The sequence below is a fragment of the Zosterops lateralis genome (genome assembly GCF_965231275.1).
Source record: "Zosterops lateralis genome assembly, chromosome: 2".
NCBI classification, from domain to species: domain Eukaryota; kingdom Metazoa; phylum Chordata; class Aves; order Passeriformes; family Zosteropidae; genus Zosterops; species Zosterops lateralis.
This window is the reverse complement of record NC_139763.1, coordinates 5178085-5250173: the sequence shown is the minus strand read 5'-3', so window position 1 is coordinate 5250173 and position 72089 is coordinate 5178085. Positions and strand designations below refer to the sequence as shown.

Here is a 72089-nt window from a genome sequence, read left to right as displayed (position 1 = left end):
TGCCAGTACAGAAATAGAGGGGGTGGAGGTGGGGATGGAGCATTTAGAGGTTCATTATCTGACTGGAAAAACATATTTTCTATCCTAGGCTGGTCTTCTCTTCACTAAGTGATTCAGCCAAAGATATTCCTGCAGGATTCCAGAAATGATCCACTCTAATCCCATGAATATTTGACTCATTGTGGTTGGCTCTCCAAACTCCCTTTCTATCCCAAAGCTTTCCCTCCTTTTGCCAAGTAAATAACATCTTTTCTCTTCTGTGTATAAAAGAATAAAACCAAGGAGGGTTCTAGTTTTGTTGAGATTTACCACCCAAACTCTGGTTTCTTGACACCCTGAGTAGGTTAATCTTGCTGGTGTAGTGCATTTACCAGATACACTCCAGCCTTGCAAGAATTCAGTTTTATAGTTTTTCAAAGTATTTTCAGCCAAATTGTTGCCTGAAGAGGGAGAAGACTCTGTCAACCCCAGGTGAAAGGGGGAAGGAGGAATTTTGAATGAGGAGGAATGAAAAAGCAGTTTTCAGTAATGATGCAATCACACAGCAAGATACCTCACAAAGCCACACCTATAGTGCACTTTTAATTAAGAACGTTTCTGTTCACCTTTTAGCTGGTCAAAACTGTTAAAAAAATGAGGAGGAGAAGGAGAGAAACAATGACACACCTCACTTATGGCTGTCCTTGACTTGTCCCTCTAGGCTGGGGAAATTCCCTGCAGCAACGTGAGCAGAGAGTCAACAGCTTCACCAGATCGTTATCAACAGAAATGGGAACTATAAAAAGAGTAATTACATCATCTCTAAGGATCAGTTGTAAATAAATTCGTCATTGTATATAAATATGGGAATGTATAAAATGTGGGCTCATCCACTTCTGGGAATGCAGCAGTTGGAAGAGCTGAAATATTGCCCACATGCATCAGGTCTCAAATCCCCTTTAGACCATGGGATGCCTTCCAGAGAGATGGGCTGGAATGTCTCCTGAGGGTGGACTCAGGTTTATTTTTGAGAGTAGATTCAAGTCCACAGCAGGGGAAAAGCTACGTGAAGGAAGACGTGCACTATCCTCTTCTCCAATATTTGGACCTTCACTCCTAGCAGAGGTCATCCTGTGAGCAACAGAGGGCTGCTTTTCCTCTTTGAGTTCAGCCCATCTGACCACGAATTTTGAAATCGTGCCACTGGCTGCAATAAGAGATGAGTTATTTCACAGAATCATGGAATGGTTTGGGTTGGAAGAGGCATTCAAGTTCCAAAACCCTTCCATGAGCAGGGACACCTCCCGCTATCCCAGGCTGCTCAGAGCCCTTTTCCAACCTCGTCTTGAACACTTCCAGGGATTCAGGGGCAGCCACAGCTTCTCTGGGAACCTGTTCCAGGGCCTCATCACCCTCACAGGAGGGAATTTCTTTCTAACATCTCATCTAAACCTACTGTCCTTCCCTTTGAAGGCCAGTAGGTTGGGATTCCCATTCCTCCTTGTCCTATCACTGCATGCTCTTGTATAAACATTATTCAGCTTGAGTGATTCAAGCCACAGAACAGGATCTGTATTACAGAAGCCATTTCCACTTGAAGAAGCCTAGAAATAACTGAGCTTCCAGTTCTGTAAAGAAAGTGAGATGCCCTTTGATTTCTATGGGAATGTGTTACTTGCCTCAGGGCAAAGAAAAGAGAAATCCACAGGCAATGTGTATTTATCAGATAAAAGTACACAGTGAGTAGCAACAGACAGTGAACAACTGAATTGTTGTATCTGTTGCTGCTTTAAAGGGAGAGCTTAAGAAAGGTGTAGAGAAATGAGTAAAAAATTTCTGTCCTGTGGTCAGAACCACCTGCACAGACTTAAGAGGTAGTTAGAGGTCAGGCACCTAGGGAAAAATGCTCTTTATATGTTTTGTGTGATCTCTTTATCACACATAGATTTCTTCTGCAAATCCCTTTGTCAGCTAAAACCACACATTGAGAGTTTGCACATGTCTGTGGTACAAAAGAATATGATATATGGTGTGCAGTAATAAATATACCCTGTCAAGACATGTCATCAAGCTTTAAAATATGGCAGAAATTATAAAATACTTTAGGAAGTTTAAAGTTGACATACAAGTACAGTCACAACAGGAAAGAAAATAAACAAAACCCCAAACTACCAAAGCCCCAAACCATTTATTGTTTGTTGGGAAAGAATGTGAGAACCTGTGCTGTTCTTGGGACACGGTTTCAAACCACTTTGAACAGTTATTTATATGTCTTCTTCTGCTTGGGAGATAAACAGAATAAATTACCAGATTGCTGAGGAGTTCTCACTGCAGAATGAAACTCTGCACTGAGAACAAAACAACACTTTCGTTTCTGATCCTGAGCAGCTTCCACCTTCTGCTGGGAAGGAAAATCCATCAGTGCCAAAGCGTGTGACAAGGAAATAAAGTGACAAAGGCACTTTGTCCACATGTAACTCACTGCTGGCTCACCTTGGCATGTGCAGTGCAGCTGCCTGCCCCTTGTTCTGTGATTATGAAATCTGTGAAAGAAAAGGAGGAAATTGACTTTGCAGAGTTACAGAGTTACAGGGCAGGAATGAAACATAGGAGATTAGTTTTAGGACTTAGAATCATAGATTCATTCAATGGTTTGTGTTGGAAGGGAATTTAAAGATATCTCTTTCCAACCCTCTGCTGTGGGTAGGGACATCTTTCACTAGAAATGGTTTCTGAGAGTCCCATTCAACCTGGCCTTGGACACTTCCAGTGATGGGGAACCCAAAGCTCCTCTGGGTACCCTGTGCCAGGGCCTCACCACCCTCACTGTCCTCCCCTACCACTGGCAAAGCAAAAAATTAAACCCCAAACCCTGCTGGCAGGAGGGCAGACAGTTTCTCTCTGAAAAGGCAGAGGAAGGGTTGCCCTCTCCCTTCAGCTGGAGGAGCCACTGCTGCCAGCCCAGGGGTCAGGGACTGCATGGCTGATCCTCAACCAGGGCATCTCCAGGAGGAAGGTGTGTTTGGGGAGGTGTGACCTCAGAGGATGGTGTTTTATCAGCTGCCTGATCCCTGGTCTCTGCCAGTTCAAATCCCTCTGTGTATCTCCTCAAAACAGCTGCTTACAGCTGTCCAGATGTGAGGAGCTGCTTCTGGTGACTGCAGATCCTCTCCCAGCAAAGCAAAGGCCAAAGGCACCACTGTGACCTCCCAGGAGAGCTCAGAAAACTGGGAAGCAGAACATTAACTCACCTGGTTGTGCTGAGTGAATTAGCCAAAGCTGTGTGGGCAGAGAAAATGCAGTAAAGCTTCCCATGAGGTTTTACTTGGGCAGGTTCATAATGTAATGTTGGTTTGCAAGGGCACCACGAGGCACTTATTGACTCCAGCAGCTGCATTTGCAGATTTGGTGTGTAACTAGACAGAAAACCTGAGAAAACCTGTGTCAGTAAATGTGCAGGGCGTGGCTAAGGGATTCTGTCAAATGTAGGTTACCAGGGTCCAGCTGACTCCCCAAGGAAGTGCTGAAATAGAGACAGATTTGTTTGCATCTTTGTGGAGTCTGGGAAAGAAAACAAACTCCAAGCAGGTGTCTTTAGAGCACAGACACAGTTTGTTCAGCTGACAGTCACCAATACCTGCTCCTAAACAAACAAAAGCTGTTCAGCCACAGAAACAATTTAGGGCCTTGTTTCATCCTTTTTTCTATCCCCTGCTTCATCCATCATCTGCCAAATGCAGCAGGAATTCCAGCAAGAAGCTGCCATGAAGACTTACCTCAAATATCAGCAACTTGCAGGGAGGGAGGTTGTATTTTTACTCAGCACCCCACTTTCAGAAAGCCCAGGCACCATCACATTAACTTCAAACTGCATCTCTTACCCTTAATTTTGAATTTCCTTGAAGAAGCTGAGCAGATGCCTGCACAGGCCTGCATGAAGGCTGCTGTGAGGCAAATGTGTGCCTCATCTTGCTCTCAGTGACAAGTGCCAGAGGCAGTCACAGCAGCTGAAGGGATCTGAGTGGCACTGGGGAATTCAAAGCAGGAGGAGCAGGGATGAACCACACCAAGACATGGCACAAACATCAGCTGCTCATATGGATAGGAAGACACTTCCACCTGTGGTTACAGCAAAGGGAGGCAGTGAGTCAATAGCATAGGCCACCCCAGGAGTTCTTTTCTCTGCTGTGCATGGCTTTAGCCATGAAAAATCCCAGTATTAGTTTAAGAAATTAAATTTTGGGAGAAGTGCTAGAAATAACAAACCTGGAAGGTGCCAAACATGTATTTTCTCAGGGAGATCACACAGCCTCCAGTCTGTATAGGGAGTACCAGAAGAGGTACCTAAGAGCATAAGAAGTGTGTTATCTTTGGGAGTACTGTCTCAGGAAAAGTGCAGGACACAGGACATCCAAAATATAGGACAAAGACACAGCATGGACATCCTGGCATGCTGACTTTGGCTTTCTTAGAACTCAGGTGAGAGCTAGATGTCCTTTCAGAGCAGAGACTAAACTTCACAAGGTCAGGCTTCTCACAGACCTTTCAGAAAACAGAGGTGCCTTTTTCCTGTTCAAGTATTTGATGTCACAGCTGTGGCCAATCAAGTGAAAAGGAGGAGAACAGGTAGTCAAATAAATGCTAACAGGTAGTCAAATAAATGCCAAGACACTCAGGAAATTTGCAGCAGTGCCTATCATCTCCTGTGACTAAGCCAGCTGATTTTTATATGGGCTAAAAAATGTAGTCTCAAACAACTTATCAGTGGAAAATCTTCCTGGGACAATAAAAACATGCCCAGAAGCAAATAACCTCTTGTTCAGCTGTAACTCCTGACGTATTCCTTACAGACACGCACAAAGGTGGGGCCCCAGAGCTGCTCTGTAAAATTTAAAGTTGGATTCAGTAATGGTGACATTCCAAATTCCAATTTCTCCATATTTTCACTTTTTTGGCTGAGTAACCCAGTGGATAACTTTGCTCACTGGGCAGGTATGATATACATATTATTGAGCACAATTAAATGTGCTGGAATAATCCTGAGAACACTGTTCATATGTAACACTCAGTAATTAACTTCTCAAGGCTGGCACAAGAACAAACACATGACTCTTCTGTCTCCATGTACCAATAATAATTGTATTTGCTCAAAATATTCCTGTGAATCCCTTCCTTCATCTTTTCAAATTGCCAGATGCCAAAGGCAGCTAATAAATAAGAGTGTTGTTTGTGGCCAACATTCCATATCAAAGCTCCAGACACCCTGAGAGGCAGAGCCAGACATTTCCTGAGTGGATTTGCAGATTTTCAGTATTACTAAGCATAAGCCATGAAGAATCCACACTGTCAGTAGTGTTATTAGCTGCCAGCACATTCCCAAGGATGTAGTGATATTGTTTGCTGGAATAATTACACCTAAATGAAAATTCTACCCAAATGTCTCTGTCAGGAGGGCAGCCTCTTCCTGCAATTCAGAGTCACCTTTACATGGAGGGAAGGTTTTTTTGGGATGGATTTGTGTCAGCCTGCTGAGAATGCAGCTCCTCATGTCCTAGAGAACCATGTCTGATCTGCCCCCGAATACCAGAGAAAGTAACTCCATAATGCCACCATACCTGGGGGTCCCAAGCACTTCTCAATGCTTAAATCAACTTTTTCCTTGGATGCTCCCAAAGGCTTGATCCAGGTGAGGAAAGAGTAAATGTCCCATGCAGCAATTTGCCAAATATTCACTGCATCAGCAATAAAGTAACCAAAGCTTATTTTCTCTTCTCATTTTCCTGAGGTTCTGGTCCTCCTCAGAGTTACTTGTAGAAAAACCAGACACCCCACAACTCAACGAAAAGCAGCTGCCAACTGATTGTGTTCTTTATGGGCCTAAACAGAAATATTCTGGAAGAGAAATGCCACTTTCCTTTTGAAATTGATTACTTCTGTAGTAAAGCAGGAAAAGGACAAAAGCATTGTTTAAATAAAGTTTTATTACTTCACCTGCTCCTACAAATACTTGTAATTTTCCAGAGGGTATTAAATATTTTTATAAGTGAGAAAATTACCTAAGAATAAACACTTTGACTAATACCTCCTCTGTAAGGACAGGGAGAGGAAAAGGGGGAAAGGTGAGCTCAAATTCTCAAATTCATCTCTCTGCACTACAAAATTGCAGTATTCCTAAATGTGCTTAACTTTCTCTAACACACACCTAAACCCACAAAAAGATAATTGGATAAAACTAATATTTCATTTCATTCCTTACATTTATTATTTCACCAAATCCAGTTTCTAGGCAGAAACACTCATTTATCCCAACCATCCTTAATTGTTTTAGCCTTCATCACAGAGAGGATTGAACACCAGCTGATTTAAAGAGAATATTGTGAGTGGATGTTTTGAGATCCATTGCAAGCACTACACCAGTGTTTTATAAATGAAACTTCCATACAGAATTTGGACTTCATTGCTCTGATCTTTTCCTTGCCATCTCCAAATATTCTGGCTTTTTCTCAGTTCTTCTTTTACACTTGCACTGTGATTGTAAATATTTGTGTTAGGTCTCTGAAGCTCTTCCTTCTGTGGATTTCAGAGGAAAAACCACTGGGGAAAGGAGGGCAGGAGAGGCAGGGAAGGGAATGTTCTGCCTGTGGATCAGTGGAGCCATTAGGAGGCTCTCTGCTCTAGGCTTTTGACTAAATCATAGTCAACATCGTGGTTTTAGATCAGCTGCAGCCAAGCCTTCTCAGTTCCTTTGTTTCCTTCCGCAGCCTTCACAAAAACTTTCCAAACAGGCATTAAAAACCTGTCTTGTTTCTATTTGAATGGATGAGGAAATTTTCTAATATCTCAGCTTTTTCCCCAACCCCACTGGGACCAAATTTTGGCAGCATATTAATATGGGGGAAAGGGATAGTTATGAGTGCTTTGCATCAGGTGTCAGCAGTGTTGTGTTCTCATGAACAATGGGACACACACACCACTGCCCTGAAGTGGTTCCTAGGAAACTGTGTGAGAAGTCAAAACTAAGTCTTCATTTCTATGTATTTTTCATCCATTTAAAAAAATAATTATTTAGAGCCAGCACTTCATTGAAAGAGCAAAATATGGGCAATGCCAAATTGGAAAAGGGAAAAAGCAGCACTGGGGTCTGAAAGCAATCCATGAGGCTCTAGGACACAATGAGGTTAATTTCTTAATCCAGGTGATAATACAAAAAGAGAGGAAGCATTATTACACCTGCTGCTTACCAGCATAGAGAAAATAAATGTTTGGGGCTTTGTTTTTATTGATTTATATGCTTATTTATTTAAGATTATGTTTTTGAATGGTAGAGATGTCAATATTGGCAGCAGCCTGGGCTGCAGTGATCATGCCCTGGTGGGTTTCACATAACGGCCAGGCAAAGAGTCAGAACACTGAATTTTAGAAGACCAAACTTTCAGTTGTTTAAGAAATCAATGAATGGGACCCCCTGGACAACTTCTTCAGGGATAAAGGAGCTGTGCAGAGCTGGATACTCTTTAAGAACCAATTTATTCAAGCAAAGAGCACTCAATTCTGCTTTTGAAGCAGCTGTCAGAACTGTGCAAATTAAACACCTGGGGAGGCTGCTGGGACAGTAGTTTCAGACTGAATCACCACATTGTTGCAATAAATTGGACTGGGAATGTTGAATGCTCTTTGGTTGTCTGTGCTGAAAAGGGTGAAAATAAAGTGTGTTTACTCTTTGTAAAGATGAAGAAAGAGACCCTTAGGGGGTACAGGTATATAGTTGGTGGCAACTGCAGTCCACTGGGGTTTGGATAAGGTCCTGTGTCATGTTTTCAGTGATTTCTGAACATTATACTGATCCTGGAACAGTTCAGAAGCTGCCACATCCACCAAGTGCACATCTTTAATACCTGTGAGTGAATCACACAGGAGAACATAGCACTACAGAAGGGAACAATAAGTTACAAGGCTGCTTTTATTAAGATACCAAAATTCCTATAAACATACTCAGTCACAAATGACAGTTTCTGCTGAGCATGCAAGGGATCAAATACAAGCTACTGGTTCACATTTCATCCTGAGGAGCAGTGCTCAGCTTGTAAAAATGGCATAGCTCCACTAAAATCAGGAGAAAAATCAGGCAGATCTTTAATCCTGTCACCTCCAAGAAGTTCAGGATTGTAAGTAAAAACTAGAAAATTGTAACTAAATTGTAACTAAAAACTAGAAAAATATTTATAGTAAAACATTAAAATAGCTGATCCTGTCAGAGTGCAGAAGGCAAACACATTTCACATTTGAGAGCAAATTGAGCAAAAGTTTAGATTCCTCCATAATATGTTGTTGTCCAAAGAAGTTGCGACTCCCCATTCCTGGAAGTGTCCAAGGCCAGGTTGGATGGGGCTCTGAGCCCCTGGGATAGTGGAAGGTGTCCCTGCCCATGGCAGGGACTTGGATCTAGATGGTCTTTAAGGTCCCTTCCAACCCAAACCATTCTATGATTCCACATTCATCAGATTGAGACTGCAAAGATAATTTATAGTTTCACCACTTCCAACAAAATGGATTTTTTTTTAGATCAGGATCTGATAACTCTTATTTCCATAAGGAAAAAACAAGTCAAAATGTCTTACTCCTTATAGAGTCACCTTAAGCTAAAGCAGAATGCAAATGATCACTCTGAAATTTATTTATATATTTAAAAGCTCTAAAATCAATCAGTACAACCTTTTGCAAAATGTGGAAGTCTTTTACCAATCTTACTACCTAATAGAAATTGGACTGGGAGGATAGAAAAGCCACTTTCCTATGCTATTCTGTACCCAAAAATCAGCACCTCAATGCCAGGGCTACTAGAAACATCCATGACTTCAAGCTAAGGACTAATTTCCACTAAGAATTATTTATAATGAGCTTAAGGAGGAATTATTTTGTTTATAAATTACTAAATTAGATGTGACCCAGGCACAGCAGGTTATCACTGTGCAGGAGGAGTGACTGCAGCAAACAGAACCAAGGGCTGGTGGGACGAGTTCTTGACACCTCTTCACCTCCCATCTTCCAGCACCTCACTGAGGTGGAGATTTGGAGCAGCAGAGAAGAGCAGCCCAGGAAAGAGGCCTGCAGGAGATGCTGACTGCATGGAAGAGATTTTTGCCCCAGTTTATCCAGCTGCACAGACTGTTGTTGTTCCCAATGGACCATGTAAACTGAGCCTTTTTCTGCACTGATGGTCTTGCATTCAGGTCAGATTTATAACTCTTCATTTGCAATTGGAGAGCTCTCAATTAGGTGGGAAGCACTGTGTGGCTTGACTGCACAATCATTAGGATCTAATTAAGCAGAATACACAGGTACCAATTGATTTATCTGGAAAAACATGGGCTGCAAGCAACAAAAATAGGTGGTTTTTTTTTTCTTTCTTTCTTTTTCGTTGAACTCTTGTCGATTAGAGAATGAATCAAATTTTAAAACTCATGCTGAAGAACACCCTAAGTATGTCAAGCCCCAGATCCACAGTGGCTTTTCCTTCCTTGGTGGCAAATCCAATGCTTTTTCCCCAGCTTCTGTATACTAAAGGCGTTGCACAATTAGATCTTCAAAGCTGTTGCAGCTCAAAGTTTCAACCTCACCCTGAGTAAACAGCAAATCACAAACTGAAAAAGAGATCTTTCTGAAGGTTTGCTGATTTACTTCCTTGAATATCAATGGAAACAGGCAGCTTGTCAATATTAATGGCACAAGTGATGCTGAGATGAGCACACAGTGATGTGTCACAGTGAGAAAAACAGATTGTGGAACTTGAAGAAAGAGCCAGATGTCTTTGTTTTCTTCCCTTCTATTTTATCAGTGGAAAAACTGCCAAAATTCCCTTCAACCTGGAGCTGTTGTCACAAAGAGTTCCTAGGACACCAGGGAAGAACCAGATTGCTAAGAAAAAAGAGGTGATGGGGAAAAAGAGGGTATAGAAGCTTTTTATATATTACATTAGTTTGAAATCAGAGACAGTGTTGTGTAGAGCAAGGAAAACCAAATGCTGAGTGAAGACAAACTTCAGTTTTCCATGTGATGAGATATGATCCCACTAGAAAAAAAAAAAATATATATATAAACCAAATTAATCAGGATTGAGACAGGTAATCAACTCCCTTCCAAAGACAGTAAATACATAGGAAAGAAGAGCTGAGTAGTTCCAGCTCCACAACGGAGCCATTAACTGAAACTCCATCATGATGTAGAAGTGTTATGAGCCTGACAATGATGCCTTAAGTTTTAGCTTTCATGTTGTTCAGATTCTGTGCTGCCCAGGGGTGCAGTTCTGAGCCTCATGTTAGGTATCAGTCAGTTCGCTTCACAGAGTAGGGAGACAAAACAAATCCTTTTCCTGCTGAGAACCAAGGACAATGAGTACAACTTTCAGGCCCAAAAGCACAAACAATGGTGGACTGAAGAAAGAAAACAAGAAGGATGGGACTTCACAACCTGAAGCTGTAATTGGACAATTAAACCCCAATATGCAAATGGACCAAAACTTATAAAAGTGTGAGACCTTGTGACTGGTTGTCCATTTTGTGACCATTTTGGGTCCACCTTGTGTGTAGCCCTGGCCAGGCTCTTGTCCTGCCCAAGGTGTATCCTAAAGGCCTTTTAATAAATATCTACTTTATTCTCTAGTTCTGTCCAGTCTCTGTCCCAGGTCAGCCTTCCCAAGGCATCAACAATATCCTTTATGCTCCAACCTCTTTGCACAACTCCAGAATTCCCATTAGTACAAGGTATTACTCAGGTGAGCAGAATGGTGAATGCAAGAGAAGCCATTCCTGCTCTGTGGGGAGACTCAGAGATTTCATCTGTAGGTTTTAATCCAATGAACCTCGATATGCTCTTTATGCTGGGTCATGGCTCTGTGGTGGGATATGTATCCCTGATGGAACTACAGCTGCTGGAGTTGTACCAAGGAGTCCTGGGTACCTCCCCTTGGGACTCCTGACATATCCAGTCCTTGGGAAGCCACCAGAGCATCACCCTCACCTGCAGGCATCTCCCAGGAGCTGCCCAGAGATGGATAAGAGGGTGGCCTGTGGGGTGAAAGAGAGGGAAATACACCTAAATGTGACCACTCAAGACTTACAAGCAGGAAGTCTTGTAACACTTGGGATAGAGTGTTCCCTGCCCTTTGCCTGTGGTGTAAATCGAACATTACTGTGAGTTAATTATCTGCAAATGCCATCAGGACATGTCCAATGCATTTACTGAGGCCATGGCATTGTCCTGTGGGAGGCCTGCACCAGGGAAGGGTTACTGACTAACTCTGGCAATAATGGCAAATAAACCTGTTTCCAGGAACAGAATTCCATCCACAGCAAACATCCTTGAGCTGTGAAGTGGTGTTAGGTGCTGTTTCTCAGCCTGCCAACTTTCTCACCTCTCTCTCCTCCCCTTAAAGAGACAAGCATGCAAATGATGCTGAGCTGCTAGGACAGACTAAAAGTGCTGAATCCTGTGGTATCCTGAAAAGCTGTTAAATTCCCAAGTTTCAGAGGCAGACAGTGTGGCAGTGGTTAAGTTTCCTCAGAGCTATGTTTTCAGACTCTCTGCAGGCACATGTAAGCACTGCTTATGCATCACAGTATTTCAAGCTCTTTAACATCCCACTACTTTCTCAAAAAAAAAAATTAAAAAAATAATAATTCAACCCAAGCTTTTGCAGAAAGGGATAACTTCTGAGGAAAATTTATAAAGAGCGTGGTAAAGCTTCTCTCCTTCATTGCACTAGACACTGGTTTAAACCCAAAAATTATATGGCTTTTTTTGGGAAATGCTTATTGGTGTTTGCTAAGGTGATGTGCCATTTACTCTGACTGAGATCAAAGTTATGAAGAATGATGAAGGACACAACACTTCCTTCCTCCTCTTGTTGTTTGCATCATTTGAAAACAGGGAAGAACAGTAGGAATTTCTTTCCTACTTATACGGCCTTTACCCAAAGCAAAAAAGACAGCAGGTTCAAATATTCTCATATAAAAGATGGTCATCTACTGGTATTTCACCATTTCAGGAAGAGATAAACAGCTAAAAAATGCAACTGATCATAATTCAGTACTCACCTGTGGTAACCTGTGAATCACTAATCATAGAACACTTGGTAGCTGAAGTTGTCAGACTTGATCCTGAGGTTGTATCTTCCCGTCTTTCACTGGAAAATGAGAAGGGTCACAACTCCCAGCACAAAACCAAACACAGCAAGGGCTATTAGGATGATGTATCCAATTCCCATGCCAGCCTCCTTCTTTCTCTTTGAATCATATGCTAAAAAAAATTATAATAAAAAAAATTTAAAAATCAAGAGGTGAAAGAAAAAAACTTTGAAATTCCTGAATCTTTTACTGAGTGGGGTTGGGGGGAAACAAGACCCGAATATTAATTAGCCAACATGCCAGTACAGAATTGTGCTACAGAAGTGTGTCAGCCTTCTGGGGAGATGATTCTCATGGAAAGGGTGTGAGGACAGACAGTGTTCTCTTTATACATACAAGTGTAGAGTCCCTGCAGACATGAATGTGATTTTCAGCTAAAGTAAGAATCAAAGAATTAGTACTGGTGACTTTTTAAAATGCTGCCTGACCTTCAGAAGTACTTTAGAGGCGAAGCATTCCCCTATCTTAATCCTGCCTCCGTTCGTCTATGATTATAAAAATGACTTGATTTGCTTTTATCATTGAAGTAACAGCTCTGCAGGCACAGAGTATTTGGGGGAGGATTCTCTGTGTGTCCTGGGTCTTTAAGCTCCCAGCTGAGCCAGCAGAGATGTGGCTGGGGTGGTCAGTGGAGTGACACTGGCTTGGTCACCAGGGGCTCAGTGCTGCACCTGAGCAGTCCTTTAGAGCCAAGAGAGCAGCCCTTTAGAGGCAACTGAGCAGCCTGAGGTTGTCTGCAGTGTCTGCACAAGTCTGGCAGACAGGACCTGCAGGAGACCTGTGCTCTGCTGAAAGAGCACCCAGACTCAGAGGGAAGAGAAGAACCAACACCAAATGCCCCAGTGTGTGCAAGAGTCAAGTCCCACATTGCCAGCTGCCCCCCAAGGCACCACAGATCACAGACAGAAAGTGTTCTCCTGGCTCCCTTTTAAAAACTTCTATATATTTGTCCAAATCAGCAAGCAGAAATCCCTCTCCCTTTATTATTATGCCTTCTTTCATGTTTGGACAAGTTTTTGTCATTCCTTCCTGCAAAGGCTCGATGCACCTACAGAAACATGCATTTGTTTGCTTACATTTTCAGGACAGCACTTGTTCTGCCAGGCACTCATGTGGTACCTGAGGTACACAAAAGATAAATACCACTGCACACATGGCTACAATTAGAGACAAGGTTTTTGGCCAAAGAGAGCTGCTGAGAGGTCAGTAAGGGCAGTGTTCAAGCTACAGAACATCATTCCAAGACAGGCCAAAGCAGTGCTGTGTAATATATTTAATCTCATTTTTCAATTTCAGCATAAAACAAAGGGATAAAGTAGAATATGCACAGTGGAAAAGGCAGCCTGTAGCCAGACACAGAGCAGGCCCTCCTGAGGACATGGAACAGTGGCCTTCGCCATAACAAGTGTGGGCAGAGCAGGTAAAATTTTTCATGTTTCACTGCAGCACTTACACCTGTTATTACCTGAAATCATAATTCATGTTATCCCCTTCAACACAGAGATGTAGACCACTGAAAATGTGGTGTGATTAACTAAACTAGAAATAAGAGACAGCATCCAAAAGTGCCACCTTTTCCTAGAAATCAATTTAGCACAACCCAAGGAAAGCTCTCCTCACCAGAAGCCCTTTTGGGAAATGGCCATTATTCAAAATTAGAAATGAATCAGGGTCTCCAGCAAAAATGAGAGTGAGAGCTACTTGTTGTATGAGCTAAACAAAGAAAGTTGCATTAATTGCTTTATTTTTTTTTTTAAGAACTAATTCAGAAATGAGCACTGAAGGCCTATTTGAACAGACTGTGTAATGGAAGAAAAATACATTTTTCTAAGTCAGAGTCAGTTCCTAGGTCCAAAAGAACATTATGGACTGTCCATTCATGGTAGCCACGAGTTAAGACTCTGACATTGGTGAGCCAAAACACTCTCAATGAGTGTTTTACGTTAAGAAGTTATAAATGTAAAGCTGGAGGGGGACAAGTGACTGACAACATGAGAGACCACAGGTGCCCTTGAAACCATCATGCAGGTTAAATGCAGAAAAAAGCAGGTGAATAAAAATTAGACCTTGCTTGTCCCCAGTGCTGGTGTTTGCCCTCAATTAACCTGTGCTGCACTAAATTAACCAAGGGTGCTGTGCATCAGCTGTGCTCTGCCACTTCCCCTCGCTGCAGCAATGAAGTCAATACCAGGGAGCCAAAGGAAACACAATTAAATCTCTTACATCCTCTGATTTGGGACTTCAGAGCCCCAAATAATTGCAGACTAACAGCAGTGCAAACACTTGGGGAACCGATTGCAATCTGGGAGATCGACTCTGCTTTCACACTTTACAATTGAAATAATTGTTTGGGTTTGTGGTTGTCGCACTTGTTGCCCTGTGCAAACAGCCACACAAAAGCACTTTATCTTTCTTTCTACATTCCCTTGACAACCTGACAGTCCCTGCTCTCAGGAGGGCCGTGGTTCCAGCAGGAATGCCTGCTCCCAAGGAAGACAGAGGGGCACAAAAAACCTTCAGGTTCCTTTGCCAATAATAACCTTGGCAGGGTAGTCTGTTCACAACTCACCAGGTGATTTACACAGGGGTCCCCAGGATGTTCTGTGCAGGGAGATGGTTTCTCCAGCCTTCAGGAGTCGAGCCCTCCCGTGGCATCTCTGCAATGATCAATTCAAACTCCACCAAGTCATGAAGCATTAATTTAGAAGAATTAATTAATTTAGAAGAATTAAAATAGATATTGCTGAAGTAAGGTAGATAAGCTTCCCTTTTGTTAACAGAAGTCGGATTTAAGGAACTGATAAATCATGGAGCCTGTCAAACTATGTTTGTGCATTCTGACTAATCAATAGACTCAAAGAATGCAATACAATCATAAATCAAACAGTCCTGGAAAAACAAGATGCAGTGGTCACGTAACACTAAAAGGTTAAAAAATCAAAACTGAGGAAGAAATTTTACTTCATTATTTTTGGGACCCCACCCCATCAAAGGACCCAGACTGACCCATTTCAAAGAACAAACTATGGCTGTTTAATAGCTTTTTGGCTAATTACCATATGAAGCACGGAATGGGATGTACCAGAATTATGAATATGCATTTGTGTTTTGGGTATTCAATACTCCTGTACATAAAAAGCCCCTGTGATAATCTGTAACTTGTGGTGTGTATTTGGGAGTGATCCCACACATTGCCCTGTGTCGTAATAAACACACACTGTCTGACTTTAAACTGTTAGAAAGTCTTTGTCTGTCATAGTTGGATATTGGTATTAGATCAATATCCATATTTTTTTAATAATTAATTTATGTGGCTTACTAATTCAAAATACAAAGTCTTCTGATGAGCCTGTGAAAGGCCAGTGCTACTCTCACCACTGGGTGTTTTTGTTCCTTAATGTTATGCTCTGTTAAACTGAAATTAGCACCAAAAGGAAGTCCAAAAGAAATGGCATCAGGGAAAAGCCAGTATAAAATCTGTAATTAGTCACACTGGAACACACTGCTGTGAACAGACATTTCACACAGACAACCTTTTCATTAACTTTCTGTTTATTTTAGAGAAATTTTATGAGATAATAGGTTTATCACTAATGCCAGAGTTTCTGTTGAGATGTTTCTGCTGCCCATGGCAGGCACAGCAGATATTGCAACCAGCACCAGCAAAAGCAGCAGCAGCTTTCAGACCCTGCTGAGCTGTGTGTCATTCTGAAGCTACCCACAACCCCAGTGACATGAGAACCATTAATCTGGGAACTACAACCCCTGTCCTGTGGGATGCTGAGGATCAGCTCTGTGTGAGCAGCAGTTGCACAGGCATTTTCTGAGCACTTCCTTTTTTTTTTTCTTTTAAGTTGCAGCCTAAATGTCTCTGATGGGAACCAAAACCCCCTGGCTTTATACAAAGGGTACTGTGGCTCTCCTGGAAGGGCACAAAACCCCCCAGAGAAATGGCAGCATGATACCATGACCAATAAAATCAGCAGGGTGTCTTAGGAGCTTGTTTACACCAGAATGTCTCACCAGTGTTACCAGTTTGGCTGCACTGGAAAATCTACAATCCACTGCCAGCAACTACAATCTACAATCCAGTGCCTTCAGCTGGGTCAGAAAAATTCCCATGTGGTTATTTATGACTTTGGTCTGACTACAAATACCCTTCCCAGGTAGGTGGGTCTGTTAGAGAAGACATTCATGGAGTTGCTCCCTGATGGCAATGAATTTTTGGTTCCACATGGCCACGGAGCAGCCAAGTTCCACCAAACATCTGCATGATGGGGCCACATCACTCCTCTTCCCATTCAAAGGAATTTTTCTTACTCATTTCTTACTACTTTTCTCCTTAGCCAGTCCATTTATTTTTTTTCACTTCTAAACTTTAGAGCACCTTACACTCTTCCACAGAGAAAACAAGGCATAAATAGAATGAGTAAGAAGAAATAATACAAGATGTAAGTATCAAGTGTGTGGGTGAAGAGCTGCGTTAAATCTGCCCTGAAGAAAGTCACTGTTCCCCAGAGAAACAGATCAGAGGGTCAGATCCCAGACTCAGGCCACTTTCCCAGCCATCTTTCATTATTTACAAATATCCTCTGTTCTTGCTAATTTTCCTTGATCTTTGCACATTCTGCAGCTCCTCCTCCCTTCTTGACAAAAGCCATTGCTCACCTTGTGTAGATGTGCCTGGTACTTGTCTTCCCCACATCACAATTTAGCCTCGATCAAAGACACTGAATTCACTGACTTCTCATAGAGGTAAATTTGCATAGGAGAAAGAAAAATGCATCCTATATATATATATATATATATATATATTTTTATATATATATACTTTTATATATTGATATATTTTTTTTATTTATTTATTTATATTCGTACTCAGCTGCAAAAACTGGAGCACTGGAGCCATCTTACCATTGTCAGTTATGTTTCCTGTCCCTAATTTTTTTGGTGGTTTTGTTGTGTTGCTTTTTTTTTTTTTTTTTTTTTTTTTTTTTTTTAAATCTGGAGGAAGACTTATACTTTGAGAAAGGAAACAAGCATCTTCTGGTGGCCTTTTTAAATCCTTTAGGAAGAGATAATTTGCTTTATAATGGGTTTAAACTGTGTTATTTAGAGCTAGAGGAAAGTATTTAACAATGGGGGAACACGAAACTGCTAATGAAAACATCCTTGATAGAAAAAGAGCCAGGAAGGTTGGCAGAGGAAGAGGAGAATTCCCAAGTGTCTGCTAGTAAGAAGAAAAAAAAAAGCGCCATCAGTTAAACGTATTTTTTCTTATTTCTATGGTAGCAACACATTTTTAGATAAAGCTGGGTATCACTTACTTGCAAGTAAAGAGAAACAATGCAATGCTTTGTAGCACAGACAATTAAAAACTGCAGTTCTTACCAGAACATGGCTTGGTTTATTGCTTTAGAAATCAATCAGGCTTTAAAAAGCCATAATAAATTCTATTAAAGTCACAGCCCTAGAAACTTAATGACACTGAGCTTCCTTTCCTGGCACCTAAACTCTCAGTTGAAGAAACAAATCTGTAGGGGATAAGAAAAAAAAAGGACAGAAAAATACATCAATTTCCTCATTCTTCTGACACTGCTACTCTGGGAGTTCCTATTTTGTGAAACATCCATCTGAGCTGATATTTTTCTGACCAGCCTAATTTCATTGCTTTTTATTCATCCTTAAAATGAGTGAAGGGTCCAGTTCTCAGGTTCCCCAACTCTGCTCCATGCTTTTTTCTAGGAGGATGAGCAACAGGAGAAAAAGCTGCTGACACTTCCATAGTGTCTCCCCACTCCTCTCTGCTCTCACCAGAGAACAAAGGAAACCTCAAGAGTTATTTTAAACCTTGTTTGGAAACATTACTCCTTCCATTCCATTGCAGGACTCCATATGGCACTGAGAAAAATGTATATTTTTGGGGGGAGGAGTGGGGAATTGCATATCAGAGCAAAACACTTACAGTCCTGCAGGTGCTTCCTGGTGACTCCAGACAAATCTGAATTCTGCAGTGTAAGTGAACCACAGAGTTGTTGACAAAGGAAAAGATTTTCATCTTAAACTGAGCTTTGCTTGAATTCCCATTTTCCAGCAGCGTGGTGTAAGTGTTTGGGATGGGACAGCTGAAAAGGGAGACAGAAACCACACAGAGCAGCTGAGGCTAGAGAAGGCAGGTTGTGATTAGAGCACAGAACTTGGGTTTTAAGGTTTTCCTTCCTTTAGGAAGTCACAGCCAGACCCTTCATGAAGCAGCTCTGGCAGTGACAAGTGATGCTTTAATCTCACAGTTATCAAATGGAACAGGAGGTGGTTGGAGAGTTGGAGAAGAAGGGAAAGAGTAACAGTAAGAAGGATTTAAACTTGGCTTCGCCAAACATAAATTGAAATAAACCATGAAATTTAAAGGACTTGATTTTGTTATTGAGCAAAATTATTATCTTGTATTTTAAGGTGGCAGGTGAGCCTAAGAAATATGGCATTGGAGTGAGATCAGGGAACCAGATATGAACAAACCTCCTCTTTCTCCAGAGGTGCTTTAATATCATGTGTGAGGAATTAAATAACCTATTTCTTCGTTGACAAGAGGCACACAAGCTCTTGATAAAGCTGAAACCACAGAAAAACCTCTGAACTGTAGAGAAGGAGATAAAGCACCCACTTCTCAAATGCTCTTTCACTGGCTGCCAAAATCACCTTCAAGTGATTTCTTCCAGTTAAAAGCACAATTCCTTCACTAAACTGTACAGAAGACAACCAAACTCAAAAACCTTCCACATGGCCCTTTGAAATCCCTTTTCATATCTACCTTTCTTGTTCAAAGAAGGTGTAACAGGCCAAGTAGAAAGGGACTGTGCATGTGAATGGTGAGAACACACATAAAAATACAACACATTATTAGTCAGTACCACTGTAAGATCTGAGATATGGCTCATGGTATTTGCAAATGGCATTGCTGTACCTGTTGCTGATAAAAACAAATGACAGGGGATCCACTGAATTATTGGTTGGAGTGGCCCAGCAGTCAGTGAGAACCACCCTGAGCTTGCTGTCTGCCTTCTGCATCCCCACTTCGATCAACACATCCTCACTGGCAGAGACGCTGAAATTTTTGGGGATTGGGGAGTTTCCAATGAACAGCTGCATTTCTGTTCTGAAGTGTCCAGATCCATGCAAATCCTCAAAGATGGTGTAAAGTCTGAAAAAAATCAATTAGCCACCTTTAAAGACCACAAATTTAACTGTAAGTCTTAAAATCAGTCCCTGTATTCCCCCCTATTTAAACAGTGGAGGGTTATCTGCAGTCCAGGATGGCAGGACACTGTTCAAAAGGAAAGGTGAAAATGCACTGAGGTTTCAGCTGGGAAGGTAGAGAGTAAGGAAACACAAGTGGAAAATCCAAAGGGTGGTTTCAGCAATTCAAACAGGTCAGAGAGAAATACCTGAGTGGAGCAGAAGAGGAGCAAGACTATGAGCTCTCTGAAAGGTCAGAATAAGGACAGTAAAAGCTTAGTGAAGAAGAGCCAAAAAAAAATGAGACAGGGAAAACCTGAACAGAAAGTGAAAGGCATGAGAAAATTATAGAGCTCAAAGAAAAGTGGCCTGACAAAAACTTTGCTGGGGAATAGGAAGGAAAATACAATCTCTGGACAGGGCTAGGAAACAGAAACTGGATTTGGTGCCAATAGTTTAAACATGATGATAAGCAAGAGAGGAGGTGCACTTGTGTGAAGGGAGGACACTCCCCATGAGAAAAAGGCTTGAGCTGTCATATCTTCTGTCAGCACAGCCCTGATTTTCTGTGAAGTGTGGCTCTGATTCCATCTCACTTGAAGATAGGGCCTTCCACAACAAAGAAAGGATTTGCATGATTTGCCTTCTGGTTTTTCAAGTTGACTAAATAAGGATTTCTGGGAGTTAAAAACTGCCATTATCAGAAGCTACATAGCAATCTGCAGGCCCACATCAGGTGAAAAGATGCACAATTGATATGTTCCAAAATCAGGAAAATGCTGTTATTGCTACAAGGGATTGCCCAGGAGGGCAATGAGGAGACAGGAATTCTGACTCCTGAACCAGCAGGTCCCAAAAGTTTATTTTCACCTGTGGTTTAGCCAGGTAAAGGCCAAGCTTGTTGGATCTACTGGCACATTAGTTGGAGTAGGAGAGAAGCACAGAGCAGGGATCTCCTTGATGCCTTGCACTGGCTGCCTAGAACAGAGGTTAGGCAGAGTTAGAGAATAAAGTGGATATTTATTAAAGGCCTTTGACAGATACACCTCAGGCAGTGCAGGAGCCTGGCAGAGGCTAAACCCAAGATGGACAATGGTCATGGGTTTTTTGGGCAGAGATAAGTTTGGTCTATTTGTATATCAGAGGTTAATTGTCCAATTACAGCTTCAGGTAATGAAGTCACACACTCCCATTTGCTTCTCCCCAATTCACTTTTGTTTATACATTTCAGGCCTGAGGCTGTGATGATGACCTTGGTTCGCAGGCCTGGAAGGATTGTTTTGTCTGACCAAACTGTGAAGAGAGCTAACTAACATTCTCTATGGAGTTCAGAGTTATACACTAATGCAGTGCAGGATCTGAAAAATATAAAAGCTAAAACTTGAGACACCATTCTGAGTACAGGACTCTCAGGATGGCAGACTGCTCCCAGTGCTGTCACTGGACACAACCACAGCCCCTGGGGGTTTTCCCAACCCAGCAGCACTCAGCCACACAGCAGAATTTCAAAGCAGAGAGAATTGTTCCTCACCCTCCTGCAGTGTACCCAGAAGAAGTCAAGACATTGTTTTGAAACACACAGTGGATGGGACTGGCAATGTTCAAGTGGTGGATTATTCCCTGAGCAGAAACCTCATTCCTAAGGGTGGTTTTCACCACAGCAGTAGTCGTGTTCTGCAGCACAGAAAGGAGAAAACACATCAGCATTTCCAGGGTTGTACCAGAGCTTGGGTGTTCCCCATTCTCCTGACAGCAAAAATCAAATAGATTAAACCCCCAGTATCTTTTTTTGCTGTACAGGGAGGCAAAGAAAATACACCAGTCTTCCTCCTTTTCCTTTTTGTCATATCATAAAATCATAGAATCACAGAATAGCTTTGGCTGGAAGGGATCTTAAAAATCATTAAGTTCCAAACCCCCTGCCATGGGTAAGGACACCTTCCACTAGACCAGGTTACCCAGAGCCCCATCTAACCTGGTCTTGCACGCTTCCAGGGATGGAGCAATGATCACTCCTTAGCAATGGCCATTGCTCCAGAAGGGAGTTTCTGTACTTTGACATGGCCTGAACATGGTTCAGGATCCAAAGAAAGATACCACTGTTTGTCCCCACTACTGGTAGCTACTGAAGTATTTGTCAACATGAGATGATGGAATTACTTTCAAGAAAAGACAGCTGCAAAGGGAGCCCAGAGAGGCATGGGACGTGACTCTCAGTTTGGAGAGGCCCTTGAGTTTTGCTGCCTGACCTCAATGATTCCCCTTCTCTCTGATGCTTTTCATTGCACACTGAGAGTTAACTTTCCATCACAGGAGCGGGATTTCTTTCTCCAAAAGAAGTTCAACAACTAACAGACTGAACACCTAGCTAAGGATCTGCCACTGCCTCTCCCCTCCTGAGAGGGAAATAAAGTGCTCCAGAGCTTGTTGGCATTCCCTTGATCACAGGACTTACAGTCTCAACTTGAGTGCCGCAGTCTCTCCAGCCCGCCTGCAGCACAACGTGGGTGCCATTGCTGGTGCTCACATTGCAGCCAGGCTCCCCCAGGAACAGGGAACTCTCTGGGATAGACTCCTGCTGCAAGAATCTCCTCTGGATGGCAAGGATGATCCTCTCATTTTCACAAAATACACTCACTGAGTCTTTAATTGAAACCTCTTGGGTGGGTTTGGCAAGGGGGGCTGGAGATGCTCGAGGAGAAGCATCAGGAGTCGCCATGGGATCTGTGGTGAGAGGAGTCAGCACTGTGCTGGAGAACATGGTGCCCTCCAGAGCTCTGTGCTCAGCAGGAGAGAAGTCCAGTGAAGCAGGGGAGGAAACACGAGCTGAAGTTTGCAAAGATGTCACAGGTAAAATTATGCTGTGCACAGGTTTCTCATCCATCACTGTTGCCTCCTGGCTGAAGGGAAGTCCTGAAGAGTGCCAAAAATAAAGGTACTGTTGTAATTTACATGCTCAGTTTGGTCTCATCAGGCAAGAACAAACTCTTAGGAGGAAACTCTCAGTTACCGGCAGGAAATCAGCTTCTTTTGTTCTTTTAACCTGCTCTACTTACTGCCAAAGCTGGGGCTTTTTTTAGAAAGGAACGAGCCCATGAGACACACACAGTGCCCATCAGTAAAGCTGAAGTGCTTTATTTCCTGGCAGCTGCAATAATTGGTGTGTAACACATGTACAAACAGCTTTTGGAAGATCATTACTGGCACAATATCCCCCACTAGAAGCTGCTCAACAAGTCCTTGTATGTTTTTGCCTGGAGCCGTAGGAGACTGCCCAGTTCTGGCTGGGGCCATAACCAGGAATTTGATTCGGCCTCATTTGTGACCAGTTACTACCCAAAATATGGGAGCTTGAGTGCTTTGGAAAACTCATTTCTGGGGGATGCATGGGACAAACCTCGTGTGGCAGTCCCATATTGCACTCAGTGTGTCCTGAGAGAGATGAATAAATGTGTCAGTGGCAATGATCAGTGGTAATGGTTCCAGGAAGAACAAAGTGGGGAAAAAGCAAAGTACAGGTTCTGATCAATGTGTGTGTCAAACATGCAACATCCAGCCCAGGTCTGGGGTTACACCCTGAGCATTCACCCACCACTGATTGAGAGATAATCAAGACAATAAATCTTTTTGCAGGGAAGCACAGTGTGTCTCATCTCACAAAACTGCTCTTAAATAATTTTAGTGGCTTAAACATAAAAATACCACCTATTTCCCAAGCCATTTATAAAATCTGTACACATATATAAATGCTTATGGAACTGCCCAGCTTCCAGAAATGCCCCAAATGAAAAATCACTGATTTGCATAATAGAGAAAGGCAAATAAAAGTTGGAGCTCTTCCAGAGCTGGATTCCCAAAATCTTATTATCACATTAATATCTTAGTTAAAACTGAACAAAGGTTGGTATCAAATCATTGTGACTTCAGTAAAAAATGTTTCTTATCGTTGTGGTTACAAAACCAAATATAAATTGCTGAAGAAGCCTAAGAGAATTTAGGAAATAAAAGACCCATCATACATCAGCCAACAAACCACCTGAGGAAAGAGAGAAGCCAGATGAATCAGCTCATACAAAAATGTAGTTTGTAATACCAGCATTTCCTCCCTGCTGCCATACAGAGGTCAAGCCACCTATCAACTACTTTCTGATACTTTCTCTATTACCTCTTCTGTTCCCTCTGCTGCTCCTAATGAAAATCACAGAGAATCTTGACAATCCTGTCTAATTTTTGTGGCAAATATGAGAAACAGAACTGTTAAAAGAACTTCACAGCATTAAGTATTAATATAGTACATTCCCCACTCCTAAAGTGATCAACTGTTTCTAACCCCAGGGGCCTCCTCAGTTTTTCCCCCATTTCACAATTCTGAGGAGATGCTGAGTAAATGCCCAGCATGAGTGAAGCAGAAGGCTTGTGTGACTGGTTCAAGCTGCAGTCTAGTGGCTGTCTTAATTTTTACCTGGCCAAAATTCTCATTTTTTGAGAGAAAAACCATGCTTTTACTTCTCTTTCCAAAGTCTAAAAACCAGAGCAAACCAGACCATAGGTGGGACTCAGAAAGCAGCACCAGCCACCTGCTCTGTGGGGACCTGTCCCTGAAACAGACCCTTTGTTTTTAGCCCAGGTTTGAGGGGGACAGGCACTATACAAGCACTGCCACAAGCATAAATATGTTTCTGAAGTAATTTTGCATGAGATTCTAATTGATATCTTAAAACAATGTTCTTTGGACAAATGGATGGTGTCAGGGATACAGTATTTGGGAGGGTTTTTTTCACAAGTGACTTGTGAAACAGAATTCAGCTGCTCTTAGTCAGGAGATAGATGGTTTTTGTTACTTACTTCAATGACATATAAAAGAAAAGAAGTTGTACAATCAGCCATCGTGGTGGGCTTGGCAAAGTGTGGGCTTTCACCTGAGCTCCAGACCCACAGGGGTTTGAGGGAAACAACTACTCCCAGTGAAGAAAAACTCACATGTTCATTTATTTCTTGAGATTTCTATTTCATGGAAAAATTATCAGTGCGAAGCAGAGGGTAACGTGGTTTTAAATTATTTTAAACAGTGCTAGTAATGGCTGTGTTCAGGGATTCATTTCCACTGGTGGCTTATAAACCCCTCAATCCATGTCCTCTAACATCTCCTTACCTTTTTTTTCTATAAAAGTGATTCTAGATATTGTCAAAAAGACCAGTCGGTTTGGTCCTTTTGGATCAGTGGTGCCTCACTTCCTATGTCATCTGTGGGTGTTCTTTGAAACTTACTGGATGGACAAGCAGGAGCAGTGTAAGGAGAGAGAAAAGCTTTTCATCCATGTGTTTTACAGGTATTTTCACCTCAGGAGACACAGATTAATAACAGCTTTTCCCATCTGTCTGGTTCTGGAGAATTCCTGCTCCTCACCTTGTATGGAGAGGTTGCTCCTGTTGATGGTGAGGTAGGAACTGTGTTCCAGGGCCTCACAAAAAGTGGTGATGACATGGTGGACATCCACTTCTTCTGCCAGCAGCAGATTGAAACTTACCACTGAGCTCCCATTAGTGACACCCGTTACCAGCACTTTAATCAGACCAGCATCCACCTGCTGGAGCACCTCAGGGGGCAGAGATTTATGCACCTGGAATAAAAACAAAATGTTATGTGGGGATGGGCAGATGGAGTAATTACATTTCAGGCTGTGTACACTGCTCAGAAATGAGTGCTGTGCTTCCTGCTCTGGAGGGAAGCGGCAGAAAATTGACCTTTTGCTTTGTAACATTTTCATTCCAGAGCAGCTGAAGGATGTGGTGCATTATTTAACCATGAATATTAAACAGGCCAAACGATTAAGATCTCTCATCTGTCATTTGGCACAAGACCTTGCCTCTGGTAACAGAAAGGGAGGGAGGAGACTGCAGGGAAGCTCCCATGTTCTGCCTCTCAGGATGCCTCTGGGGAGAGGGGAAATCCTATACAAGGTGCCCCTGACACTCCACACTGCCTCAGAAGGCTCTCTCAGCCCAAGAACATTAAAACTTAGAGCAAGGGACCTTCAAGCTTTGTTTTACAGCTGATTTCTCACCAGAGCCAAGCAAAACCCACCTCTTCTTAAATGCCCAGACCAGGGTATTGAGGGGCCAGGTGGGGGCTACACTGTGACCACCTTCAATTGCTTCTTCCCTTCCCTGATTTCTGCAGGAAATATCTGGAGCAGCAGGGCTGGATTTCAGCCATGAGCTTAAAGCACAGTTTATTTCAGTTTGTAATGCTCTGGGATGCCAGCAGTGATTCCCACCAGGAAGAGCCCAGGGAAGAGGCTGGGAGGCACCAGGAGAAGCAGCCTTGTTTGCCTTGCACCCACACACAGAGCTGGTGCATTTAGTGTTGGATTCTCACAGCTTTTGCACACCCTTGTGCCCTCCACGCTGTGCATTTCCCAGCCCTGATTTCCCCACTCCAGTCCCAGGATTTGCAGGTCCTGCAGCACTTTCCTGAGTCACCAGAGCTGATGTGTTCCTGGTGCCAAGGCAGCATGGCACAAAGCAAACCCTCTGTGTGCCCCTGGAAATTGCTGCCATGTGTCTGCAAGTGCCACACAGCAAACCTTGGAGTGCCCCATGGAGCACTCAGGCAGAGCTAGGAGGATGGAGACAGTTGGCTCCCCTCTAAAAACCTGGGCAGAACACAAACTGTCCTGGTCAGACCCCAAACCTCCCATTTCACCAAGACAGAGCCTCTTGGGCTCCTTCTACTCTCTCTTTCTGCTGTTTCACAAGCAGGTACTGAAAAGTTGAAGACCTAACTTAAGTTTTCAGCTTTCATATCTTTTGAGTGAACTTCTCAACATTAAACACAGACACCTGTGACTATCCTCTTAGCCCACTCTGATTTCATCCTCTTTTTCTGTCTCTCCTGAAAATTTTATCAGTCCTTCTTTTTCACAGAATCATTGAGGTTGAAAAAGACCTCCAAGATCATCAAGTCAAATCTATGCCTGATTCCCACCTTGTCCCCAGACCAGAGCACTGAGTGCCACCTCCAGGGTGGATACCTCCAGGGATGGGCACTCCAAGCCTCCCTGGGCAGCTCCTTCCAAGTCCTGACCATCCTTTCCATGCAGAAATTCCTCCTGATGTCCAGCCTGAACCTCCCCTGGAGCAGCTTGAGGCCATTTCCTCTTGACCTGTCCCTTTTTCCCTGCGACCAGAGCCTGACCTTCACCTGGCTACAGTGTTTGTTTGTTTTGTTTCTGTCCTTTTTATTCCTATTTTGCCTCCCAAAGCAGGATCCAGAGCTGGAATAGCGTCCGGGCACATTCACAGTATTTGTATTTAGCCACTAGGTGACACTACAAAACCCTTTATCCAAGAGACTCCGGGATTTCCCAACAGGTACCACACCCTGGGTTATCAAAATATCGCTTGATGAAGCAGGGCAAGGAAAAAAAAAAAAAAAAAACAGGGGAGCGGGGAAGAAACTGAACTTTTTTGGAAAGAAATATTCAATATATAATAACCTTGAGTGTGGGGAGTTCTTACAAGAGAAATTATCTTCAGGTCTGTCATTGTATCTGCAATTTCTGTAGCACACAAAGGAAACCTGAGCAAGGAATGCACTGACAGTCTGGAAACTGGGAATAAGTAAGGAAAAGGTACAGTAATTTGAACAGATTATTGTTTGAAGAGTGTTTTTTCACTCAGAGAGAAAAAACAAACAAACAAACAAACAAACAAACAAACAAACAAACAAACAAACCCTTAAACCCTCCCCACTGTGGTTTGGTTGCACCTCCAGGGAGAAGAGCACAAATCTGCCCAGCCACCATCATCAGCAGCCTCCAGGGTATGGAGGTGGATAAACTCCAACTAACAAAAGGGTGAAATTACACTGGAATAGTGAAAATCCCTTAATCCCTGTTCCTACACTCATTCCACATTCATACATCTTTGACTACAATCCTTTTAGGTGCATTCAGCTGCACAAACACAGGCTGTGTGCCTTCCAAATGGGGGGGTCCTAAGGCACCATCATTTATTAGTCTCACACCTTTTGTCACTCAGCTAAGTTTAAGACACCCAAATTCAAAACTTTCCACTTAGGAATTTATTGCACCTCAGTGAATGTATTTTCAACCCAAACCTTTTGCTTTCCCAACTGATTTTCTTGAAGACAAGCCACAATTTCCTTCCTGGGGTGTTGTAAAACACAAGCTGAACAAACCCCAAGACTTAAATACTTTTTTACTTTTAGCTATATTGTTTTTAAGTTGCATTACAAGAAAGGTGGTGGAACTGGCCTGGACAACGACAGTGCAGGTTGTCACATCAAGTTTTTACCTCCTTCTCATTATTTAAAGGATGATATTTCCATTTGCTGTGCTGCCCAATTGAACCACATGGCACTTAAGTGCTGGGGCTAAAGACCATTATACACATTAGGATTTATAAATCCTCTGAATTGTAGATTGTGACTCCAAAGAGGTTTTAAAAAAACCTCTGGCAAACTGTATTTAACTGGAACCTGAGAGTGCTTTTAAAGCTCATAAAACTTTCCTCATTTACTTTAAAAGATCCATTTCTGGTCCTCATAACCGGAAAAGAAAATATACAGATCTTTCTGGTCTCTTAAATTTTCTTTGGCATCTAGAAATACAATATTTGGGATATTATTTACAGCAGCCATGCAATTATAGCCCATTTACAGTGGCTCAGAGGTGGACTAACACATTTCTCCAGCTGATCCACAAATCCAGAGTGCTGGGAAAAGGAGTGCTGGTCTCTTATAATCAAAGTGATCATTTTCTGCCTGAAAATTTGAGACTCAGATAAAACTGACACAAAACTTCATTTTGTTCCTTTATGCAACCATTTTACAATTTTTTTTTTTCCTAAATATATCAGTACCCATGGTTTTCTGGACTAAGGTATCTGACTGAATGAAGAAAATACATTCATTTCAGTCCATTTCAATACTGTGCTGTTCTGAAATAGCCTCGGGCAGAGCGTGGTGCTGAATGAGAGAGAGGCCAGTGGAGAATTGCTCCCTTTTCGCTTTGCTAATCACATCAATCCCCTTTTGTCACAGTTTTTCTGATGTGACAGCTTGGGGCCATAACAGCTCCAGGAAAGCTGCGCTCTGCTAACACACCCAGAAAGGTGCAAACCAGTCCAGTGACTGGTGGGAAACTGATTTGCTGTCCAGGAAGGAGAAATGGATCACCCTCTTCCCTCCCTGCAGTTGTCTGTGACCCCAGTCTGGCCTGCCCTGTGCCCTATTTACAGAACTTTATTCCCCTTTTTACAGAAAGGGTAAATAAATATTGGAATGGTCCATCTGGGGAGGTGGTGAATTCACCATCTCTGGATGTGTTTAAGAAAAGACTGGATGTGGCACTTGGTGCCAGGGTTTAGTTGAGGTTAGGGCTGGACTTGATGATCTGGAGGTCTCTTCCAACTTAATGATTCTGATTCTGTCTCTGATTCTGAGCCCCTGTGACAGCTGTGTTCCAGTGGCACATCGTGACTCTGTCCCCAGTAATCTCAGGAGGCCTCTGCAGGGTTTAAGAATCCATCAAATTGCCAGTGAGGGATTTATCAGCACACTTATCAAGACCTCTGAAAGCACAGACAGTGAAGGAGAGGTAAGGGAGGCAATAAAGCAGCCCAGCACAACCAGTGGTTTTCCAGGCATGGGTGTGTTTGAGGGAGCACCAGAAGGAGCAAAGTTCTGACAAATCCACTGCGATATTAGATACTGTCAAATGCAATGCCCAAGAATCCTGAGAGGGTTAAAGGCACAGCAGATATCATATTGTGCTTTGATATCCTGCACTCTAATTGGAAGTGAGGGCAGAGGTGACTTTTCAAGAAGCCACTCCCTTTCCAGGTATGGGGCTACAAAATCCAAGATGATTGCAAGAACTGTCAGCCTTGAGGTACTGCTACAAAAGATAATAACAATCATTCAGCTAATTAGGATAGTGCTGTTCAGGGCAAGGGTATCAGAGCACTTTGCTAATTCCATTAACTTTCCACCACACCCCTGAAAGAGATCAATTATTCAGCATAACCAGGTATGAGAAGGAGAGGACATGGAGGTACCAGAGAATCCCCAAAATCCTGATCACTTATCCTGCACACTTATCCTGCAGCCTCAGGCAGTCAGGGGAAGCCAAACCTTCCAGGTGTGTCAAGGCACACACATGAGCTACACAGGCTGTGATGGAAAAACACCATACACAGGGTTTTATTGAAACAGGTAACAGGTCGCATCCTTCTCCAGCACTTACTTCATCAACAAATAGCTGTGCAAAGGTTTGATATTCCTCACTGCTTGTATTGTTGAAGCCTGGAGAGTATCCCATGTTTGTTATCAGAACTGTGCCACTAAGTTTGTGGAAGGCTGCAAGGCAAGAAAAAAGACAATTTCTATACATGTTTTCTGGGCTGCAGTCCATGGACAGGTGTGTCACAGCATTCCTGGCCACATGAATCAACTCATAGCAGCAGAAGGAAAGGCAGCCCAAAGCCCAAAAGTCTAAAAAGAAATCATCCAGCATTTTACTCTGCCCTGTCTGAGCCCCTGATGATTCTCAAGGAAGGCACTGACCTCCTGGAGGACCCACATCTGCGAGCTCTGCTTCGGATGTTTGGGATGTCTGGAATGTTTCCCCATTCAGGCACTGGAATTGTTCTCCCAGGCTCAGCTGGTTGTCCCTCCAGTCCCTCCAGCCCCTCCAGAGGGAAACCATTGCAGCACCAAACCCTCCCTGCAGCCTCAGAGGAAGGCTGGGCAGCTGCCTGAGCTTAGACATCTACACTTTGGACAGCTGTGGTGGGATGAGGGGAATCCCAGCAAGGTGTACGCTTCCCCCCAGTTCACATCTGCTGAATGGCATTAAGGCAGACTCAAACATTTATTTCCTGATTTCTCAGTGTTTCCCAGCACCTCTGGGTTTGGCATTGTTACCACAGACACTGAAGTGATCAGAGATCAGAGAAAGGGCTTCTCAAGGCATGGTCTGTGCCCCTGGCACATCATTTAGTGATGACTGCAATCATCTAATGCTGAGACCATTGCCAGTAAATTGCCTTCACTCTGCCCTCAGCTCCTAACAAATCATCAGTCCTGGCACAGCAAAACCTTATATTTTTATATAAATACAAGATAGTCTTTGCCAAAAACTTCAAGAACTTTATCATCTGGATAAGGATTCAGTTTAAAGTTCTGAATAAAGTTACCAGTTTTTACTTTCTGGTGTAGCAACCTGCATTTCCTCCCTGCACACACCCAGCTGCACCTCCACAGGGTATCAGGCACCAGGTTCCAGCTCTGTCACACTCCTATATTCAGTTTTAATCTGCCATTTCAGCTGCTTTCATTGAAACAGGAGGGATTATAAAGCTCTGCATAAACCCCGTGGACTACTTTACATCCAAGTTCTACTCACACTGGGAAAATCATCACTTCAATTAGGACAAGTATTGGAGGAAAAGAACTAGTAATCAGGTAAAGCTTTAGAGGGGAGGGAAGAAATGCCTGCTTGAAGCCACTGCAGGAGGGTTCCTTTATCCCAGCAAAATCCTGATCCCAAAGGAATCGTCACCACCAACAGTCAGATCAAAGAATTTGGGATTTCTTTTTGCCATGGCTTGTCCTATCACGTGAACACAGGTATTTAGGGTATAAAACCCATTCAGTTGTCTGAGGTGAGAGGGGGAAATGTTCTGAATAACTCTCAAATAATCATAAAAAAGCCCCCTGGTATTTAAAAGACCAGACTATGAAGAGTTGGTTGAGGTTGAGCCTCCAGGTCAGAGATGATGCCACAAGGAGGAGCTGCATGTGAAACTTCAGCAAACCTGGGCTTTTGCCCTGTAAATTTCTTGCCCTGGGCTGGTGAGATGCCACTCTGGTGGCTCTTGCTCTTGTTCCTTAGGCATAAGCCCTTCACAAGCTTCTTTCCCAGCAAAAGCACTTGGCTAAATATTTGATTCATCAGGAATATAAAACAAGTTTTTAAAACTAAGCATTTTTTTTGTGTAGAATTTTTCAGTTTGTTTTCCAGCTCAAAGAAAACTACTTTAATGGGGGGGGGGGGGGGGGGTTGTCAGTTAAAATTAGCTAATTTTATACTTCAAAGAAAAAAAATACCTTTGTTTTCATTAAAAAACCCCCAAAACTTCTTTTTTAGGAGGAGAAAAGACAGCAGCTGAACAGGGCATTGGCACAGCTGCCCAGGGCAGGGCAGGATGGCAGGAGGGGACACATGGTGAGCAGGACTGGGGGAACAAGAGAGGCTGGAGAAGCAGCACAACTGGCCTTACATGGCTGAAAAAGGCATTTTCCAAGGAGAAAAGAATGAGGGAGCACCAGAAATGGGGTTGGACGAGTGGAGACCACCAGGAACAGGAGATGAGAGAGGAGGGAGAGAGAAAAAAGCAGAAGGAAGTGTGACTTGGGATCAGAGAGATGTGAAGGGCATGAGAGACAGAATAAAGACAAGCAGAAGCAAAACTGAAATAGCCAAACTTAATAGTGACACACTACAGAAAAAAACCCAAACATTTAGTGATGGACAGAGACAGCAGAATTCCTATCCCCAACAAAACTGTATTTTTAAGATCAAATCTGCCTCTCTGAAACATGATTCAGCTCCAATCAACAGAAAAAAAATCCCCTAATTAGCTGCAACACGTCTGCCCAAACCCAAACAGATTAAACCTTTGCCAGCCTTGTTGCTCTCAATTACAGCTCTTGAAGCAGTGTCTCCCAGGTTTCCAGGCAGCTCCTGCCTCACAGGGGATTTGTGGAGGACTCTGACTAATCATCCTCTGCTGAGAGGAAAGGGAAGGCAGGTCCTTTTCCTCCCCAACTCCCTAAATTAATTCCACAGACAGCTGCTGCTGCTGTGTCCTGGTGCCAGAGGCTGAAGGAAAAACCAGGATGTGTGGGAAAAGAGACAAGCAGCAAATGTTGCCACCAGCCACGCTCAGTGCACTCTTTTATGTGCTTCCTCCTCCTGGAGCTGAAGAAATGCAACATCAATAAAAGCAACTGCTCAATTGCCAGGAAGAGGAATCGCTTTCATAAGCTGATTTAGCAAAGAGAAAGTGCCAATTCCTGCAGAAAATGTTATTGATATAGAAAAAAATTGCAGGCACCAAGAAAATTATTTTGATGTTGAAAAAAAAGTTTTAGATGCCTTTTTCTAAACTCTGAGCAAGGCTTTGCTTCTCCCCTGGGTGAATTCCCACATGTGCAGATCCCATGGTGAAGCTTGTGAGTTTGATCCTCACATGGAACCATTTGTGATGGTTCTTGCTTCCTTTTTTCCTTGCCAAGGTCAGGATTAATACATAGGAAATTTGGGTTTCAAGTTCAGACTTGGATGTTTATTATTTCTTATCTATTTAGACTCATGAGCTGTGAGCTCTAAGTAACAAGTTAGAGAAATGAGGTAAAATGGAGCACCTCTGACTCTTTCCAAGGTTATTTAAGTGATAATTACCCAATAACAAGGTGACACCTGTATTATTGACATTTCTGACCCAATAATGACCACCCAAGGCCCACAATGTGGACCTTTTTCACCCAATTACAGAAAACCACCCAAACCCATGAAGAAGAAGAAAGTGAAGAAGGACTTAGACAATGCCCAAAATCTTCCACCTTGACTCAATGTATTACTATATACTAAAATCCCAAAATCCAAGTTTCCATAATTCCAACACCATGAGATGTGTACTCACTGTGGGCCGGGCTAGAGGCTGGAGAGGTGCCTGGCAAAGCTGGTGACTCCAAATCTCCAGGGTGTCCCTCAGAACAAGAGCTGTTCTCCCTTCCCACCTCTCCATCTCCTCCCAGAGTGGTGGCAACGTCAGCGGTCCCTGAGGCCACCAGAGCTGTGCCAGGGCCACCCTGAGAGCTGGCGTGGGGCACAGCAGCAGCTGTGTCAGTGCTGGTGGCTGCTTGATTTGGAAACAGCCAAACTGGAGTGAGTTGCTCTTGCCTGGCTGTGCCTGTGGGTGATTTTGGGAGAGCAGCCTTGGCCATGGAGCTTTGCTGTGATGGACTTGTGGCTTCTGCACCCACTTGTGGCTTCTGTGCCCTGCTGGGGGTGACCCCCACGGCCATGGGGGTGCTGTCCCTGCTGAAACCCATCTGTGGGGCCAGGCTTTTTTCCCAAGGGGTTGGAGGAGCACTGGTGGGACTGTGGGACACTTGTTTGTCACCCAGGGCTGGTGCAGCAGGGAGGAGTGTGATGGTGCTCAAGCCAGAGCCTGCAGCAGCCGCTGTCTCAGCAGTGGCAGAGGGAGCAGAGCCTGCAGGGCTTCCTTCTTCAGAAGCCAAGTCTGTGCTGATTCTTCTCTCAGGAGCCATGGTTTCAGCAAGAAGATCCACAATCTCCCCTGCAACACAGTAAACACACCCTGAAATGGGGCCTGAAGCTGGTTGAGGAGGCACCAAGACCTGGCCTGAAAATGGCACTAAGGTCACTCAACCACCCATGGCAGCATTACAAAAACAGCTCTTGGATGCTCATGGACATACTGTGGAACAGGTGAATTTTATGGGGTTGAATCTGGTTTGTGCCAACACAAAGAAGAAGATTTGATTCCTGGGTCTCCTGTTCTGGCTGGCAAGGCTGTGGATCAACTCGGTGGGAGGAAATTAGCCACACACATAGCAAGAGAGGGAAAAGTACTCCTTGCAGTTATCAGGCTTATCAAGAAGGATCTCAGAGAGATTTCACCTGAATGTGTGTATATATTTTTTAAAAAATTATATATATTATATTTATTATATTTTCTATATTTATATATTTTATAAATAAAATTTTATATAATATCTAGATTATTATAAATTATATAATACATCTATAATGTATATGTTGTATTTTTATATATAATATATATTATAGATTTTCTATATCAATATATATAATTAATTTATTTATAGTTTTTAATATATAATATTTATATATATATGTATTTAGAGACAGGTCATATATACTCCTCCAGCCACAGACTGCAAAGGTACAATTATGTGGATTTTATATGCTATAAAAGCAAGTGTAAAACCCCACAACTTATTCCCATGTTTCATGGCAAAAAAACCAACCCTAGATGCCAGGCCTTTTTCTCACCCTCACAGTTTCTTCCAGGTCGGGATGGATTGGTGTCCATGGTTGTCTTGCACCTGCACGTGTAGGAGCCCATCAGGTTGATACACTCTGCAAACACAGAGCAGTCATTCTCAGCTTGGGAAGAACATTCATCCCAGTCTGTGGGACCAAAACAAGAATAAGGGTCAGAGAGCCTCCCTGCTGGCTGCACTGAGCTAGAAATAATTATTAAGTAGTCCTTTTTAAATTTACTTCTGTGGCCTTGCTTTTTCCTCATTTACCTGTCAGCCAAGCTCTGAGTGATATAGAACACTATCTATTTTGTTATTCTCTTGTTTTGTACTCTGAAAAGTATTTTCTCTGAGTAAAGACTTTTAAAGTAATTGTTTTTAGAGGTAAACACATTTACAGTGAAAAAATGCTGTAGGATTGTACTGCAATTATATCAAAATCACTCACTCTACCAAGTTCTGTGTACAGCACCTCCAGATATATCTGGTAATTAATAGGTCTGTTACCATTAGCTACCAGTAGATACAACATTAAACAGATACTTAATCCAAATAATCTTCTGCTTCAAATAAAAAGTAAATGCTAGTAGCTCCCACGGGAAGCACTATTCTGTTCTTAACAGAGGAAGTGCTAAGGGTAAAATCTCTTTTTACACAGTTTTTCTCCAATGTAATGCTGTAAAACTGTGACCCTCTTTCTGGTAGTGTCAGAAGAGATATCCTGATTCATCAATGCATGAAGATGCTCTAAGGGTGTCCCTTGTGTCTGATTTCAGCTGCTCTGAATCAGTTAGAGATGCCTTTTCATGCAGTTATAGACCTATTTTATTGCTGAGTGTCTTCCCCTTTGAGGGATTTATATCTGGAGCTGTGTGTTGCCATTCACACCCTGTTCCAGCAAATCTGCAAGGGCTGAGTTAGTGCTTTGGACAGGAATAATTCCAGGTGAGCCCTCTCTGTGTGACTGCCTGGTGCACTCACCTTCACTGCCTCAGAGCCCTGAGAGAGGGAGAGCAGCAAATGAGGCTAAAAACTGTTACTTTGGACAAAGAATTCTGAGCAGAGGCTAGAAAATTGTTTTGAATAACAAATTAACATAAGTGCTCGTTCTGCAAACCTGCAGATTAATGAGGGTGATTATTTCTGTGAAACAAAGGAATGTCCCATTCCATGTGCACATACATGCACTCATCTTTCTGCTTGCTTGTCTTTCCTTCTAGCTAATATTTAAATTCTTTTTTTTTTTTTTTTTTTTTTTTTTTTTTTTTTTTTTGTCATTGGGTAATTGCTGTGTCCATCATAGTCTCCATTAGACAGTTCCATGTGCCTGTGGCCAGCAGTTGCCTATTATGTTCCAGCCTAAGCCACTTAGAGGGAATGAGGGAGTGTGCAGGATTGGCTGAGCACCAGAGATGAAATCTCGTTAATTCCTAACCGTGCTATGAAATAATCGTGACCCTTGGTGGCTTCCGACGCCATCTGAGAGCTGCTAATTGCCAAATCACTTACATTCACTGCCTCCTTTGTCTCTGAGGGTTTCCTCTCTCCTCACTTAGCACGGCTTTTAAAGCAAATTCCTTCACCTCTGATGGCCACATTCGATCATGCATCGGGTCAAAACACCAGCACCGAGTGGTGCATCACTTGTGCACATCCACACACAGACTCTCTGCACTTCTTTCCTCTCTAAACCATCACATCTCAGCCAACGTCTGCTCTGAGCTCCCTTTCTGCACTCTTGGCACCTCTCTGACCCTTCACATTTGGCACTTCCCTACACAAACCTCAACCAACAGTCCTAGTCCAAAAATTATTAACAAACCACCTTTGTGTTCACTCTGATTACCTATTACACACCTGTAAGGGGTACATGCAAAGGGTAAAAATCTGTGAAATTCCTTTGGCAAATGATGTTGCAGATGGTAAAGACTTATCTGATTTGATGGGGGAGATTCATGGGGGATAAGCAAACCCTAAGAAATATCTCTGGATTTAGGGAGTCCTGGAGGTGAAAAAGAGTTGTTGGCTAAGGGATTATTGATTATTAGTGGGAGGTGGTGCCTTCTCCAGGCTGGTACTGAGGCAGTGACATGGTGCTAGAAGGGTCTTGGGCCTGACTCAGCACACATTTCTCCTCTTCTCTTCTCTTCTCTTCTCTTCTCTTCTCTTCTCTTCTCTTCTCTTCTCTTCTCTTCTCTTCTCTTCTCTTCTCTTCTCTTCTCTTCTCTTCTCTTCTCTTCTCTTCTCTTCTCTTCTCTTCTCTTCTCTTCTCTTCTCTTCTCTTCTCTTCTCTTCTCTCTTCTCTTCTCTTCTCTTCTCTTCTCTTCTCTTCTCTTCTCTTCTCTTCTCTTCTCTTCTCTTCTCTTCTCTCTTCTCCCCCTTTCCCTTTCCCCCTCCCGTCCCCTCCCCTCCCATGCCCCACAAAACATTTTATTATCTCTATCCATCATGGCAATAAACTTAATAATTTATGGATCTTCAAGGAGATCTGGTCTGCTCCCTTCCATTGTGCTGTCCCATCTGACTCCTCATCCCTGCTTTTCACAGCTGAATGGGCTGTCACCAAACCAAACACAAAGCCTGGTGGTGGCCAAGCTGCAGGGAGGATCCAGGGGACAGGATCTGGGTGGGCTTATTGCCAAAGGTCACATCCTGGGGCTCTTTGGGGTCAGGAAGCAAAACACCCCATTATACAAATCCTTCCTTCGTGTGTTTCACTCCTTATTTTCCACTTAGGAAAGTCACGTTGAAGAAACTCTTCTTTGGGTAGAGCTAAGAAATAAACCCTTTTCTCAGCCCCTAAGGAGGAATGGAGGTGTTGGCTGTGCCCCTGGATAAGTGTGGTGCTACTGGAAGCCACCTGGTTTTCTGCAGCTAAAGTGACAGTCCAGAACTATTGCCTTCTTCTTCCTCAGCCTTTTGGTCCCAGGATCAGTAACACTTACAAAGTATTTTGGCCTCCATCAGCATCTTGCAATTCAGTCTCAGTCGCCACTGTGATATTTGTAGGCTTTGAGTGCAATCCTGGTTTTTCCCTATCCTATTCTCTTTAACCTCCATACGCTCTGCAACTCCAAAGGGAGTTTTTCCTGCTCAGAAAGGCTCAATGCACCAAGAGAGAAGAATAACCCATTCTGTTGGCTTTGGCAACTTTCTGAACTCTGCTGTCTCTGCCAGCTGGGAAACCTGAGGACAGAACTCAGTCCTTTGAAGATAAAAGTGGTGATTATTGAAGATCAAACAAGGGACTGGTTTAACATAAATTCCATGCATGTTTCTTCAGTCCTATTCACAATAGGGACATTTGGGAATTCCTCTGGCTGGGTTTCTAGAGTGAAGATGTTGGATTTCTTAAACCTTGGCCCAAATACAGTCCCTCAGTCCTAGAGCACAAAACTGTCTAGAGGGTGTGTGTATCTAAAGGCTACAGATATTCCACAGTAATCCTGTCTGTCATTCAGCTCGAGAAAGATAATGGCAAACTTCCAGCTGGGGACAAAGAGGAGAGGGAGGAAAATGAATAGGGGAACCAAGGACTCCACTTGGGTTAAACACAGTGAGGACAAGCAGTGCCTGCAGGTACCTGGGGACAGCCAGTGCTCCTTTGTCTGACCCCTCTGGCCTTATGGATAAAACCCCTGGAAGGATTCTCACATCGTGGTTTTCTCTTCAAACAAACCACATCCTTTGTTTCTCTAGTTTGTGAAGAATATTGGTGAAATAATATCACTAATATGTGATCAAAACACAAATGCTGCTTTCTTATTTGAAAAAAATAATAAGAAAAATTACCTTTGACTGCGGTGTTTTGCTGATCCACCGCAAGCACAGAGCCATTGTGCAGGTAGGAAAGCACTGGGGCAAATGTGGAGGCATCCACTGGAAACTCAGGATCCTGCACGGTGATTCTGAGCCTCACAATGATGCTTCCTGCAGCCAGGGATTCAATCTGCACTTTCAGCTTCCCAGATTTGTACAGGGCAGAAATGTTGGGTGGAAATGAATTTTCAAGCTGAGCAAAGGGAGAGACACATTGACAATTAGGGAGCCAACAGGTGTATCTTTACGTATTTATATAAGCACAACATAGAAGATGCTGTAAAAAGAAAAGTTTCAAGGTGTTTCAGAAATCTTATTTTTTCAGAGATTATTGTGGCACAAAGCAATGCCAGTCTCCTTGGTGCAACCCTGCTGAGGAGGACTTGAGGGTGCTGGTAGATGAGGGGCTGGACATGCCCTGGCTGTTTGCACTGGGGCCCAGAAACCCTCTATGTGCTGGGCTTCACCAAAAGCAGCGTGGGCAGCAGGAGAAGGAGGAATTCTGCCCCTCTGCCCCTTCAGGTGAGACCCCACCAGCTACATCCAGCCCCAGGGCCCAGCACAGGAAGGATGTGGAGCTGCTGGAGAGAATCCAGAAGAGGCACCAAGATCAGAGCAGCTCTGCTGTCAGGAAAGGCTGAGAGAATTAGGATTGTTCAGCCTGGAAAGCAGAAGGCTCTGGGGAGACTTAATTGTGACCTTCCAGTACCTGAAGGGAATTTACTGGAAAGAAGAGGCAAGACTATTTACAAGAACCTGGAGTGACAGGACAAGGGGGAATGACTTCAAACTGACAGAGAGTAGGGTTAGATTAGATATTAGGAAAAACTTCTTTACTGTGAGGGTGGTGAAGCCCTGGCACAGACAAAACTATGGCTGCACCATCCCTGGAAGTGTCCAAGGCCAGGCTGGATGGGGCTTGGAGCAACCTGGGATAGTAGAAGGTACCCCTGCCCATGGCAGGGATTTGGAACTGGATGATCTTCAAGACGTCTTCTAAAACAAATCATCCTGTGATTATATAATTCCATGATACCTTTGAAAATTGTATCCATCTGACCACTGGTCTTCCAAATTTTGGCTCAAGGGAGCAGAATTCCCCCTGTTTGCCTGCAGCAGAGCTGAACTGTCCTGCTCAGTGCATGCAGCAGAGCCTTGTTGTTATCTCTGTATGTCACATATGCATTTTGTTTTATTTACAAGTGTGGGCATGGCTTTAGTTCCCAGGGAGCATTTGAAACTCGACAGTTCAAGTTCAGCCTGCAGTCGAGTCCAATAACAAAGAAACCTCAGGATGAGAGACAAGAAAAATGGGGGTGAATAACTTCAAAAAAACCGTGTTTGAGACAGCCCAGCTTCAAGGCAGCATCACAATTTCATCAAGGTTAATTACCAAACCAGTGAGCAGTCACTTCAGCTGAACAAATGCATTACTCTGAACATTGAAGCTGGCACACTGCTGTCAATATTGGAGCTGTGCAGGAGCTGGCAGTTTTACCTTACATGTCTGGAAGGCTGCTCCTTGTTTGAGGCTTTTGTTCCTGCACACACCTCAAAGCTGCCTTTGAGCACGAGCAGAGCCATGAATCAGCACAGCTTTGTTTCCATTCAATCAGAGCTTGCTCAAAAATATTCCTACAAACAAACTGTTCAGCTGGTGTGAGCTCACATCAGGGTAGAGAGGGAAGAAAATGAGGAGAGAACAAATGAGAGGAGGATGCTGTGCTCACAAACACACAAGGAGGCAGAAGCAACACAGGTGGGCAATGCTCCTTTTTCTTCCCAACCCGATGAAGCCAATCAGGTCAGCATTAATCTCAGAGAAGACTCACTCATCAGAATCTTCCTACACAACAAAAGTGAACGATATGCAACTGTGGGAAATAAAACCATGTTAGGAGGTTCAGCTAGCAATTTCTGTAGGGCAAATGCCTCCTCTCTGCTGCCCTTGAACATGTAGCTCCTTTATTGTTTTGGGGTTTTCTCTTGCATTTAATTTCATACATGATTATGAGTCACCCTTTGTTTTGGGGAAGACTTGTTTGGGATGGAGATCCCGGTTCCTCTGTATGGGCCCTGTTCTGTGCAGCAAAACTGTAGGAGATTGCTCCATCTGAAACCTCCCCTTTTTTTTCCCTTTTTTGGAAAGCTGAGAGCTGGCACCAGACTTCATGACTCAAGTTTTGTTTCTGGCTGATTACACCTGACTGTGGACAGTGGCCACTATGTGTGCAGGCAAGGGATGGGGCTGGAGAAGAAAGCCTGATCCAGATTCTTTTCCTGAAAGAAGAAAGAGCTTTGAGAGGAGTTAGACATTTATTGAGTAGACTGTGCTGAAATGAATGCCAGGAATGCCATTTCAATAATCCATTTAAAAGCCTCAAGTTAATTTACTGGGAGTTTATTGCCAAATTAAAGATCCAAGGAAAGGAGCCTCTGTTGCATGCCTGCATTTATAATTCCTTCACTCTTCTGTAAGGAAAAATTCTCACTGCCTTCATTGCTAACGAGGCCAAGGGCTTGATCTGTCTAGTCAGTTGAGTTTTGTTCTAATTATAAAGAAAGGTCACAGGAAATAGTATGCTGATTTTAAATGAATATTTTGTCCAGGCATAAAATCCTCTATTAGATTAAATAAATTTTACATTGAAAATATATATATATTACCCAGAGATGTAGCCATTTTACCTCTGTAAGTAACAGTCTTGAAAATTCCTCGTATGCTGAGCTGCTGGAATTATGGAAATCATCAGTGAAGTTGTAATTGAGAATCCTCATAGTAACATCAAATATCTTGGCCTCTGTAGGACACAACATTAAAACACACTGACAAAGTAGGAAAGGATTCAGTTAAAATTTATATACCTGGACCAAAATCTCAGCTGATGGAAGAAAGGAGGACAAGATTGAGAGAGTTTGGTATTAAATAATAATTAAAAAATAAAGCAAATAGGCTCCTACAAGTTTCTGACACATTGAGAAGATGCACTTACATCAGTTCTAAAGAGATATTTTGATTCCTAATTGCAGCTGCATGAGAACTGGGTGTACACATACTTTATGTGTGGGTTTACACATACCTGGCCCTGGCCCTGCACAACTCCTGCCTTGAGGTTACACCCAGGGTGGAATTGCCCATGGGCTCATCTCTGGCCCACCAGTCACAGTTTTTATCTATTTACTTTCCTGATCTTGGTAGTGGGGAGAGTAAATACACTCTTAAACTGAAAATAGAACAAAAAGCTCTGCATGCCCCTTGTGTGTGTGGTGAGCCCTGACAGACACTGCACAGAGCACAGGAGCCAGAACCAAGAGCCAAGGAATCTCTAACTGCTTTGTCCTGTATAAACACTCCAAGGCTGTTACTCCTTGGACTGATCCTTGGAAAACTTTTCTTTTTCTCCAAGGGCTCCAGCTTCATACTCTGAAGGTCAGCCCTCTGTTTTCATAACCACCAGACCTCCTACTTTCCCTCCACAAAGGGAGTAATTTCCTTCTGACCCAATCTGGAGTCATCCCTCATCTCATCAAAGGGAAGGCTCTAAGGGATAAACATGAACAGCAGCATTCCCACTGTGGTCAGTAATAAATAGTTCACTGCCTGCTCTTTAAAAAAAAGGGGAGAGATTTATTTCTTTATTTGCATGGAGGCTTAGGAAATAATTTAAGACTAGAGAAAAAGCAAAATTATGTTTGGTCAACACACTAGGGCCTCAGGAAGCTCCCAGCACCAGTTAATTGAACAGAATGGGCAGGTATTCTGCAGCTTGGTTACTCAGTCCTTGCAATTCTCTTTAATCTTTTATTCAGCAGAGTCTGCCCTTCCTCTGGGCACTCTTGTTAGCTCAGCTGAGCCCTTGACAAACCAGTTACCTGGAATTCTCACTGGCCACAGCCATCAACCAGGAAAAAACGAGGCCTGCTGGGAGATGGGTGGCAGCAAAAAGCAGTGCCAAGCACCAAATAAATAAAATTTTAGAAAAGAATTATAGTTTAGACTGAAATCTGTATTAGTTTAACCAGCTCCAGCACTGGTTTATCAACTAAGGCCAAAGTTCTGCTGCCTGATATTCTGGGTTAGATAAATGCTGGAGTAGATGAGATAAAAAGTGCTGAAGAAGGTGGGAAATGTTCTTCAGTGAGGACCAAAGGAACATTGCTGAACTGCAAGTCCATGGGGATGGAAGGAAGAGAAGGGAGAAAATAGAGATATAGTACATTATATATATATATATATTTTTTTTTTTAAGGGTTTTTTACCTGTTTTAACATTTTGATGGGAGATAATGGTTTTTCCACAAGTTTCATAGCTGATCTCCACTGAATACATCACCCCTGCTTCCAGGTGAGACACAACCACTTGCATTTCCTCTGTCCTCAGGTTTTGCACAGTTTCATTGCCCTTGGACACCCGGACTTGGAAAGTGTGGTTCAGGGTGGAACTGACAAGCCAGGACATTTCAAAGCTGTTGCTGGCAATGCTGAGGATTTGATGGTTTGTAACTCCAGAGGGATCTGTTGCAGTCCCAGGAAGAGTTGGCACAGAAAAAGCAACATTTCACTTTTAAAGCCTTGTGCTGCTCTAAATCAGCTAGAGACAAGCACTTGGACAGTGAACAGGGTAAAATTCTCTTTACACCAGGACACAATCTGCCCCTCTCACACAAGCAGATCCCCTCATTCATGAACCATCCCACTAGAGTGACTGATTTAGTGTTTAACCTTTTTATTTCCTTTTACTATATGCACTTCTGTTGAATCATAGAATCACAGAGTAGTTTGGGCTGGGAAGAACCTTAAAGACCATCCAGCTTCCATCCCCTGCCATGGGCAGGGATACCTTCCACTAGACCCAGGCTGCTCAGAGTCCCATCCAACCTGATCCTGAACCCTTCCAGGGATGAGGCAGTCACAGTTCCTCTGGGCAACCTAATCTCCTCCAAATCTCCAGTCACATAAATAATCAGCCAGTGAGCTACAGGTGCAAGAAACAGGAATAAGTTTGGAAGAGTGACTCTGGGTACTCTACATGTGTTGACACCTGCTTTGCCTCCTGTCACTTTAATCATCAAAATGCACTCATTCAGGCAAAGCTTGCCTGGATTTATCCTGGAAAACACCCCCAGACCTCAGCTAAGAGAGGCTGGGGGAGAGTGATGTGCAGCACTTCACCTGTTATTCCACTCCAGTCCAGTGCAATTATTGTCATGTCAATGGGAAAACACAAGGACCTTCAGAGATGATTCCTCTCCTGGGAAGAGGAGGTGTTTAAATTGGGTAGGATGAGTTGCCCTGCAGCAGAGCCAGTCTGTCTGGCTTGAGAGAGAGAGAGAGAGCCCAGACAAGAACCTCTGCTGGAGAGAGCTGGGGCTGAATGAGATGAACATCACACCCTGTGCCAACCCAGAGACCACGGAATGATGCTGCCACGGCTTCAAGTCTTTCATGCTAATGGTTAGACTGAGGAAAATAAAGTTTTTTCATAAATTACTTCAATAGAACACAATTTGGGGGTGTTTTGGGCCAAACACCCCCAAAGTCACTCCCCCCTGCACTGGAGGGGCCTCAGTTTAATTCCTCTGGCTTCAGCTTCTATTAGAGGGTGTGGATGAAGATCAAGAACATCAAGCCTGACTCTCTGAACTCTCAAAGAACAACTTAAATCTATTTCCTCCCACAGAAGAACAGGGTGTTGTTAAAAGGATTGTATTAACTCTTGCCTGAAAGGGCTGGATCACCCATATAAACACAAATCTACTGAGGTTTGTTCCCATCACAAATCAGAAAAGCATTTATTAAAATCCAAGGTTACTTACAGCACCCAGCATCTGTAGATTGGTTGGTTATGGACAAGGAACTTGATTTCCTTATAGAAGGAGAGCTACTGCCAGTGTTAACAGCATTTACTGAACTTGGAGTAGATGTTACAGTGTCTAGGGGAAAATCATATTATCAAACAGTTAGAGTATTTCTAAGAAAGCAAATCCAAAATAATACCATTCATGTTTTCCACATGAAAAGCAGCAATAGAAGTAACAGAAATAAAAAAATAAAAGTATTATCCTATCACAAAATCATGAAGTAATACATTATCTTAATTTTTGAGATTAAGGGATTGCAAAATTGTTTTCTAACTAAAGCATTGAATCTGCAAGCAGATTCATCTCATTATCTTAAAGCCTATTAGCAGGCCCATTGATGTCTCTGGGCTGTGAGTATATTTTGCTGAACTGGTACCACAAGGAATTATTTCAGCCAGAGCCAAACTCCAGCTGCTTGCAGCAGAGAGCTCAGCAGCAGTGCAGCAGCTCAGGGTGTGGGATCACACAACCACTGAGTCCAGGCTGCAGGCAAAACAGGAAAAAAGAAAATTGTAGAAATGATGCTATTAATTGTTTCTCAAGAGGCTGGGGAGATGCACAGAAAACAAGGAACTTGCTCTGAGAAGCAGTAGGGTCTGAAGATTTAGGTTTTGGCAGGTGGGTAAGGACAGCTGAGGATGAAATAGAAGAAACAGCAAGGGACTGTGAAAGAAATACTCTGCATTTCCATCAGAAATAGGTAACAGGTTTATGTGGCATTTTCTCCCAACAGGAAGAGAAGGGGCACTCATGCTCCAGAAATTCCTGCAGGTGACTCCTGCAAAGGGGCACAAAATCCTGCAGGAACACCCTCAGCACTTCCCAAGGTGAGATCTACATTTCTTACCTTCCTTCCTTGTGCTCAGCCAGGGAGGGATGACAGTGGCATGTTCATGCTGAGGGTGGCAGCTGTAATAACCCTCCAGGTTTACACAGCTGCTTTTCTCAGGGCAAGCATTGAATCCAGCATAGGAGCATTCATTGACATCTAGGAAAACAACACACTTTGCACAGACATTGGGAGCAGCATCAAGTCTGATCTGCACTGTGTAAAGACTCTGATAAACTCAGTGTAAAACTGCAGTGATGCTGTTAAAGCCATTCTGGATGTTATCACCCTGTCACTTTTTACCCCAATTCTTTGGAATTAGAGGACATTTAGGGGCAGCTCCTGTTTACAGCTGTAGGATGCCATCCAAACCAGAGATGTCAGTACGGGAGGCAGGAGGACTGCCCAGTGATTTCACTGAAAGCTGGACTGAGTAAACACAGAATAAGAAGCATTGAAAATCGTGCTTATGGATGCACTTCAGGAGTGAAAATATTCAGATGACTGCAGACCAATAAGTAGATTGACATAATTTAAAATTAAGATATTGAAATGTTTATGTGACATTTAAAAAGTGTGCAGTAATATGCTATTGTAATTAGCAGGCTAAATATGATTTGTTTCATATTTCCACAAGCTACTGGAAGTAACATGGCAACAGAATATTGCAAGAAAACAGTTCTTTCAAGAGCCTGTTTACCACAACTAATGATTGTGCTACAAATATGCACATATTTGCTTTTTCATCTGAACAACTATGTTACTGGGAGAAAATAAATTTGAGGGTTCAGAAGCATTCCCTTCCAAACTATTCACTCCAAAATACTCATTAACTCTCCATCCTGCAACAGAAAGCTCAGGGTCGTGTTTGCAACATTTGCAAAGACCCTCTGTGCCATCTTTGAAAGCAAATTAATGGTTCTATAAATGAGATCCCAAGTGAAGAGGGATGAAATCCCTTAAAATGTGACAGGATTACAATCAGTGACCTTGCACCTCCGTGTCAATCACTCCATACACTCTCTTCTCCATGGCCTTCAGGGAGGAGGACACCTCTGCCAGAGGAGCTGGATGATGGTGCATTCCCAGGAGGAGCTGGGAGGCCACTGTCCCAGCGTAGATGTCCCCAGGGTGGCTCTGGATGTGGTGCACAGAGACATTCAGGGGCTGCAGTGCACCAGTGATCTGGAAAACAGGGCAGCAAACACTGGAGCACCTGGTTCATCTCCCAGCACGTGAATTCATGTTATGAGAATAACCATAATATGAATTATTATGGTTACTATCATAATCTGACTGTAGAGAGAAATTCAGAAACCATGACAAAATGGTAACATTTAGGGCTGTATTTATGCAAGGTGAGTTCTCATCTTCACATTTCACAACAGATTTATGTTACAGACAGGCCAAGCTAAGGGGGCTGTGGAGCTGATCTCAAAATGCTTTGGCAAAAGGTGTAACCCAGGAAGAGGTGGGAAAAGCCCTGCTTTGCAAAGTCTCAGTGGATTATAATACATTACACAGGCCACTACAATTCACCTGCAATAAAGCTGTCCAACCCTTCTGAATCTGAGGAGCTAAATGGACTGCTGGCAAAGGGAACAGAAAGAAAAAGAGGAAAAGCAATAAACTCAGGATGAGGGGTGGGGAGCCACAAAGAGAGCCCAGAGACACCAAACCATCCCAGCTGAGAGTCAGGAATGAGAGAAGGGATCTGCTGCTGGGCTGAGCATCAATAGTCAGTGGAACAGACAGCAGAACACTCTGAGTGTGAGTGAGCAGCTCATTGAGCATCTTCACCTCAATTCCCCATTTCTTGAGTGTTTCACAGTCACTTATCTTGTTTTACAGCAAGTTATAAAAGCCTTGGTGCATCCTTGCCTCTTCTACTCTCTTCTACACAGCAACAAGACCAGGGGTTCATGGTTTTTAAGGATATGGGAAGGGGAAATCAGATAGGAGGAAGAATTACACTCATGCTGTTGTTATAATTTCTATTCTCCTACCCATCAGTGCCAGCAGATTATGGCAGATAGGTTTGTCTGGGAAAGGCTTAACTTAAAATTCCATATCAGAAAACATCATGCTTTGAAGGTCTTGAAGTCTGATCCCAGTCTGTCACAGGCCCGAGACAGAGCTGGAGCAAGCACTTAATTAGGCAGGAAAACCCCCTTTATTTCAGTGTGTTTTTAAATTGCCCTTGGAAGAAACCTGAAAAATTTGCTAAAGAAGCTGATAAATCAATTACTTGGATTGTTTAAGGATGCAGCTGGCATTCAGGAATCAGAAATACAGAAATAATCAGAAACAGGACCAAAAAAAAATCAATCTGGCAGAACAAAGGGGGAGCAAAAAGTAACAGAATCATGGGCACAATGAGGGAGGAGTTGTTTTGGTCCATACCACGGAGTGCAAAAGGCGGGAATGATTCAGAAGGTGGGAATCCACCCGGATTAATTCATTCAAATCCATTTTCACCAGCACTGTCACGTTGTACCAGAACATCCTCCCTGCAGCGTAGGAAATAAAACAGCCAAGTCATCTGAGGTCTGGTGCTACAGAAGGTGACAGAGCTCCAGGGAGGCTCTGAGGAGACAAAGCAAAATTGAACTTGGCAAATGTGAGGGGCCCACGAGCAGCCACCAGCAAGGGCCTCCTCTGCCATATGCCACAGGCAGAGCAGCCAGCCAAGGAAAAGGAGCCAAAGAAGGTTTGCTGGACCCACAGCACCCACACACCACTCAGAGCTCACGGGTGCAAGCACTGAAGCTGAATATCCTGGAATCCATCCATGGCAGACTCCTGTATTTGTTTTAGGGAGAGCTATGGTAACAGTTTTCCTGCCCACTCCCACCCTCAGGAGGGAAAATTAAGGATATTTCTATTAGAAGCAGTGTTGAATTTATCAGTAACATACCCTCTGGCATGGGATCCACACAGCCTGCTCCTTTGGATGAGCTGCAGCATTTTTTCAGCCCTGGACATTCAGTATCGAACGTGCAAGGGTAATCAAATGTTTCTATATCCTTCACTGGACAAATACCAGGTCTTGAGGCAAATACACTGGATCTGTTGAGTGCTAAGTAACAAAAAACATTTCTGAGAACAAAAATACAGAAAGTCGTTTCCATAAAATTGTGATATTTAATTTATACCAAACACCTCCTCCTCATTTTAGAAGAGTGTCTGTTCTGAGTTTTTAATGGGAAGAAAACAGCAGCCTAAAATATCATTATTTCATTTCAAGGCTGTAAATATTCTCAGATCTTTCTCTTGTCCATGACATTTCTGTTACAGAAATTTAGAGTTTCTAACTTTCCATTAATAATTATGGATGGATGGGCTCATAGTTAAGTTTCTAAATGTGGAGAGACTGAAGCACTGGGAAACAGGAAAAATGCCTGATAGCAGCTGTGACTAATCCAAACAACATATAATGATCAAAGAAAACCAGGTGCTGTGTAAGACAGAAATTGAGAACTTTCATTTAACATTTTGTGGCACAAATTTAACCTAAGCTGCAGTAATTCTCTTCCAGCTGGCCACTCCAGGAGGTTGGTAGCCCATGCCAGAGAGCCCTGCAGAGAGGGCAGCTGAGGCAGGAGGTTTCTGCTTCCCAAGCCAAGGGCAGACAGTGGTTCTGGGTCAGTGCCAGCACAAAATCTCTTCTATGGAGGAAAAAAGAAAATATTTCCAAGCCCTACAAACTCGTTTCTTTACCCACACTCTCAAACACAGCTCCAAGTAACGCTCAGCTCTGGCCCTTCTAAGCAACCTCAAAAGAAATCCCTTTTTCATTCATTTTGCACCTCCAAGTTTTTGATCCGTTGCTGGGTAATTAAAATCATCCAGGAGAAAAATGAACCTGATTGTTGCAATAGGAACAGTTGTGGTGCAGGAAAACCACATTTGACGTAATAAAGCCCATAGCAAACGAAAGGTCCACTGCAAACTATAAATCTGTCATAAACAGTCAGTCCTGTGGGTTTACAATTTCTGTTATCCCAAGGCTCTGGATGAGTGTAAATGTGAAGTTTCTGAGAAACAAGAGGGGATATTGAATCTAGCACTTTTGGCATCAGCAAAGTAACCTTCTTAGGCAGGGAAATTATCTTTATTAACCAAGATTTAAATTGAATCTACGTAACTTGCTGCCACGTGCACATTCCAGGTCCTCCTCTCTCTGGGGCTGGCACTACAGGTGGTTCCCTCAAAAAAGTCCTTCTCCTAGAAACATCTCCCATGATTTTCAAAGCCACATTAAGGTGTGACACAGCCTTGGTTGCCCTTAGCTGAGTCTCACACACACTCCCAGCCTCAAGTAATTGCTCCTTCTCAACCTCCTGTGCAGGAGCTAAGCAGCCTCTCCCACTGGATTTTGCACAAGCACCAAGGGATTTCCCTGTGTTAGAAAATTCCCTATTCACCAGTGCTCCTTACTGTTCAAACCAGGTGGACCCTGGTCAGCTGGACCCAGGTGTGGAAATTGCTCCAGCTCTGAGATTCAGGTGCAGTTCAGGCAGGTTTAAAGTTCAAGGAAGGTTTTTTTCCCACGTGGGTCTCTCTTTTTTTTTTTTTTTTTTTTTTTTTTTTTTTTTTTTGGTGTGTTTAACTGCAGTGTAAATGGTTTAATGAGTCACATGCAATGTCAGAAAACACCATTGAGTCCTGGCTGGGTGCCACAGCAGCCATTTATCTGAAATCAAAAGGTCATTGCTTTTGGATCAGCGGAAACCGGGGACGGAGTCACTTCACATTTCTGCCTAATTCTACCAGATGCACTTTGGAAATTCAATTTGTGCTCTCCCCTTCAATCATGCTGGGGACAGTCACCTACCAAGCAAGCAGTGAGGAGCAATCCAGCCAACTCCTCTGTCATTTGGATGAAGTACAGGCTTTTCTCCTCCGTTATTTACATCAATGTATGGGAGCAGAACTGCAGCTTAGCAACCAAAGGTCGCTTGCCAGCCTCCCTCTGGACAGCTGCTGCATCTGCCATGACTGCAGGATGGGGCATCCCCCAGGAGATTGATGCTGAGGGACAACATTAGCTCAGCCATAACCCCCTTCTCCTCTCCCTCCTTCCATCTGCAAGGGATGGTTTCTTCCAGAGGGTATGGCAGGGCCAGGGAGCAGCACCCTGCATTTGTCTCGGGTATCAGAAGGTGGAGACAAATCTATGAAATTACAGAGGAAGCTCCTGGGAAAGTCTGTTCCAAAGGGAGGCTGGCAGTTTTCATCATACCACCCTGGTTTGGGGGTCGTTGAGAGTTTGGTAGGCTTTACTTGCTCAGGTGGATGTTTTCCATCCTGATTGCTTCTCCAGGGTTTTAATTGGGATTCGTGCTGATCCAGCATCTGACAAATATTTAACACCCTTCCTGGGTGTTACTTTTGCCTTGGAGGGGAGAAGGCTGAGGGGGATGTGATCAAGGTTTACAAAATCCCAAAGGTAGGAGCAAGGTGAAGGCAGAGCTGGTTTTCACCAGAGCCCTCAGTAATAAAATGGGTGAAAGAACTCACTTCTTTACCCAAACAGGGGGGAACTTCTGCAATTTGTCAACATAGGGGGTGTGGAGACAGAGAGATTCAGTGGTCTTAAAAAGGGACAAGGCAATTCCCAGACAGGATTCCCACCAGCAGACACTATGGGGAACAGGCAGGGATGCTGATAATCCCATCTCTGCAGCTGCTGGGGGCACACAAGAGACACAAACTGCAGGGCAGCCAGAGCCACCTGCTTCTGGGTGAAGTCCCACAGGACATTCTGGCACCTTCCCACTCCTGGCTGATTCTGCAGTGCTCCCCATATGTGACATCACTGTCCCCTGGCTTTTCTGTGACAGCCAAGCACAGGGACAGCTGTGCCCCTGCTGCCCTGGTTATGGCCAGCATGGGAACATCTTCCTGCCAGCTCTGACAGGTCCCAGCCCTGCTGAGGAGCTGCTTGCACACCTACAAGGAGCACTTTTTCACTTTGCAGTTGGTTTTTTTTCTGAAAACCTTCGGAAGTTGTGCACACTGATTAAAGCGTGACTTTTAACATTGCAAATCAAGTGCTCTCAAGAAACTCCATAATTATTGCCTTGGGCCTTTTTATTCAAGGTATTTTTGTACATGTGTGCTTAAAAACCAGCCTTCACCATATGCTGATGCACTCCTTCCCTCCCTAGCTGGGGATCAGGCAGGGTTAGATGGCAGATAAGCAGCTCTCTGGTTTCATCTCATGCTGGAAAGTGGGCAGCAAGCCAGTCACCAGGAGAAATAACCATACCATCCATCCAGGCAGCTGGAAACAAGCCTGGAGAACTGGATCCTAGCTCTACCTAAAAGACAAGACACTAGGAGAAGTTTTGTATGGTGAAACAACCTTTCAGAGCTGTGGGTTTCACAGGTTCATGAGCCTGACCTGCAGCCCTGTGCCCCAACCATACAAGTTGTTAAAAGCAGCACTAAGAACCATGAAAATCAGAATAGATTTATGAAAAAATTAAAACTGCACCTAAGGAGTCTGAAACCAACACAGAATGGTTTGATCTCAGCTTCTCTGCAGCTCACTTGCCCATCTGTGAAAGACACAGAAGCTCCCTCATTTCCCACAGCCTTTGTGAAGACAAATTGCTGCTTGTGAATCCCCCAGGATGCACCTTAGGAGGTGATAAATAATGCTCTACTCAGTGAGAGGCTGAGCAGAGCACTGAACGTGGAGGTCAGGATGGCACACTCTGGGGAGCTCCTCATCCCTGGGCACTGGGAAATGTGGTCCTTGGGGCACTGCAGAGCTGGATCTAAAAGAGTTCCCTGATTTGCATGCATGGGCAAAAAGAGAGAAAACAAAGGTTGTTTTATTTAATTCTACCTTAAGAATTAATTCCAGCCCTTCCTAACTTTTAGATAGTTAACTTTCCAGCTGTTATTTACAAATGTCAAAGTCATTTGTGTGTGCACCTCTAACACTATCCCTATGGAGAGACAAACCACTAGTGAGAACTACCAGAGCAACATGACCAGTGATCCAGACACCTTTTTCCCAACAGTAAAGAAAAAATAAAAGCAGGGCCTGCCACATCCCAGGAAGGGGTAGAGAAGGTGAGGAGTGGCCAGGAACAGGCTGCTGTGAAAGGTCATGGAGACCTTTCCACTCCTGGCAGGATGGAGAGCACGCCAGCACGGATAACGTCAAGAAGAAAATAACAGTAGCTCAACAGTGAAGCCGTGCAGTAATTTCTGCAGTTCCAGTTTCTCTTCTCATCATTTATTTAAGACTGTGTCTAGACACTGCATTACCATTCACAGAATTTATGACTAATGCCCTGAAAAGCAAAGATACCAGAATAATGTAAACATGGAATTCACCTAGAAGCTATACAAATCCTTAAATGGTTTTAAATATTCCCAAATTAACTTTGACAGGAAAAAAAGTGTCAGGGTGACCAGAGTATTTCATGGACAAACTTTCCCAGGATGCCCATCAGCAACATGGTAAGGGCAGGGTGGAAATTCTGCACCTAAGCTTTTCAAGGGATTTGTTCATGTTAGATGAAACAGAATCATCAACAGCTCTCAAGCCTAAAATATCCCTAGAGATGCTTTTAAGAGACAGAATTATACTGAGAAAGAAATATTTCAAGCGTTACCAGGATGCTTTTTTTTTTCCTCCACACAAGAAGATGGTCTTAATTTTCAGAGGTTCAGAAACACCTGAATTTCTTGTGCAAACAGTGACAACCACGGTGACTTTTCCACATTTAGCTGGCACAGCTCTTTCTTTGTAATACAGAATTAAAAAATCATTTTCTCTGATTGCCTCTCTGTCTTGCCATTTGACATTTACAGGCACACACGTATGCACATGTGTATCCAAAAGACTTCAGTGTAGTAACTTTTCAACCATAATTAGTTGTACTGGAGATTTTCCCCAGTGTGGAACTGATGCTTGGAAAATAGAGATGATCAGCAGCAGATCCTTTGCCTGTCTGACAAATCTGCTCAGGCACACAGTAACCTGCAGCTCAAATTCTGCTTTGCTGGGACTCCACAACAGCCATGAAGCCAAACAATAGCAGGGTACAGTAAATTAGGAATTATGCTTTAATTTCTCTTCTCTAGCAAATAATTTTAGGGACAAGTAAAACACATTGACCATTTTTGTGTTCAGGTTCTTCTGTTCAAATCCTGCAAGACACAATATTCTACCTGTCACTGTGGAGAAAACACCTGGAGAAAAAAATAATAAATTGGAAATTCTTTCTCAAATGCTCTGAAGCAACTTAAATGTGGGATGAACAGTGTTGTTGACAGATCCCATGACAGGACATATGGCTCATCCCCCCCTCGTGTCACGTTATATGATCTGGTGCAGGAGCAGGTTTGGGGACATTCCCACAGATCTGAGTCACCCAAGTCTTATGACCCAAAACAAGGGCCAGGGCTGCAACAGGACCTTTCCTTTCAATCTGCTGTTCCTGTGTGTGATTATGGAAATGCCCAGGTCCATACTGAAAAGTGGAAATAGAGAAAATGCAATGTCATACTGAAAATAGGAAAACTATGTCCTGCAGAACTTTTCTGGATGACAGAACAGTTTGAAGCTGGTTTAGATAATTCAAGGTGCCTGCTCAGCTTAAAATCATCTAAATTTATCCATTGGAGGAATAAAGTTCCTTTTCCCCAAGGAATGCCCTCCATCTGCGTCTCAAGTTCTGATAAAACTGGGAATTTCTGATTGACAGCTGGAAACGCTGATGTGGGAAGGGGGAAAAGCTTCCATCTTGAGACAAAGGTGATTGAGTTTTCCTGAGCAGAGTCTTATTAACACTCAGATGTTAGTTCAGATCCACCAAAAAGTTCATCACTTCTCAGACCTCCCATACAGCCAGAGGTAACCAAGGAAGTCCTAAGAAAATGGGTCCTGGTGTAGTTTTGGTTGGAAAGCATCTGGTACCAAGTTGCTCTGAGGTCACAGGTTGTTTTAAATTTGAACCAAAATTGGGTTTGCATTCTGGGAGCAGACCCTACTCTACATCAAAGGAGATGTTATCCCAAGTGCATCCTGAATTAGTTTTGAGGAGAAAGCTCCTGGAGTACATGCAGTCATCAGACAGTGAATTATTGCTCTTGGCCTGAACCTGGACAGGTAATGAGCCCCTGGAGGGCTGACAACCAGGTACCTTCCCCAGGCTCCCCTGGAAGTTTAGTGAATTTGTGGCTAGAGGTGGCAAAGAGCAAGAATCAGGAGCTTTAATCTGCTGTGTCTACTCCTTGCCATGTTGGACAAAGTTTACTGTACATTATTTCAAACTCATTTATTTCAGTGAATAGAAACCTATGGCCCAGAACTGAATTAAGCCTTTACACATCTCAGGTGAAGTGGATCTTCTTCCACAAGAAGCATTTATTTCCTCTCTTAATCTGAGTAAAACTCACCCAGAGAGCAGTAGAGTCCAACTTGTTCATATCCTTCACAGCAATCTGTGAGAGTGATGGTTTCAGGGACCTCAATGGTGTGAAACTCTGTTCTGTAGAGTCTCTGGGGACACACCATCCACGGGAGCCACCCTCCACAGGAGGTGTTCTTCTCATAGGACTTTTGATAGGCAACCATTTTAAACACACTTCTGCTCAGGGTGTAGTTGCACAGGTAGTATCCCAGCAGAGAGAGGCCTTTTTCTAGGAAACAGAAACAGGAGAGAAAGAGATCAGCATTAACTTGTCACCCAGGAGCAGAAGTTCCCTGCAGTACCCAGTGTTACAAGAAAGCAGTGACAGAACCAACACAGATGAATGATTTCCAGGGAAGGCTGATGTTGGGGAGAACATCACTTCAGAAAACAGACACAAGAAAGGATTGGTAGTGACTGCTTGTCATAGGCATCACTTTGGTCACAAAAGGATGAAGATTGGCAGGAAATTCAAAGAGTTCTTGGTGCCTTCAGGTGCGAGGCGGAAAAAGGGCAATTTAACTCAAGTTACTATTAAGGAAATTTACATATGTTAATATAAATTAGCAGTAGAGCACAATAGGCACTTCCAGAGTAGAGTCATCCAAGTATTTTAAAAGCCCACTCCAGTCTCCTGCTGCCAAAGCCTTCATCACTCTCCACTGACTATAAAGGGAACAAAGGGTGAGGAACTCATGGGCAGATGAGTCACAGTAGATGTCTGGAACAAGACATCCTTCAGACATCACCTTAGGCTAAAACTGGGGACTCATACATCACTGGGAATCACTTCCAGGTACCTGACACAAAAGGTATTCCTGGAGATCCCACGCTGCTTCTCTGCATTTGCAGCAGACCTTGTTGATCACGCCATTGGAAACCTGCAGAGGTTCATTGACTTTGAGTATAAACAAAATCAGTGATAAGGTCATTAACTGCATCATTTCACACAGGTCTGGGGATGGGACTCAGCTCCAGAGTTCTGAAACCATTCCTGATGAGGAGTGAACTTGTTACGTGCTTTACTTAAAACTGAAATACTTCAGCAGGGATGGAGGAAAAAAACCCAACACCAAACAACACAAAGAAACCCCAACAGCAGCAACAAAAGCAGATGGAGTTCAAGAATTAGCAGTAAGCAACCTACAGTCCTGTCACAGACATCAGGCTGGCTCCTAATGAGATGGTGTAGAAGCCAGAGGGGCTGAGTCACCCTGTGTCCCATTTGGGAAAAGGATCGGATGGAATTAAAACGCCTGCATCATCCTCTAGCCAAAGCAGAAGAAACTTTAATAAGGATAAATATGAATTAGCTGCAGAGATTCAAATATAGCAGGGCTGGGTTTTTTTTCTGAGGGCACCAGGGTCAGCCAACAGACAGACTGAAGCTAACACAATATACACAACAGGCATACAATTAGAACATTTACAGCTTATCTTCTTAGTACAATTCATCTCCTGCCTGAAAAGATGAAACATGTTAAAAACAATTCAAGAAGGAAAGAAAAAGAATTGTCAGGCTTTTAGGAATCCTGTGCTATTATCACATTTAGCATGAATTATTGCTAAACAAAAGATATTTGTTTCCAGTATAATTTTTTTTTTTTTTTTTTTTTTTTTTGGCTTTTCAAGCTGAACTTTCCAGCAAAGCAAAAGATATTTGTGCAGTTTGAGCAGGACTAGGAAAAGAGCTTGGGAGAGGAGGATCCATTTGTAATGCAGGGACAGTGCAGAAGAAAACATGGAGTAGATTTGGTGTGTAGAAATGGCCTCTGGAAGGCCATCCTTGCTCTGTTCCACTCATCTGTGCCTTCCTCCTGCAGCAAAAGGCAGAGCTGATGCTGGGTTTTGCTCCAGGGTGTGTCTGTGAGAGACATAGAGCTCCCAGCAGACTCCAGGGACTCTGTGCTGCTGCTTGGAGCAAGTCAGCAGGAAAATACTGAGAGTGAGGACATTGCTGGAAACCCCAGTCCCTGCTTCTTCCTTCTGGACAGCCTCCAGCAGGGCGCCTCTGTGTCCTCTCCCTGAAGCTCTAGGGACAGCAGCTGAGAAGTCTCCACATCCCCAAAGGCACCAGGGCTGCTCTTTGTCCCTAAGCAAGGGGTGGAAGGAGGTGGTCAGGGGGGACAAGAAGACACCCAGCCTGTCCCAAAGCCTGGCTCAAGCCCAGACCTTGCCTGAGCCAGGAGAAGATCCCAAAGGCTGGGATGGAGCTCTGACCAGGACGTGGCTGTGCAGGAGGAAATGGAAGGAGAAGTGAGCCAGGGAAAGCAAGGTGACTTCTCCCTCTGGCTAACTTCAGGATAACTCTCTGGGAGAATGGGAAAGGCAAAAAAATGTGGGTTCTGGAGCAGGAATCAGAGATCAAGGGTTGCCTCTTATTCAATGTGTTTGCTCCATTAACACCTCACCTGAGGCACAAGTGCCTGACAAGAAGCAGGCAGCTGTCATTGCATTTTGAAAAGCATTCCCTTGCCATGTGTTAAGACTGCTCCAAGAATACCTTTCTCTGCAAACGCTTCCAGGCACGTAGTTGTTGGGAGGAAAAAAAATCTTGCTTCAACTTCTTTTTTGTTTTTTAATAAGTTTGTAACCTGAATGGCTAAATAACCAAAGTGGAACAGAATTAATACCTAAGCAATTTTGGTTATAGCCTTTCCCTGGAGAAAGTGCACAAACATCTGCTGTGACCAGGGAAGGAGGCAGGAGCAGGACAAATATTGTTCTATGAAAAAGAGAAACTCCTCTATTAAGGAATCAGACTGTTACAGGATAAAATCAGGTTAGAGGGGAGTAGGGCAGGTAAGAAGCAAGAGCTCAGCCTTGTTCCTCATCCCTATGATCCCTCCTGTTCTCCAGAGCTCACACAGAGCCTGGCAAGAGCAAAGCAGGGACTGGAAGGGAAAAACTGAGTAAGGAGAGCACTGAGGGTTCGTGTTGTCCGTGCAGAGCTGAGGCTGCAGCAAGAACGTAGCACTGGAAAGCTAAAAATTCCAGTGTCAGCTGAGCTGGCTTAGTCTCTACAGCAATGTGCAACATAAATACAGGTATGAAACTGAGAATAAGATGGGGTAGAATTAGACACAGTTTATAATTGGAAGCTACAGCTGTCAGAGCAGATATGAAGTCATATTTCATACTTAAACATTGATACTATGTACATATATATATATATTTATATATATACACACACACACACACATTAGGTATAGAATGAGGCTGCCAAAGGCTAAAGAGGAGCTCTGAGATGAGACTGTTGTGGTACAAAAAGATGTTCTCAGCGTAAGAAGTTGGACTGAAGGTGTCAGTGAAAGGTGCAGCACCACCAACCTTTGCCCCATCCATCACTTCCACACCGCTCAAAACAAGCTTTGACACTCACAGAGTTCAATTATTTTGCTGACAGCAGTTTGCTGCTGAGCAGCGTGGCTTGGATCAATTTGGGCTCTTTAGCAAATTGGCTTTCTGTTCTCATTGCTCCCATCTCTGGGATTATGGCACGATCAAATGGAATTAAAATGCACTGCCTGTTGTTTTCAGCCACTCAAAGCTGAAGTCAATGGCACAGCAGAAGGCAGTCACTTGCCATTAGTATGGATATGTTACACATATCATTTCTGGATTTTAGATTTTTGTCTCAGAAACCACCAGCTTTCAGCACCATCAGGGAAAATATCAATACTTTTTTTTTCATGTTAAGCAAGAGCATAAACAATTAAAGCAAACCCTTTATTAATAGAAACAAACACTGAGAGGAAAGCCTGGGAGCAAAGGCTGCACAGGAACAGGCTCCTTGGAACTCAAGGTTAAACCCAGATCAGAACTGAGAGCATGTCCAAAAAAACAGCAATAAAAAAATGTTTCATAGGATTTATGCCACAGACAGAGCTGCAGCTCTGGAAACTTCACCACTCAGGTGCCACAGGAGCCACTGTGAGCTGGGATCTGCAAAATCTTTTCTCACTGGAGAGCAGTAAGACTGAAAGATAAGCCCCTTTCTTGTCTTGACATAACCTTAAGAATAAACTCCTGGAACAGGTTCATGGAGGGCAGATTCAAGCTCAGATTTGAAATGCAAACACTCCAAAACATGAAAAAAAAGGATCATAGACTCGATTTTTCTACAAATTCCAAATTTTAAAGTCAACACCATTTACTTTATATAGCACTGGGATGGGAGTTCTATTGGCCCTATCTCTGCAAACCTCTTTTCAGCTGTGGCTTTGACAGAATAACAGAAACGTCTTCAAGGTTCTAAGAAATATGGTTTATATTTAACTGAGACTCACAAAACCACTTAAGCAAAGAGAAACAATGAAGAGCAGTCAAAAATCACAGTATTTTCTCATCTAAATGAATCAAACCAGAAATGGAGAATAAATGAGGGGTTCATTTAGCATTTACAGTTGGGTTAGGGTTTTTCAAAATTACAGCCCATACCACAGATGAAATTTAAGCCTGTTTTCTACAGCTTCATCTTATGCATCCCTAGGAATTTGCCAGGCACTTTACTACATCATTTCCTGCTAAGGCTTATTTTAAAGACAATTTTCATAAAAATTTGAACACTATTGAAGACAAAGTAGAAATTCTCCTTGTTCATTTCTGGCACAAAGGAAGTGATGAGGATTCTTCCTGGGGACGAAAGGCTGGGGACAAAGGTTGTGCTTTTGCTTGGTTAGATTTTCTCTGTTCAATTATCAACAGAGGATTCTGAAATGGTCGCTGGGACATTGCCAGTTCTCCAGAGAGTGGCCACCTTGGCTGCTTTATTTCAAAGAAATATCTATCCAGCATCCAAGCTAAGCTGTCCTCTGGCCAGGTTTGCATCACTCACCTGTAATTTCATCTCCTCTTCCCTGCCGTGTGGCTGCCCAGAGGATGAGAACAGAAATAAGAGTGATCCTGGCCATTGTAGGGGCCATCCTTTCTTGTCCCTTTGTTTCCAAGGTGGCAGAGCTTGGCTGTCCTTACACGAAGGCTTTTGGATTAGGGAAAAAGGTTCTCTGGGTTTTTTTACCTTTTGCAGGGAGGTGATAACTGTTGGCAACAGAAACAAAGGTGCTCCACTGGGAATTTTGCTGGTTCTCTCTCTTTCCTGTTCTCTCCAGAGATTTGTGTTCTCCAGAGGGGAATCTGCCTCTTCTGCCTGTTCAATTTGGCTCCCCTGGCCTGACTTTGAGAAAAAGGCATTTTAAAACTGCAGGTTTAATCCCTGTTATCCTTCAGAGCACTTATTCCCTCTCACACTTTAAACACTCAGCATCTCAAATATCAGAGTTACACACCTCAAAGATCAGGTATAAACATCCTGAATTCAGTTCCTGTCCACACATCAGGTGGCGTTGCTTTGGAGGCCTTCAATTCTGTACCTTGAAAGCAAACTAAGAGTAAAAGGAAATATCTCTGTGAATGTTTATTCCTGAATTTAAGCAGTTTGTCCAGTTGCTGTCACTGCGCTCCTCATTTCACTGCAATTCCAGCATCCCCTAAGACACAGCAATGCCAGGAACTCAAGAACCTCGTTAAGCAGGGCGTGAACCAGGTCTGAAAATCCAAAAATCTTTTTTTTTTTTTCTTTTTTTTTTTTTCCTTTTTTTTTTTTTTGTCTAAATAATCAAAGCACATTCCCAAGATAGATGTGCCTCCAGCTCCACAACCCATGACAATAACCTCAGTGCAACGTCACTTGGCTCAGGCAAAGACAAGGAGTGAACACAGGGTGATATTTTATGAGGAGCTGACACTAAAGGATGGAAAATCACAGGTACAGCTCTTGGAGCTGAGGCAATATGTTCAGAGAAGCACTTAAATAGGTATCAGAGTGTTGCAGATAATTTCATGGGGATGAAAGGGATCTGGAAGCACAGACCCTCTCATTTGTGTGTGTTAAGGATAGCAGAGCTGGGGCCTTGTGTAGCATTGGGGCACTTGTGAGCAGTTCTTCTGGTTTGGAAAATCAAATATCAAGCTCATCAAGGGGAAAAGAAAATTAAAAGGAAGAAAAAAAGAAGAAAATTAAAGCTTGCCCAGGGAATTAGAGGAAGGAAGGAAGGAAGGAAGGAAGGAAGGAAGGAAGGAAGGAAGGAAGGAAGGAAGGAAGGAAGGAAGGAAGGAAGGAAGGAAGGAAGGAAGGAAGGAAGGAAGGAAGGAAGGAAGGAAGGAAGAGAAAGAAAGAAAGAAAGAAAGAAAGAAAGAAAGAAAGAAAGAAAGAAAGAAAGAAAGAAAGAAAGAAAGAAAGAAAGAAAGAGAAAGAAAGAAAGAAAGAGAAAGAAAGAAAGAAAGAATCAGCATTGTAGAATGCTTCAATTAAAAAAAAATTAAAAAGAAAAAAAATAGTTGATGTAGAAACATTTCTGCTCTAAGGAGAATGTGCACCTTAACACCAGGATGTCTTGCGAGGCTGCAGCCTCTTACAGATGCACCACTTACATCTCCTGTCAGGAAGGCAACAAGAAGCCCCTGGCTGTAGGCTGGGCAGAGGATGCCATCTGACTTAAAAACCCCACTAATAAATAAATAATCATAAGAAAGAGGACTTAGTCAGTGAAATTCAATGTTCAAATATAAATATTTCTCTTCATGATCTTTTTTTTTTTTTTTTTTTTTTCTTTTTGAACTATCTAAATTTTCAGGAAAAAATATCTTGGCTGAATTTTTTTGGCTAGCACTGACAAAAGCCAGATATTTAGCCCTTAGAAATTACTTGGTCCCTCCAATAAAGAAGTATATGTTTTGTTCAATTTGAAATATAGCTAATGCCAGACTGACATGTGAATTGGATTGTATGTGAGTTGGAACTTCATTGCAGTAGTGAATTAAATGGTTCCTAAATACAGAATGTGCAGAACTCCCTTTTCAAATAAAAATTTGAGAAAAGTCAGTGAACAGTTAATCCAAATGAGAAATGGATACAGAAATAATTTGTATTTCAGGATTTACCTTGCAACTTACAAATTCTTTGAGGTTCGGATTTATATCAGCATTGTTTCTCCATTTACCAGCAGTTAGGCTCACAGCTGTTGGGAAAGATTTACTTTTTAGCAGTGCAGAGACTGGAAAAGACCACTCAGGCAATTAAGGATGCATTCTGTGTCCTGTCCAGCCCTTTTCACATAGTCCAGCCACATCTTGTCCTGTATTAATTGCAGCAGATTTAAGATTATGTCCTGCATCCTCTGCAGCAGCACCTGCTCTTTGTTCTACTGTGATGAGTTGCACTTGCTCAGCACAAGCCAACACAGTCTCCTGCAGGGAAACTACTGATCCATCAAAATTTTGGATAACTGAACATCTGTACATGCATGGGTGACTACATATAAATACATTTTTAGTTACCATCATTGTATTTCACAGCTAAATTTTTGGTCTCTTCTCCCTTATCCCTTTTGAGTAAGTGTTGTCTGTTTTTCCTGTTGTTTTTCTGTCAGAACAAGAAGAAATGCCTCAAGCTGCTCCAGGGGAGGTTCAGGTTGGACACCAGGAGGAATTTCTCCACTGGAAGAGTTGTCAACATTGGCAGGGACTGCCCAGGGAGGTTTGGAGTGCCCATCCCTGGAGGTGTCCAAGGAAGGGCTGGATGTGGCACTCAGAGCTCTGGGCTGGGGACAAGGTGGGGATGGGTCAAAAGTTGACTTTTTGATGTTGGAGGTCTTTTCCTGCCCAAACTGATTCTGTGATTCTATCTTACGACTTGCCCACTCTTTCTTTGGTGGTGAAGAAGGACAGTGGAGAGAGAAACAGGGAAGGAAAAGGAGATGTTCAGAATAAAAGCCCTGGCTGTGTGGTTCTGGAAGTGAGTTGGACTCCAGCCTGGAAGGAGCTCATCCCAGTCCTCCTGGCACAGTCATCTGGAGCTGATCAGCTCTCCCAGCTCTGTTGTTTATACTTTCTGCAGTTGCATTTCGAATGTCTAAACTGATGTAAAATTTGCCATTTATACAAGGAAGGGCTAAAAGCCACATCAAAATCCATTTGTGGATAATGTTACAGGATCAAGAAGAAGATTTTTAGAGATGGGATTTGACTCTCCCAGACTGTACTATCAGTAATTGAAATATTGTGGCTGACAGCAGGCTTCCTCATCATACTTCTTCAGCATTTATTGCTTTAGACAGATTCACTTCTGATTTAATTAGTCACTTAGAAGATCCTGATCTTCTCTAGGCCAGGGGTTTGACACAGAAAGGTCATTGCTGGAACATTTCTTTCTTGCTTTGTATTATTTTGTCTATAAAGCTATCATTATTTCAGATGCAGAAAGTGGTCATGACATTTCAAGACAGACTGATATGCATGAGGTGAACAGGATTATGGGCTCATTGGGAATTCATATTTGAGGAATATATCATTGGGAATGTAACAATATAAAAATAAAGCTCTGTGCTTCAGAAGCCAGCTCATCTTCCTGTAGATGAATAGGATCTAAAGCTTGAGAACTATTAAATCATTTAACCCAGAATCATGGAATCACAGAAGGGCTCGGGCTGGAAGGAACCTTAAAGCTCATTCTGTTCCAAACCCCTGCCTTGGGCAGGGACACCTTCCACTGTCTCAGGTTGCTCCAAGTCTCATCCAGCCTGGCCTTGGACCCTCCCAGGGATGGAGCAACCACAACTTCTCTGGGCAACCTGTGCCAGGGCCTCATCACTCTCAGAGTAAAGAATTTCTTCCATATATCTAATTTAAAGCTGCCCTCCTTTAGTTTAAAAACACTGCCCCTTTTCCCCTTGCTATTTGGCCATATAAAAAACATATCTTCATCCTTTTTTATAAGCCCCCCTTTGCCACTGAAAAGTGCCCTAAGTTCTCCCCAAAGCCTTCTTTCCTCCAGGATGAACAAACCCAGCTTCTCTCAGACTTCTCTTCATAGCAGAGGTGTTCCAGCCTTCTGATCACCTTTGTGGATTCCTCTGGGTACACCCTGAAAGGTTCAAATCCTTCTTATTTGACCCCAGAGCTGGATGAAGAATTCCAGGTGGAGTCTCACGAGGGCAGAGAAGAGGGGCAGAACAGCTGGAATTCTGGAAACTCGGATTTTGGGATTTTAGTATATAGTAATACATGTGAGTTAAGATGGATGACTTTGAGCACTGAGTCATTCTTCTTCACCTTCTTCCTTCCTCTTCATGGGTTTGGGTGGGTTTCTGTAACTGGTTGATGGAGTCGGCATTGCAGACTTCAAGTAGTTAGTTATTTGGTTTAAAATAAAAATAATTTAGGTGGCATTTCATAATTGAATAGGTTGTTCAATTATAAAAGACCTGGTAGAGATAGAGCTCTCCATTTTACCTCATTTCTCTCACTTGCTAGTTAGAGCTCACAGCTCGTGAATCTGTAAATAGATAAGAAATAATAAACATCCAAGTCCAAACACAAATTTCGACTCCTGTGTATTAATCCTGATCCTGGCAGGAGAAAAGAAGCCAGAACCATCACACAGAACCACCTCCCTCAACCTTCTGGCCACGCAAAAACCTCTCAGAATCAGCTGTCAGTAAATACTCAGAGACCTCAGCAGGCTCACACAGTTTCAGGCTGATTACAGCCTGTCAGCCTGAGAAAGTCCAGCCTGTGGCCACAGCAGACTGTGGGAATGGATGGAGAGTCCATCCTCCAGTTCTAGAGATCTCATTGTAGAAATGAACAAATCCAGGACAGGAAGGCAAAGGCTAAACCATCCTGCCAATGAAGGTGACAAGTAGTTCAGATGAGACCCAATTTCCATCTGATTTCTGCACCATGACTGCATTTTCTGGTGCCCAGTGAATTTTGTGTCACCATCAGGGCAGTCTCAAAACTGCTCCTGCTGTGGCACTTCAGATGTTTAGCAAGGGTTGAGCTCAATCCAGTCTTCCCCTCAGTGGGGCAGTGCTAACGTTTCCTCCCTCTTCTAAGTTCCTAAACTTCACAAAAACCACAGAAATTTGATTGTGTTTGAGCCTGCAGCTCATCTGGCAAAACTGGCTTAAATCAATCAGCAAGGACAGTGAAGAGAGGAATAGGCTGATTTAGCCAGAAATAACCTTTTTGCAGCCAAATACGAAAAACAAATAATTCCTGCCATCAGGATACAAACTGAAAATGAATACATACAATGAAGACTTTAATGTTTACTCCCAATAGAGAAAAGAATTTCTCAGGAACTACTCAGCTCTCTGAGTCAAAATGCTTGTGTGTGATTCCAGGGACTTGAATTCCCTGCCACTGCCACACAGCTCTGGGGCTGTTGAGTCACACAGGTCAAGTTTGCCACTGCAAGGAAGCCATGGGGATGGAGAGGGGGCAGAAATCCCACTATTTCAGATCTTTCAAGAGTCACAGCTACAATACTATAAATGTGCTCTCCTTTATGTTACCTGAGAAGAAAGTGGAAAAGAACAAGCACGGTTTTGCCAATATATTTTATGTCTGTGTTAGGATGGACACAGCTAATCTGGCAAGTTCTTGAAGGGGTCATTGTTTCCCTGAGCTTCAGGCATCCAAAGGGTGGAAGAGTAGCACTTGTATTTTTCACTCCTGCATTTCAGAGAAGAAAAGTATTAAAATGAAGGGACAAACATAAGTGACAGTAAAAAAAAAAAAATCCCTGACTGCCCTAGGAGATCATTAACTGAACTGTGGAGGCAAAACAGTCCCTGCCAATACCCAGTGATTTGTTCTGTCTCACCAGCAAACCGTTCCTCAGGAAAATCTTTGGGTTTTGTTGGTTGTTTTTTTGGGTTTTTTTTCTTTTTCCCTCTGAACACACACAAACTGTTTCAAAGTGACTCATGAGGAAAAAGTTCTTATTGGTAACAGGAGGAAAAAACATGAGTCAGGCAGAGGTCACGCTGAACCTCTGACAGAGGAGGTTGTGCAATCCCAGCACAGGGAAGCTCTTGTTCCCTCCAGCACTTCAGGGCTTGTCCCATCCCCAACACGAGCTGGGCACCAGGTGAGACCCAATCACACCTCATCCCTCACTTAGCAGTGCTGCAGGGGAGTAAATCCCATCTGAGACATTACATAGCCTGCTTCTTGTTTTTACTGGGAGAAGAGTCAGAGGGTCTCCTGCTTGGCATCCCCCCAGGGGTTACAGGGCCAATCCACCTGAAGGTACCACTCAGGAGGGGCTCTGAGCTGCTGATGGGACTGAGCCCTTCCTGGCTCTGCCTGAGCCATCAGATCCCTGCAGCAGAGCTCTGGGAATGGGCACTGACACCAATCCCACTCCCTCATTCCCCTGATGCCACCAGGCTCACCAACAGCAAACACCAGGGACCAGCCCAAGGATTTGGCCCTGCTTCACTGGCTTGTGCCCTTGCTGCTGCCTGGGAGCTGTTTTTGACTGAAGGCACCTGCTGCTCCTCTCATAAAAAGGATGACGTCTCCTTTTTTATCCCTCCAAATCCTGTCTGACATACAGCTGAGATACAGATGGGAAGGACACAGGGCTGTGCACGCAACTGGAAATTCCACTCGTGAATCCTGCACACAGATGCAAACCCCGCCTTTGCTCAGCAGATTTGAAGCACAGAACAAACCAACACAAACTCACAAATTGCTTTTTGCTGTTGGTCAGCATAAGATTTAACCCTCACTGCCAGCTAAGAGTTACAGACACATAGACACAGACCCAAGCACACATTTCTGATGAGAGATTTTCCTAAGTTGTTTCAGAGCTGAATCTATAGCACAATTCCCAGAACTTGTTTCGCAATTTGTGTCAGAGCTTCTATTGATGCACTAAATTTAAACGTTTATAGGAAGCTTCTCATTTTGAAGGACCTAAAGGCACATTGTTGTGTGTGCTCCTGAGCCAGCTCAACTAAAAACAGAGCAGCCTCTGAAGGAGGAGGAGCCTTTCAAAGCAGAAACACTGGATTTAGGGATCCTAAGACATAGACAAGGTATGGGATATAGCATCCTGCTGCTAATGTGTGAATACTGAGTAAGGAATTCAGTCGGGTTTGCAAAAAAACCAGCACATTTTAACCTGGTTAGAAGATACTAACACTTAAATAGGATTGTTTAGAAGAAGGAACAAAGTAAGTTGTTGGGGAGGTTTTTCCTCCCTGTTCATCACTGTTGTGACTAACCCAGAACAAATACTGGATTACTCAGTACAAAGGAAGTGGGGGAGCTTTTAAAGTGGGCAGAAAAGCACCAGATGACTGAAACAACAAACTACTAAAACCGATATGAAATGAAAGTTTGAAGTATAAGGAAATTTGAGCTGCAAGGACAAGAATACATGTTTTAATATTTCTGCCAAAATGTAATGGCCAGACAAAGTTATGAACCTAAATCTGCGTCTCTGAGGGGATTCTGAACAAACATAAAATTCACTGGTGGTTTCACAGATCTCACTGTACACAAGGAGGAAATGCTTTTCCTTTCTCTTCTCTTTTTCTAAAAGAAAATCCTGGCTGGCTGTCAAGTGTAACTGTTGCTTTGAAATTATTAATTAATTTTTTTTTTAGATTGATAGTAAATCATCCATGCAATCAAAATCAAAGCACCTGTGGGTTTTCCATGGCCTTGCTCACACCCTTCCCCCAGATAAAGACTGCAAACTCCTCATCAGAACCCCTGCACCAGGTGTGTGTCAGGAATGTTAGGAAAAATAATCCACAAACTCCAGAGGTTTATGTCCAAAAAAGGAGACAGAGGAGTCCTTTTACTCTATTTGAATAAAGGGAGAGGCCACAGGGCATTTTCCCTGGGGTCTCTCAAATTTTGGAGGATGCAGCCTCCTATTTATCCCAATTTCCCAGCTGCATTTCCCTCTCTCTTTCCCCATTGGCTGCGTTACTTTAGAGTTACAGACTTCCTGGAATGCCTAATACCTAAGATTCCCCTTTAATGTATAACCCTCCTTAATTCTTATGGAATTTATGGGTTTCCTCCATTGTTTCTTTCATCTTTCAATATTCAATTTAATTTCTCAACAAACAGTTCGTTTGTAAAGGCAAATATCTTCTTTTCCATTCATCAATCACTGGAATCCTTCCCATTGTTTCTTTCATCTCCCAGTGCTAACTTTATCTACCAGCAGACCTACTGTTTGTTTGTAAAGACAAGTCCTTAATTCCTCTCAGGAGCAAGCCAAGTCTGAACAAAACTGCAGCCTTGCCCAGGAGGCAGAGCTGGGCTGATCCACCCTGAGAATGGCTCTGCTGGCAGCAGGAGGCTCCTGCTGTTCCTGCTGCTGCTGCTGCTCTGATTCTGCATTTGGACACGTGGGCATTTGCCAATGGTTTCACCCACCCATCTCTGAAGCATCTGCTGAGCTGAAGCTGCTGCTGGAACAGAGGAGGGGCAGAGCTCCAGCTCGCACAGAGTTCCTCAGCAGGGTTTGTTCCATCGGCACCTGAGCAATGGGAGAGTGGAATAGCAGCCCACAGGTGTCTCACAAGGAGGGATCAGCACCTGAGCAATGGGAGAATGGAATACCAGCCCACAGGTGTCTCACAAGGAGGGATCATCCAGGGCTGGGCAGCTCCATCCTCAGAGCAGGAGTTTGACACCACTCTGGGGATGGAACCTCTGTCTCCCAGGAGTTTCTCAGCACTCATATTTCCACTTCTGATGCCAAGAAATCTCCTGCTCTTTCCACACTCTCTCCAAAGTGCAGCCCCTGCTTCGGTTAGACAACACTCTTGGATCTTCCAGGTACTCAGGAAAAGAAAATCATTCCTACCTCCTAACAGCATCAAGTGCTGACACAAACTTTGGCAGTTTCTTTATGGTACCAGAATGCTGGAAGAAGAAGCAGAAATGTAAATGCTTTGGAATAAAGGTTGCATCACTGGTCTGGTAACCCTTAAAAGAAACCATCATTCACCTTTTTTGCAAAGCTAATCGGGAAAAAGGAGAGATGCCTGGCAAGGAAGTTCCATGGTTGGAGAGCCAAGAGACTTCACACCAGGCTTTGGCATTCTCAGGTGAAGAGAAATATGTGGTCATGCACTGTAAAACAGGAGGAAAATAATTTTCATGAATTTTCCTTCCACAAAAACACCAATTTAAAATTATCTCACTCTATTTAACTAAAAGAAAAAGAAAAATTCCACAACAAAACTTATTTTGCCAGATATCGAGAGCTGATATTTAAAGCTCACAAGAAGATGATTTTCAAAATGTTTATTGGCTTGAGAAAGCAGTGGATTATTTACTGAATCTGTTCTGCACCCTTAATTAGCACAAATGCCAGTAGGGAAACTTCCTGCATGCTTTCTCCCATGCTGACCTTCTGCATGAGAAAAAAATCCCGAGTGAAAATAGATTTTAATTCCCTCCTTGAAATCAAACATCTGGCTTTGGTTAAAAGAGACACACAACCCTGTCCTTTGTGATGTTTGGACTGCAAGAGCTCTGGGGCAGGGAGGATTTCCTTTGTTATTTGCTGCAGAAAATGACAAGAATTTCAGTTTACGGATACAATAATGCTAATGCTGCCACGGAAAGATGATGAGAGTGTGACTGTTGCTGTGATTAGCATTCATTTATTACTAAAATGCCAAGTGTAAATATCAGCACACATATTTCATCGCTCTCCATCTTTGCAATTCGTTTCTATCATATTCTAAAAACTACTGAGTATTGTCCAATGTGAGAGACAGAGCTCACAAACTGATCTAAGGCCTCAAATTCCTATGGAAAGGTGGGATCCAAGGGTGTGGTGTCAGCCTCCTCCAAAAGGCAACAATGCTGAGGTAATTACCTGAATCAGTAAAATCAGCTTAATGAGAGATAAGAGATGTGCATGCCTTGAAAAGTGGGAGGCAGATGAAATAAGTTTGCATCTACCCCATTTTTGTTTGGTTCACTGCTCTTCTCAGAGATGTGATGGGATGGATGGACTGAGACCCACTGGCAAAGTCACAGAAGGCTTTAGGGCAGTCTATGAAACTTCCATGCCTTTGCTGCAATTTATTCCTTAAATAAGAATGCAAAAGCTTGGCTGATGATGAGAATAAATGAACATTTTGCCTAAATGTCCCTGTTTCTAACCAAAAGCAGAAACATTGAGGGGCAACATCATTCCCTGCTTGCAAAAGATCTGGGTTTGATCCTTCCAGAAGCAAAAGGGACAAAAATACTTAAGACAACTTTAGGCACTGGAAAAGTTCACAGGATGAGCCCTTAGGGCTTATAAACAGCAGCAGATGGGTAGAACCTTAATCATCAGTCTGAGAAAATCACCCTGATGGTATTTGATGCTTCCTCAGGATGTGGGGAAGATGTTTCCTTACCAGCAAGGTGGAAACCGCAGGCTGTGGAAAGACACAGAAAAGTAACAAGGATATTTTATGGGTAGCAAGAAAGGATTTCCACGTGATCCACAACTGAAGCAACATTTCCATGTCAAAACCGGCATGGCTGAGGCAGTTTTGCACCCTGAAGAGCTGCAGCAAGTGCCAGGAAGCAGCACCAAAAAAACTCAGCAAATTACCTGGAGTTTAATGCACAACAAAGGATGATGTACACCTGAAACAATCTGTGTAATTCTCTGCTTGAGGCTCTTGAGGCAGAGAAAAGGAGGATTAGTCAGAACATTTTTGCTTGTCAGATGCTGCTGAAACACACTCCAAGGCAGACATGATCAAGAGTAGGCAAAGTCAAATTCCACTAATACTTGTATTCCCTTTCCTTCAGCTGCACCAACAACAAAAATTACAAGCCCAGCTTCATTTTTTTTCAAAGCAAACATCCACATTTTGAATAATCACATGGCAATATTATGCAACTACCTTGTCCCTGACAAAATGGCCTAGTTTTATATCTAGACCTGTCTAAAAATAAATTTGAGAGGAACTGTTTTCCCAAAAGGGCAAGGGTTATGCACAGTAACTCAGTGTCCACTTGGAAAATCTCTTCCGCATTCCTGTGAGCAGCACTAATGATTATCTAAACAGAAAGTTCTTTTTCATCTTATTTACTTTTAGGCCCTCTTCTGTCTTCCACCTTTTAACATTTCTATCAGTCTGAACGTTAAATGCAGATTGATGTTTTGCTTAGGTTTGTTCCTTTACAAATGACTCTGCCATTATACACATTTGTTTTTATATACATGCATGGCTATATATATATATATATATATATATATATATATATACAAACATATGTGTTTTGTATATTTAAACAAATACATATACACACAAAAAAATCATATATAAGTGGATAAACACATCCATGCAAAGATACAACAAGAGGAACTGTGTTTGATTCAACATTTAATATTTAAATTTAATATGATGGAACTGTATCAACCTGTTGAAACTTGATCTTGCAAATCCCACTTTTCAGCCACGATTATTACATTCTCTAAGCATCACATTTTTTCACTGAAAGCAAATGTGATAAGGATGGAAAAAAAGAAATGGAAAGAGTGGGTTGTAACTGTGTGCAATCCATGAGGAGGGAAATGTTCCCTGCACGTTGTTGGGTGCTCGAGCTGGGTGTTGTAAACACCCTGCAGAAGCTTTTATCTATCAGTTTACTTTAAGCCTCTATCCTTAACAAGTCTTTACATGTGCATCATAAAGGCAAGTCCCACAGCACCTTATTAAGTTGTTTATTCTTTCCAGCCCTCTGCATTCAAGCTAAATCACATTATGCAATTAGCTGCTATGAAAACAAATGAAACTTATCCTGTTTTCCTGTGTTGAAGGAGCAGTTCAAAATCTGTCCTCTTCAAAAAGTGTTTAACAGACTAAGGATCAGTTTGATGCCTGAATTATTTTTTTGCTATAGCACAAAAAGAAGCTGCTCCTGAGGTTATGCTTAAAACCACCATCATGCTGCAAAAGAAATCTGTGACTTGAACAGTGAATTTTGATGACTTAGACAACTTCATCACCTTTTCCACAAGAAGAAAAGAATTAATTATTTTTAAGATGTAGGAGTGACAGGATGGTCTTGACAAGCCACAAAGTTCAACTGGTTGCATATTAATTTTTTTTCCTTTGAAAAGTCTTGCCTCTGAATTTCAGCATTCAAGTGATTCAATTATTAGAAACTTCTGCTGGCAAGCAAAGGGCAGCACATCTCTGCTGGGCTACACGACATTCATCTGTATGGGAAGAGACAGTTACCATGTAAACAAAAGGAAAACAAGAACAAAATCTCGCTGGCTCTGTTGAGCTCATCACCAGCCAAGCCTAATTTTGATCAGCTCTCCCTTCATCAGCAGGATCCTCTCTGATGGAATTGACCATAAAAGGAGATTTGGGGGTTTCAGTTATCACAGGGATTGATCAAATGTTAAAATACCATTGGAGAGAAGAAATTCAGAGTATTTTAAACTGTTGATTTTAGCAGGCATTTGCTTTCTGAATGTGTAATAGGTGACACTCATCAGAACAGCTCTGGATGATTGATTTCATGACCTTCTTTGTGGAGTCAGTTCATACAAGCCTCTTCCCACTGTTAATGCATTCCCCCCAAAATGCAGGCTGGGTCTATCCAAGGTCATAGGAAAAAAATTATTCCAGCCCAAGAAACCATGGAGATTTCTGTGCCCCTCTTAGCAGTATACACCAGGAAAAAAAAAAAAAAAAAAAAAAATCAATTTATTTTTTTCGTTGCTGGGGCTTAATTGAGTCACAATAAAAATCCCAGTCCTGCAAGTGAGAGTAA

The 72089-nt window shown here is 43.0% G+C and overlaps 1 protein-coding gene across 1 annotated transcript; it reads right to left on the bottom strand.

The window, feature by feature from the left end:
* Positions 1 to 12072: 12072 nt before the first annotated feature.
* Positions 12073 to 54628, bottom strand: UMODL1 (uromodulin like 1; the record flags this gene model as incomplete). The annotated part of the gene is made up of 19 exons (XM_083854471.1): positions 12073 to 12273; positions 14731 to 14818; positions 18127 to 18286; positions 19123 to 19359; positions 20926 to 21068; positions 21850 to 22307; positions 24802 to 25015; positions 29666 to 29778; positions 33129 to 33788; positions 34526 to 34663; positions 38308 to 38527; positions 41023 to 41135; positions 42595 to 42849; positions 44151 to 44267; positions 45043 to 45183; positions 46014 to 46209; positions 47428 to 47534; positions 47942 to 48103; positions 54451 to 54628. 19 exons carry the CDS (start codon positions 54626 to 54628, stop codon positions 12158 to 12160), a joined length of 3816 nt encoding a protein of 1271 aa, XP_083710597.1. The 3' UTR covers positions 12073 to 12157.
* Between the last annotated feature and the right edge of the window lie 17461 nt (positions 54629 to 72089).